Raw genomic sequence first — 72089 nt, 5'->3', positions numbered from 1 at the left:
CTCAGTGTTTTCGGTTTCTCAGTGCATTTAAAAGTTATGTTTATACTATCTGCTGGTCTCTTAAGTGTGTAATACTATTATATCTAAAAGACAATGTAAATACCTTAATTAAAATGTTAGCTGAAAATGCTAACAATCATGTGAGCCTTCAAGTCATAATCTTTTCTTAAAATTATCTTATTTTATTTTTTAAATTTAGGTACAGTGTGTCACTATGTTGCCCCTGGAGTACAGTGGTTTTTCACAGAAACAAACCTACTACTGATCAGCATGGGAGTTTAGACCTGCTCTGTTTATTTCCTGAGCTATTTAATCCCTCCTTAGTCAACCTGGTAGTCTCCTACTCCCAGAATGTCACCATAGTGATGCTTAAATTAGTGCGGACACCTGATTGGAATAGTGCACCACAGCATAGAACTCCTGGGCTCAATTCATCTTCCCGCCTCAGCCTCCTGAGTAGCTGGGACTACAGGCATGTGCTACCACACCTGGCACATCCTAATCTCTTTGCTGGTGGACAGTCCTTCCTTGATATTGTTGGCTGCTGACTGATCAGAATGGTGGTTGCTAAAAATAGGAATGGCTGTGGAAATTTATTGAAATAAGACAAGAATAAAGTTTGCTACATGAATTGACTCTTCCTTTCACAAAAGATTTCTCTGTAGCATTCAGTGCTGTTTCATAGCATTTTGCCCATATTAGAACTTCCTTCAAAATTTGAGTCAGTCCTATCAAACCCTACTGCTGCTTTATCGACTAAGTTTATATAATACTCTAAATTCTTGGTTGTTATCCCAACAACATTCAGAGCATCTTCACCAGACATAGATACCATCTCAAGAAAGCACTTTCTTTGCTTATCTATAAGAGGTAATTCCTCACCTATTCAATAATTTTATCATGAGATTTCAGCAATTCAGTCACATCTTCCACCTCTACTTCTAATTCTAGTTCTCTTGCTATTTCCACCATATCTGCAGTTACTTCCTCCACTGAAGTATTAAACTTTTCAAAGTCATCTGTGAGGGTTGGAATCAACTTCTTCCAAACTCCTGTAAATATTGATATTTTGACCTCCTCCTGTGAATCACAAATGTTCTTAATGACATCTAGAATGGTGAATTCATTCCAGAAGGTTTTCAATTTACTTTGCCCAAATCCATCAGAGGAATCACTTTTCCTTACAAAGTGTATTTTCTAAACAATAAGACTTGAAAGTCAGTGACTACTTCATTTATGGGTTGCAGAATGGATTTGTGTTAGCAGGCATGAAAACAACATTCATCCTTTTGTACATCACCATCAGAGCTTTTGGGTGACTAGGTCCACTGTCAATGAACACAGTAATATTTTGAAATAACTCTTTTTTTTTTTCCTTTTCCTGAGCAGTTGATCTTAACAGTGAGTTTTAAACATTCAGTAAATCGTGCTGTAAACAGAATGAGCTGTCATCCAGGCTTTGTTGTTCCATTTATAGAGCACAGGTAGAGTAGATTTAGCATAAGTCATAATAGCCCTATGATTTTGTAATGAAAAATAAGCATTGGTTTCAAATCACCTGCCACATTGGCCCTTAACAAGAGAATCTGTCTGTTCTTTGAAGTTTCAAAGCCAGATATTAGCTATGGAAGTCCAAGATGGCATCTTCTAGTATAAGGCTGTTTTGTCTACATTGAAAATCTGTTATTTAATGTAGGCACCTTCATCAACGATTTTAGCTGGATCTTCTGGATAACTTGTTGCATTTTCTGCATCAGCACTTGCTGCTTTGCCTTGCACTTTTATGTTATGGAAACGGCTTTCCTTAAACCCCATGAACCAACCGCTGTTAGCTTCAGACATTTCTTCTGCAGTCTCCTCACCTCTCAGCCTTCATAGAATCAGAGAGAGTTATGATCTTTCTCCAGATTAGGCTTTGGCTTAAGGCAGTGCTGTGGTTGGTTTGGTCTTTTATCCAGATCACTCAAACCTTCTCTATATCAGCAATAAGGGTGTTTCACATTCTTATTTATTCACTGGGGTAGCACTTTAAATTTTTGTCAATAACTTTTCCTTTACATCCAGAATTTGACTGTTTGGCACAAGAAGCCAAGCTTTTAGCCTATCTTGGCTTTTGACATGCCTTCCTCATGAAGGTTAATAATTTCTAGCTTTTGATTCGAAGTGAGAGATGTGTGACTTTTCCTTTTAGTTGAACATTTAGAAGCTATTTTAAGGTTGTTACTTGGCCTAATTCAATATTGTTGTGTCTCAGAAAATAGAGGGACCTGAAGAGGAGAGAGATGGAGGAATGGCTGGTTGGTAGAACAGTAAGAACAGATGGGATATTTATTGATTAAACTCACTTTTTTATATGGGCACCACCATGGCATCCCAAAACAATTACGATAGTAACATCAGAGATTACTGATCACAGATCATCATAACTGATATAATAATGAAAATATTTAAAATGTTGTAAGGATTACCGAAATGTGATACAGAGAACAGAGTGAGCACATGCTGTTGGAAAATTGGCACTGGCTAACTTGCTTGATATAGGGCTATAACAAGCCTTCGATCATGAAACAATGCAGTATCTGTGAAGTACAATAAAGTGAAGCACCATATAACAATGTGTGCCTTATTTCCATAGCTGCTTTACTATGAGATGGCTTCTATTTTAGTTCATCTGTACATATTCTAGTTTTCATTATCATTCTTAGTATAGCACATGTGCAAAAGTACTAGTGTGCAATATGTAAATATTCATTTTTGAATTCAAATTAAACAAGCCATTGACTATATTATTAGTACATATGCATAGTATTTATCTTTTATTGAGCCTTGTTAAGTACAACAGAATGCTTTAGTTTCTGTTCATAATATATCTTTTCCTACTTCTCTATGAAACATTCATTTCAAAAGTATTACAGAATATTTCCTCTAAGATTTCAGTTTAACAAATAATGAGGCAGATAAAGCATATTTCATATTCATATATCAGAATGAATAATAAAACATTTTGAATTTTTCTTCGACTTTCATAAAATAATGAATAGTACTTTAGACAGGCAATATAGACTTCTGAAGGAAATGAGGAAAAGATATCATGTAATTAATTCTTTCATACTTCATATAATATTATTTCTAACAATCTGTTACTATCTCAAAAGTAACTTACAGAATTGAAATAGGAATGCAGTCCTATAACTTCTACACTTAAAGGAACCAGAATTTTTTGTAGATAGGAGTAATATAACAATATTTAAATAAAAAACAATATTTTGCTGGCCTCACACAACTTTCTCTTATTTCAAAAAATTTTGAGTGATGATTTAGCCAAAAAAACTTTAACATAGCCCTTTCTTAGGCCTCCATTTCAGGGGTGATATTTACTTTGATTAAATTATCACAGTAAGAATATATATGTAATGCTTATTTTCATCTACACATTCTCTTTCTTGCTCACTAAATCATTAGGCTGCCTGTGTTTTATTCTTGGAAACATTTATAACCCTGTCAGTTTTTGATGTTCCAGTTTGAGGGCTCGGTACAAAGAAAAATAATCTTGCTTTTTAGAGTGGGTTCTAGGCCTCAAGGGAAAAAAATGAAAAAAAAAAAAAAAAAAAAAGGCTTAGAACAATTGCATTAAAGTTCACCAGATGGCAGAAATTCAGTGTATGGGGTCTAGTTTGGAATTAAGGGAGTTTGTTCATGTATAATAGTGAGTAGCTCTTAATAACCATTTTCATCAGTATTGTTATAATTTGCTTTTCCGTTTTATTAAATAATCAAAAGTAAAATAATGACACAGGCAGATATAAAATCAACATGTGTTAAAGATTTTGTTTAACTTACTGTTAATGAGGAAGCTAATAAGGTATTATACCCAATTCAATGGACAACCTAAACAAAATCACATTTTTCAATCAGAAATAGTGAAATGAATGTGCAAATTAAGGCAAAATTTGATTCTTTTATATTGAGGAAGGAAAGTTAATTGAACCTCCACTGGAAATAACTTATTTTCATGTCTATACAATAATAATTTTATGTATTTTCAGTTATTAACATCTATAACTTACAAAGTAGTATAATAGCACGAAAGCAATCAAGTTCTAGAATCAAATAACCTAGAAGAGTAATAAAGAATACATAGTTTACCATTGGTGGTTTTAAGTATTTTTTTTTTTTTTTTTTGCTTATTCCAAATTTCTTTACAACTTGCATATGTCCCTTAGCACAAAACTTTAAGTATTTAGGGATCTCCATGACTTTCATAAAAGAACTAAGTAAGTCAAGTACTATTTCAAGCAACCCATAATTTTTTCTTCTTTCCTAATACCAAAGCTCAGAGTGTGTAATCTATACCCATTACCAACTTTCATTTACCAAAGTTATACCTTAACTCTTTAGAGAATTAACTCAGTAGGGTAATCAGAAATACCTTATTTCTTGATTCTATTTTTGTTTCTAAGCACGCTGTTAACTCCTGTTGAATTCCGCTACATCTGAAGTGCTTGCCTCTGGCTTCTGTAACATCATATGGCATTAACTCTCTGACTAATTCATATTTGACTCTTTTGTCTGTAATCTCTAAATGTGTGTGTCCCTCAAGTGTCTACTTACAGTTTTGTTAAATTACTTTTCTTAATTTCACCAAATTGTGAACTGTGATTTCACCAAATGCTATGACTTTAAATACAGCCGTCATTAATAGCTTCCACAGATTTGTCCAGACCCCTCTATATGACAGGTAAATCGTATTGATTTTTATAGCAGAACATCTTTGAAATTAGGTCCACTATAATATGCAAACATGTTGTATAACTACTCATTCCACAGATCAATTAGGAATTTACTGTCATGTAATTCCAGCAAAAGTACAGTGAAATAACTAATGTTAGAGAGGCAGTAATGGGGAATATGCTAATATTCAATTTATAAATGTTTTTATAGTTTATAATTGTGCAAATAGATTGTGCAAACTAGGCTTTCATTCCAAGGTGATTTTAATTAATTGAATGTTATATTCTAGATTGTTACTCTTTTTGTGTTCGTGGGTTTTTGAAGATCAATTTATGAAGCGGTTATGTGGGAAGGCTTTTCTGTAATAAATACAGTACATGCGTAAGGATCACATTCTTTTTTTTCAAAGGTTCACATTGATAGGCCAAGAAATACAATAAGACAGAAATCACCTAGCATATAGTTTCTATAATATAATATTTTAGCAAATATTTGGGTTTAAATTATGTGAAATGTATGTGTATTTCTGTTTAGATGTGTGTGGGGTGGTAAGCAAGGGTGAGAAAAAGAAAATTATGCTAATTTTCACTACTTCTTATTCTAGGTACAGTTTTACTCATAAACAATAATTAGAGAACAAAAGATTTAAATATATTTCTTTTAAGTATAATAGTTCCTTTAGATGGACAGAAAATATTACTTTTAAGTCACAAGAGGAAATAACACCTCATTAAATTGAAAAATGAATAGAACAGAAAAATTTGACAGATAGAAGGATGTTAATCAAAAAGCATAAAACAAAATAACTAAATTGGAGCCAAACAGATCTGTTGTAATAAAAATTATTTTGAAAAGAACTCTCAATAAGTGTAACACAAAAGAAAATCACCTAATATAATGCTTTATACAATAACAAAAGCAAAATAGTACTGCAATATTAAAACTAAAATGGGTAATGCAAAAATGCATTTGTCAAAAAGATAAAATAATGTAGTATACCCTTATTATACTAGATAGGAATATTAAGCATATGTATTTTTCAATTTATATTGCAAAAAGGCAAAATCCACAGAGAAGGTGTCAAAACTGAGTGATTCCCTATACAATGAAGATCATGTGATTAAGTGAAGCAATGTTAACTAGTAATATTATTGACAATGATAGAAGACATTTGTTGAGTTTCTGTGATGTAGAACCAAATGTAGAACTAAACTAAATTAAAGGTTATACAAATATTCTGATTGAATCCATGCAACAAAAACTAGAGGTAGGTTTTATTATTCTATTTTGCAAAAAAAAAAAAAGAGAGAAGTTTTGTGATTTGACCAAGTTCAAACACCTATTAAATTACAGAACTGAGATTCAAAGATAGGTTTGTAACATCTCAAAGCCCTATAGTTGGCCAATATCCTCTACTTTAAACTCACAGAGAGAAATTGGCAAAAGGAAAATTTGAATATCGTCTCATAACAATTTTATTCTTTGATAGATCATATATGAAAAAACCAACCAACCAAGAAATAAACAAGAAAAGAAAATGGAGAATCTAAGCAATATAATGGATAAGGACCCACTGGTCACTCCACCTTTTTTGTATAGGTAGTATGTCTCTGTTTAATAATACCATGGACTCTAATATTAGGGAAGTAATTCTAGGTTCATGATAATATATATATGTTTGAAGTATAATTGATCCTAGTTTTTCACAAGCTGACTCCAGCTATTTGTATTATATTTCTCATTTGCCTAAATTGCCTAATTTTCTTGAACATTGCTGTCTTGCAATGAGAATCTTGGAAATGATTCTCAGTTATGCATTACCTTGGGCCTAGTGACTGAAGGCATAACAGTTACCAATGCAAGAGAGAGATTTTAATAAAGTTTTGAGCGTAATAAGGTATAGAATTTTTCATTTCTTTTAATCTGCTTTGCCTAACATGAAGTTTCTCATTCTCCAAATAGCATTCCTCTGAACCTCTAACTAGCATGGCTGATAAGAGGATGGTGAATATGGCTTTGAAACCACACAGAATCACAACTGTTTAATTTTCTGTAACACCTCTTCTATTATGACTCATATGTATTTGCTTTCAACTTTTTCTCTTGGTAATTCTGTTTTGGCAGGTATTTTCCAAATTGCTACCACTTAGCGTAAATTAACATTTCTTACCCATTAATTATTCTGCCATTTTGTTTCACTAAACACTTTTCTTAAGAAAAAAACAAAACAAAACAGTATCTAAATGGTGGAAGCAGCCATTACTACATTAGTACATTGCTAGACTATGCAAAGCAGAGTCAGAATTCAAGAAAAATCTTGGGCTTCCATTACCTTTCTGTGAGGACCAGCAATGGATTGAAATGTGCTGTAAAGCCCAGAGCTAACACTGAAGCCTAAGAAAATCCATACCTATCTAAAAAAACCAAATTGAACACCTGTGCTCTCTACATAAAGACAATGTGAGTGGTTTTGTTCAGGAGATACTAAACCATCTCTACAGAAACTGATCAGTCCAAAGCAGACTTTATATAATTATAGCATGGAAAGTCTGAGAATCTGGATCCAAAAGAGAGGGAAGCTACACAGTAATTTGAACAGAAGAAATTTAATATAAAGAACAATTAATTAAAACAGGGTATTGAAGTCATGAGAGATTGACTAGTAATAAGTACAGAGAACTTAAAAAAATACAGGAACATCAGCTATAAGGATCAAACAATATAGGGGTTATTTCCCTGTTATTTCAGGGAAACGAAAATACAAGAAATTAACTCAGCCCTTCAGAGCTGAGATCTAGATCTTGTTACAAATAAATAGCCATAGCCTAGTAAATGGCATAGAAGTCTCTGAATACTGCACCAGTGAAACTCCAAAAGCAACCTGCCTGGATATGTAGCAAGTTGTTTATGATGTCTCACTGGAGGCATTTTACTACAAGTTTTCCCAAGGAATGGTGTCCCCAGTAGCCAGTAGCATGGCTACTGATTGCTATGCACAGCAGGAATTCAATGAGTGAAAACCAAAGCCAGAAAGCAAAACCCTTTCTTCCTGCAAATTCTTCCCATCACCTTCTATTGGCAAAGCTTGGAATTGTGCCATCTGGCAAAAGAAAAATATTTAAAGGGCCCAGATCCACTTTCAAAAAGCAGAAAATATATGTGACTTAGGAGCAATAGAGACAACAAATCGAAAACACAGAAATAACGTATGTGTTAAACTTAGCTTGCTATTGAGATAACATGACGTCTTGGTGTATTTATTAGGCTTTCTTAACTGAAATAGGTTTACCTAGAGCTAAAGGATTTTTTCAATTTTAATTTTAATCTAAGTACTCTGTCTTAAAGCATTACAATATGAAAAACATTTGGTGAACTTTATCTACTAGTTAACCAATTGTTTGATTGAACTTAGGCTTATTTTAAGTTCTAATGGATTTTTCTAACGCAAATAAAAATTTTGTTAGCAAGTACTTTGGAGGAAGGTGGGAAGGTAAATATAAAGTAGTTATAATATTTGAGAAACTGAGTTGGTAAGAGACATAAAGCTTTTCTATTTAAGAATGTATCCATCAATTATTTCACTAACTTTTCTCCCCCAAGCAAATCTAAACTGTGAAAAAAAAACACACTTTGAAAATAGTTCCTATTATATTTAGAAATAATTCATATGTTGTGGATTTATTTCTAATATAACCAAATGAAATTGAGGAACACATCCACTGCATCTTTAAATCTCCTTTCCACTGAACATAGATATATAAAATTAAATTCACATGTGTGTTTCTGAGTATGTTGTGCAATAATACACCATAGTGCTTTTCTCTATAGAATTAGCCAAAGGATGCGTAAGGATGATTATCAACTAAGAAAAAAGCTAATGTCAATTTATGACCCAATCAATGGAGCAAAGGAGATATTCTTAAATTTAACAATCATTCACATATTACCTACTCTTAAAGTGGGTTATAAATAAGACGCCAAGAATAGTAGCAAAGAATGTAGGAATGGGCCTTATTTTGAGGATGATATTTTCTAACCTCTGCAGTCAAAATGAGAGCTATAATTATATTATTTCTCTTTTTATCCCCTCTGTTCCCATTTTTCTTTCTCTCCTTGATGTGTGTCTTCTTTTCCTGACCACATATTCCGAAAGAGATAACTTCTATTGATGGGCTAAACCTGTTTCCTTGATGCCATTCTTACCTTCCCTATCTTGATATTTTCCTGTTCTACTTTTTTACTCATTGCTTTATGGCTACTGTCCTAGCTGCTTTTTTTTACCCATTGCTTTATGGCTAATATCCTACTGCTTTCTTGAAATTTCTCATTCCCAGTTCACACTTTGCCTCCTCATTTTCTTTGACTCCTTATGGAATACCTAAAGCAATTTGATATGTTTTCTTTTTTAACTCCATACTATCTTGTTTTTTTCTAGTTCTCTAGCTCCATTATGGGCTAATAACTCAAAACCTCCCAAGATCTTAAAAGTAAATATTCTCTATTCAGAGTTGTATTCTTAATTTTTCTCTAGTCTTACTCTATATTCTGCCTGGAAGAGCTTATCTATTCCAAGTTATACTATTTTTTAGGGCTGGTAGCTCCCACATCTGTATATTTAACCCAGATCTCTACTTGAATCTCTGGAGAGATACATCCATTGGATTGCTCACATGTTTTATCTTGGGGGCATTATTTCATAATGGAGGGAAGAGAGTGAACAAGATCTCTAAGATTAGCTAAGTACATCATTTTCCACCATGCTACAGGAAATCTTCAAGCAGAGAAATTGCATAGGTCATACATAACACAGGGCTGAATAGAAGGATGAAAAATTGGAGTAATATTATTTCTCTGTGGGTGTTTGAGCAGTATTGCATTTCAGCCAGCATCTTAACACAAGAGATCATTGGGTCAAAATCAGTAGTTCCCTGGAGGTTTTGGTAAAAGCTAAGCTCCATAAAATAACTTGAGCTTCAGGGTTACTTTTTTCATTGTATCTGCTTTCCAGGGGTTGCCTTCAAATAGTATTATCTTCCACTGGTTTAACATGTCTTGTCTTTTGCCTAAAATGTTTTTCTCCCCTTGTAGTGTCATAGTCACAGATACTAATGAAATAGTGCCAAATAATTTATTACCTAAATAATAGATCCTTACAGCTTAAAAATATATAATGATTAAAGATCTTTATAATCATCAGTACATTTATCAATCAAGTGGTAGTTTTACAGGTATTAGTTTTTACCCAGTACTTGGAGCCTCCTTTCCCCATACTCATTTTAGTAAGCAAGGCCTCTAAGCAATATTATACAGTAATGACAACTGCTAATTTTAGTTTACAGATTTGCAAAAAGCTTTCTTAACCTTTCAGATCCTGCAGATGATTCAAGAGTACCTGCTATGAATTCAAGTTCAGGTAAAAATATTACATTTTGTCAAAGTCTATTTAGCTTATATTGCCTCTCCAAATGTCTCATGATCTTTTATTTTTATATCAGTGTCTTCGTTTTCTACCTTCAACACCATAATCACATATATACCACTTACAGAGTATCAGAGAAATGAAAACACAGGAAATTAACTCTCAAATATGATCCTTGTTCTTATTTCGGAGATACTTTTCTTTTCATGATGTCATCCACAAATGACAAATTCTGTCTCCATGTTATCTCACATAGCAACATAATTTGATACATTGACTTATTCACCTTTTTCACACTTCTTGTTTATTATTACAAGACACTGTATTCTTAGTTTTCAATAAATTATTGTGATACAATTGTATTTCCATATGATGAAAAATAATGTAACTTTACCCCTATCTTAAACCATACACAAAAGTTAAGTCTAGCAGTTTGTACATGGCATAGTAAATAATTTAGGTATTGGTAGATGAAAGAAGAGATTATTTTGTAAACTTGGAGTAAGGATGTTTTAATTCAGCATAGAAAACATTTCATAAAGAAAAATATTATAAATTTTATTTAATTAAAATTAAGAACATATATTTAAATACCACAACATTAAGTAAAAAGGCGAGCCATACCATGATAAAAGGAAATTATTTGTTGCGTATATAATGAAAAGCATTCATTTATAGAATATATAAGGAAATCCCACAAATAAATCCTGAAATGAAAATCAACCCCACAGTAAAATAGACAAAATAATTAAACAGGAATTTCATGTAAGAGAAAATACAAATTGTCAACGTAAAGTTATTTCAATACAGGCATGGTGGCATGTGCCTGTAGTCCCAGCTAGTATGGAGGTGGACACAAGAAGACCAGTTATTTTTGAAAAACTAGCAAACTTATAAGAAACTTCAAAATGAATCAAAATAGGCTAGCACTATATTTACTTTAGATTGACATGTATTTTTTAAAGGTTTTATTTTAGTAAAATATATATATTTAATATATATATTTACTTTAGATTGACATGTATTTTTTTAAAGGTTTTATTTTATTTTAGTAAAATATATATATTTGATACATATATTTGAGTTTGCGTCTAGCTCTGTTGCCCAGACTAGAGTGCAATAGTATGGCTCACTGCAGCCTCGGCCTCTTGGGCTCAAGCAGTCTTCCTGCCTCAGCTTCCCAAGTAGCTAAAACTATAGATGTGCGTGCCTCCATGAACACTCTTCTACTTTTTTTTTTTGATAAAGATCAGGTCTTGCTATTTGCTATGTTTTCCAGGGTGGTCTTGAACTTTTGGCCTCAAGCAATCCTCCCACCTTGATCTCCCAAAGTGCTGGGATTACATGCATGAACCACCATGCCCCACCAGCAAGTGTGTTTAAAGTCACTTAAAATCAAATATTAAAGACTCTTTGGAGTGACAATAAATATCACATGTTGTTAGAGAAGGTTTAAATTGGTTCAATCCTGGAAAACCATGTGATAATTATCCAATCAAATTAAAGGTAATTATCCTATGACCCACCAATTTAATTCCTAAGTGTAATTGTGTTTTTATGTGCACCAGGTTATAGATCTAAATATTATCAGCAACATTTATCCTAATAGGCAAAAACTGGTAATGATACAAATTTTTATAAAAGTGAAACAGATCAACTTTATTATACAGTGTAGTACTACTCATCAGTGCAAATGAATGAATCACAACTACCCACAGTAACTACTTGGTGGTTCTTAAAAATGCGTGATACAAAATAAACTGAATAAATACACTTGTTAATTTGCCTGGTGAGATGTTATGAGCTTTTATTATTGGTGTGAAGAAAATTATGGGTAAAAGCTTTTTTTCATAATAGAGATATTCGTTAATATGACTATATACATTTTTACAAATTATAAGTTCACTAGAGGAGATAACATTACTCCTAATAAACCCTTCTGTATAATGAATAATGCCAGTCAGCTGAACTCAACAAAGGTTTATTGAGCAACTAGGTGATGGGATTGGAAATATAAAGATGAAAAAGATGCTATCCCCACCTTTAAGAAGCAGAATCACACTTGTTTATACAGATGGATTTTTATTTATGTAATTTAAATAGGAATCATTTTGATTTTGATGGCTCGGTGATATATTAAAGGATTATGCTAGACATGTGTCATGTGGAAGGTAATAATTGTGGCAGGGGAGTAGAATGGTGGAAGAGAAAATAAGGAAGGAAGGGGAAAAGATTTTTTTTTATTCTTAAAAAAACCGAAACAAAACCAGATACATGTGCAGAATATGCAGGTTTGTTATATAGGTGTATAGTGTCATGGTGGTTTGCTGCACCTATTAACCCATTCTCTAAGTTCCCTTCCCTCACTCCCCACCCACCACACACCTTGGTGTATGATGTTCCCCTCTCTGTGTCCATGTGTTCTCAACGTTCAACTCCCACTTATGAGTGAGAACGTGTGGTGTCTGGTTTTCTCCTCCTGTGTTAGTTTGCTGAGGATGTCTCCCAGCTTCATCCATGTCCCAGCAAAGGACATGATCACATTCCTTTTTATGGCTGCATAGTATTCCATGATGTATATGTACCACGTTTTCTTTATCCAGTCTATCATTGATTTTCTTTATCCATTCTACCATTTGGGTTCATTCCATCTCTTTGCTAGTGTAAATAAATGCTGCAATAAACATAAGTATGCATGTATCTTTATAGTAGAACAATTTATATTCCTTTGGGTATATGCCCAGTAATGGGATTGCTGGGTTGAACGGTATTTCTGGTTCTAGATCCTGGAGGAATCACCATACTGTCTTCCACAATGGCTGAGCTAATTTACATTCCCCCCCAACAGTGTAAAAGCTTTCCTATTTCTCCACAGCCTCACCAGCATCTATTGTTTTCTGACTTTTTAATAACCACCATTCTGACTGTCATGAGATGGTATCACACTGTGGTTTTGATTTGCATTTCTCTCATGATCAGTGATGTTGAGCTTTTTTTCATATATTTGGCCATGTAAATGTCTTCTTTTGAGAAGTGTCTGTTCATATCATTTACCCACTTTTGGATATGGGTTATTTGCTTTCTTCTAGTAAATATGTTTAAGTTCCTTGTAAATTCTCTATATTAGACCTTGGCCAGATGGGTGGATTGCAAAAAGGGAAAAACATTTTTATCCTTTGACAAAGATGAAGACAGGAGGTTGGTGGACTAGAAAGAGATTAAAATGGAAGTTCAGAGATTTGCTCAGTAGACTCCAGACTGTGGAAAACCAGGTGTCTCCATTTGAAAACTGGTGCTAGTCATAGATAGTTTCACATAAGTAAAACTAACTCCTTGCACTAGAAAGTAAACTTTTAGACTTATTTACTTGAGACAATGTACAGAATAAAATATAAAAATACAAATTTAAAAGGAATTGAGATGTTTTGTGATAAAAATATTTATACTAATCCGTTTTTCACCAACTTGCTAACAAATCGTTTGAATCCTATTTTCTTCAAGAGTCTTCCCTACCACCTTCTTTTTTTGACATTTCACAGCATATTGAGCATTCCTTGATTACCAATGATAATATAAAGATGAATGAGGTCTTGTGCTCACACAATCCAGAGTAAATTGACTCAGTTGAACCTAAGAATCAACTGATTAACTTATATTTTTATCCTAATTTGTTTAAATGTATTTTAGTTAGTAGTAGAAAATGATGAAGATGACTTTACTACAGCATTCTCTGATGTTGACTTCTTTCATAATACCAATGACAATACAGAAAAGTGTAAGTAATACACTTTTCCTCTCGGCTGGATAAAATATACTACCTGAAGTTATATAATAACTCACAAAGAATAATCACCTAATAGAGAAATTTTTTAAAAAGCAATAGAACTGCTGGAATCCAAGTGAAAATATCTTCTAAGACATGTGATAAAATCACATTCTGATGTTATGTAATAATGGTAAATTTTATATATGGATATCTAGCTGTCTCAGCATCATTTGTTGAAAAGATAATTCTTTCCCATTGAATTGTCTTGGCACCTTTGTGAAAAATTGATTGACTGTAAACGTGAGGGTTTAATTTTAGACTCTGAATTCTATTCAATTGATCTATATATCCTTATAAGTAAAATATGAGTTTTATAACAGCTTTATAGAGATATAACTGACATAGCATTTAAAGTGTCTGACTTGTTAAATTTGGATATTTTTGTGAAACTACCAGCACAATCAAGGTAGTTAACCTTTGATAATCAAGTTAACCTTTGACAACCTAGCTAACCAAGATAGTTAATCAAAATTGTTTCACCATGAAAAGTTTCCTCCATTCCCTTTGTCATCCCCCTTTCCCTCCATTCCCAAAAAAACACTGATCTATTTTCTGTTGCTATGGATTAGTTTGCATTTTCTAAAATTTAATATAAATGGACTGGTACAGTATGTGTTATTTTCTTGGCCTGGCTTCTTAGTTTGAAATTCATCATTATCATTGCATATATCAGTTCTTCTGGTTGCTAAGTAGTTGTCTATTTCATTCTATAGATATACCACAGTTTGTTTATCCACTTATTCATTGGTGGACATTTGGGTTGTTTATAGTTTTATCTGTTACAAATAAAGCTGCTGGGGACATTCAAGTACAAGTCTTTTCATGGACATTTATTTCATTTATTTTGGATAAATACCCAGGAGTGGAACGACTGAATCATTTGCCTACCAGTGCTCAATATTTCTCATATTGCATTTTTGTTGTTTATTCTTTAGACACCTATTGGATTCAGTCTTGAATGAGACTTGGTCATATATGAGTTTGGGGTCCCCACTGGATGGAGAGTTCTTAATTGGCACTTTGGCTATTCCTGTATCATTAACAGAATGCAGCACATAGAAAGTGTTCAATACATCCTGATAAAAGTATACCAGGGTCCATGGAGGATAACTAACATGAGAAAGTTAGAACCATTAGAGTTTTGTAGTTGCAATAGTGAATATGATCTGTCTTAGTCATTTTTCCCAAACAAATTCAGATGCCAGTTGGAGTTTTTGTGATTTTTTAAAACATTTCTTCTTATGTTATATGTTTCTATTTCTCATATTACTGAAAAGATAAAAGGGCTGCTGGTTGTTCATTGGTTCTATTATTCATGAAGCACAGGATATTCATCCTTTAAATACATTCCATCTTGAGATTTAGGTATCTTTTTGGGTATAGCATCCTTATAATCTTTAATAATTAAATTGACATATTTATGACTGGTGAAAAATAAAAGGCCTGTGATATGGATCAATTATTGTAATATCAGCTGCCAGAATAGGAAAAACCAAAGTTTTCTTGTTTCTATGACAACCACATATGGAAATTTCTCATTTCTAAACAGGCTCAAGAGAACAATAGACTTCATAAAGTAGAGCTCAGCATGTTTTAATTATAATTGATTTTTACCTTCAAAAATATGTGTTGTTGATTCAAACGAAGGTGGCCGAATAGGAACAGCTTCAGTCTGCAACTCCCAGACAGATCAACGCAGAAGGCAGGTGATTTCTGCATTTCCAACTGAGGTACCCAGCTCATCTCACTGGGGCTGGTTAGACAGTGGGTACAGCCCACAGAGGGTGAGCCGAAGCAGGGTAAGGTGTTGCCTCACCTGGGAAGTGAAAGGGGTCAGAGAACTCCCTCCCCTAGCCAAGGGAAGCGTGAGGGACTGTGCCATGAGGGACAGTGCTATCTGGCCCAGATACTACGCTTTTCCCACAATCTTCACAACCCACAGACCAGAAGATTCCCTTGGGTGCCTATGCCACCAGGACCCTGGGTTTCCAGCACAAAACTGCACAGCCATTTGGGCAGACACTAAGCTAGCTGCAGGAGTTTTTTCTTCATACCACAGTGATGCCTGGAATGCCAGTGAGACAGAACCATTCACTCCCCTGGAAAGGGGGCTGAAGCCAGGGAGCCAAGTGGTCTAACTCAGCAGTTCCCACCCTCACAGAACCCAGCAAGGTAAGATCCACTGGCTTGAAATTCTTGCTGCCAGCACAGCAGTCTGAAGTCAACCTGGAATGCTTGAGCTTGGTCAGGGGAGGGGCATCCACCATTACTGACGCTTGAGCAGGTGGTTTTCCCTTCACAGTATAAGCAAAGCTGCCTGGAAGTTCAAACTGGGTGGAGCCCCCCCACAGCTCAGCAAAGCCACTGTAGCCAGACTGACTCTCTAGATTTCTCCTCTCTGGGCAGGGCATCTGTGAAAGAAAGGCAGCAGCTCCAGTCAGGTGCTTATAGATAAAACTGCCATCTCCCTGGGACAGAGTACCTGGAGGAAGGGGCGTCTGCCGGCACAGCTTCAGCAGACTTAAACATTCCTGCCTGCTGGTTCTGAAGAGAGCAGTGGACCTGCAGCATAGTGCTTGAGCTCTGCTAAGGGACAAACTGGCTCCTCAAGTGGGTCCTTGACCCCCGTGCCTCCTGACTGGGAGACACCTCCCAGCAAGGGTTGACAGACATCCTTATAGGAGAGCTCTGGCTGGCATCTGGCAGGTGCCACTCTGGGATGAAGCTTACAGAGGAAGGAACAGGCAGCAATCTTTGCTGTTCTGCAGCCTGCACTGTAAATACCCAGGCAAGCAGGGTCTGGAGTGGACCTCCAACAAACTCCAGCACACCTGCAGCATAGGGGACTGTCAGAAGGAAAACTAACAAACAGAAAGGAATAGCAACAACAGTAACAAAAAGGACATCCACACAAAAACCCCATTCGAAGGTTACCAACATCAAAGACCAAGGGTAGATAAATCCATGAATGTGAGGAAAAACAAGTTCATAAAGGCTGAAAATTCCAAAAACCAGAACACCTCCTCTCCTCCAAAGGACCACGACTCCTCACCAGCAAGAGAACAAAACTAGACGGAGAATGAGATTGATGAATTGATAGAAATAGGCCTTAGAAGGTGGGTAATAACTAACTCCTCTGAGCTAAAGCAGCATGTTCTAACCCAGTGCAAGGAAGCTAAGAACGTTGAAAATAGGTTAGAGGAATTGCTAACTAGAATAACCAGTTTAGAGAAACATAAATGACCTGATGGAGCTGAAAAACACAGCATGAGAACTTCGTGAAGCATACACAAGTAGCAATAGCTGAATCAATCAAGTGGAAGAAAGGATATTAGAGATTGAAGATCAACTCAATGAAATAAAGTGTGAAGACAAGATTAGAGAAAAAAGAATGAAAAGGAATGAACAAAGCTTCCAAGAAATATGGGACTATGTGAAAAGACCAAACCTAAGTTTGATTGGAGTACCCGAAAGTTGAGGGGAGAATGGAACCAAGTTGGAAAACACTCTTCAGGATATTATCCAGGAGAACTTCTCCAACCTAGCAAGACATGCCTACATTCAAATTCAGTAACTATAGAGAACACCACAAAGATACTCCTCGAGAAAGGCAACCCCAAGACACGTAATCATTGGATTCACCAAGGTTGAAATGATGGCAAAAATGTTAAGGGAAGCTAGAGAGAAAGGTCAGTTTACCCACAAAGGGAAGCCCATCAGACTAACAGCGGATCTCTCTGCAGAAACCGTACAAGCCAGAAGAGAGTGGGGGCCAATATTCAACATTCTTAAAGAAAAGTATTTTCAACCAAGAATTTCATATCCAGTCTAACTAAGCTTCATAAGTGGAGAAATAAAATCCTTTACAGACAAGCAAATGCTGAGAGGTTTTATCACCACTAGGTCTGCCTTACAAGAACTCCTGAAGGAAGCACTAAATATGAAAAGGAAAAACCAGTACCAACCACTATAAAAACATACCAAATTGTAAAAACCATCAACACTATGAAGAAACTGCATCAACTAACAGGCAAAATAACCAGCTAGAATCATAATGACAGGATTAAATTCACACATAATAATATTTACCTTAAAAATAAATGGGATAATGCCCCAATTAAAAGACACAGACTGGCAAAGTTGAAAAAGAGTCAAGACCCATCAGTGTGCTGTATTCAGGAGACCCATCTCACATGCAAAGACACATACAGGTCAAAAAAAAAAAAAAAAAAAAACAGCAGGAGTTTCAATCCTAGTCTCTGATAAAACAGATTTTAAGCCAACAAAGATTAAAAAAAGACAAAGAAGGGCATTACATAATGGTAAAGGGATCAACACAACAAGAAGAGCTAACTATCCTAAATATATATGCACCCAATACAGGAGCACCCAGATTCATAAAGCAAGTTCTTAGAGACTTACAAAGAGACTTAGACTCCCACACTATAATAGTGGGAGATTTTAACACCCCATTGTCAATGTTAGACACATCAATGAGACAGAAAATTAACATGGATATTCAGGACTTGAACTCAGCTCTAAACAAAGAGGACCTAATAGAAATCTACAGAACTCTCCACCCCAAATCAACAGAATATATATTCTTCTCAGCACCACATGGCACTTATTCTAAAATTGACCACATAATTGGAAGTAAAACACTCCTCAGCAAATGCAAAAGAATGAAAATCATATCAAAGGGTCTCTCAGACCACAGTGCAATTAAATTAGAACTCAGGATTAAGAAACTCACTAAAATCCACACAACTACATGGAAACTAAACAACCTGGTCCTGAATGACTACTGGGTAAATAACGAAATTAAGGCAGAAATAAATAAGTTCTTTGAAACCAATGAGAACAAAGACACAACACACCAGAATCTCTGGGACACAGCTAAAACAGTGTTTAGAGGGAAATTTATAGCACTAAATGCCCACAGGAGAAAGCAAGAAAGATCTAAAATCGACACCCTAACATCACAATTAAAAGAACTAGAGAAACAAGAGCAAACAAATTTAAAAGCTAGCAGAAGACAACAAATAACTAAGATCAGAGCAGAACTGAAGGAGATAGAGACAAAAAAAGAAAACATCAAAAAATCAATGAATGCAGGAGCTGGTTTTTTGAAAAGATTAACAAAATAGATAGACCACTAGCCAGACTAATAAAGAAGAAAAGAGAGAATAACCAAATAGACACAATAAAAATTGGCAAAGGGAATATCACCACTGACCCACAGAAATACAAACTACCATTAGAGAATACTGTAAACATCTCTATGCAAATAAACTAGAAAATCTAGAGGAAATGGATAAATTCCTGGACACATACACCCTCCCAAGACTAAACCAGGAAGAATTTGAATCCCTGAATAAACCAATAACAAGTTCTGAAATTGAGGCAGTAATTAATAGCCTACCAACAATAAAAAGCCCAAGACCAGATGGATTCACATCCGAATTCTACCAGATGTACGAAGAGGACCTGATACCACTCCTTCTGAAACTATTCCAAACAATAAAAAAGACAGACTCCTCCCTAATTCATTTAATGAGGCCAGCATCATCCTGATACCAAAGCCTGGCAGAGACACAACAACAAAAATAGAAAATGTCAGGCCAATATCCCTGATGAACATCAATGCAAAAATCCTCAATAAAATACTGGCAAACCGAATCCAGCAGCACATCAAAAGCTTATCCACCATGATCAAGTCAGCTTCATCCCTGGGATGCAAGGCTAGTTCAACATATGCAAATCAATAAGTGTAATCCATCACATAAACAGAACCAATGACAAAATCCACATGATTATCTCCATAGATGCAGAAAAGGCCTTTGATAAAATTCAACACCCCTTCATGCTAAAAACTCACAGTAAACAGTTTTGATGGAACGTATCTCAAAATAATAAGGGCTATTTATGACAAACCCATAGTCAATATCATACTGAATGGGCAAAAGCTGGAAGCATTCTCTTTGAAAACCGGCACAAGACAAGGATGCCCTCTCTCACCACTCCTATTCAACATAGTATTGGAAGTTTTAGCCAGGGCAATCAGTCAAGAGAATGAAATAAAGGATATTCAATAGGAAGAAAGGAAGTCAAATTGTCTCTGTTTGCAGATGACATGATTGTATGTTTAGGAAACCCCATCGTTTCAGCCCAAAATCTCCTTAAGCTGAGAAGCAACGTCAGCAAAGTTTCAGGATACGAAATCAATGTGCAAAAATCACAAGCATTCTTATACACCAATAATAGCCAAATCATGAGTGAACTCCCATTCACAACTGCTACAAAGAGAATAAAATATCTAGGAATACAACTCACAAGACATGTGAAGGACTTCTTCGAGGAGAACTACAAACCACTGCTCAATAAAATAAGAGAAGGCACAAACAAATGGAAAAATATTCTATGCTCATGGATAGGAAGAATGAATATTTTGAAAATGGCCATACTGTCCAAAGTAATTTATAGATTCAATGCTATCCCCATCAAGCTACTATTGACTTTCTTCACAGATTTGGAAAAAACTATTTTAAACTTCATATGGAACCAAAAAAGAGCCCACATAGCCAAGACAATCCTAAGCAAAAAGAACAAAGCTGGAGACTTCACGCTACCTGACTTCAAATTATACTACAAGGGTACAGTAACCAAAACAGCATGGTACTGGTACCAAAACAGATATATAGACCAATGGAACAGAACAGAGGCCTCAGAAATAAGGCCACACATCTACAACCATCTGATCTTTTACAAACTCAACAAAAATAAGCAATGGGGAAAGGATTCCCTATTTAATAAATGGTGTTAGGAAAACTGGCTAGCAATATGCAGAAAACTGAAACTGGATCCCTTCCTTATACCTTATACAAAAATTAACTCAAGATGAATTAAAGACTTAAATGTAAGACCTAAAACCATGAAAACCCTAGAAGAAAACCTAGGCAATACCATTCAGGACATAGGCATGGGCAAAGACTTCATTACTAAAACACCAAAAGCAATGGCAACAAAAACCAAAATTGACAAACGGGATTTAATTAAAATAAAAAGCTTCTGCACAGCAAAAGAAACTATCATCAGAGTGAACAGGCACCCTATAGAATGGGAGGAAAATTTTGCAATCTATCCATCTGACAAAGGGCTAATATCCAGAATCTTCAAGGAACTTAAACAAATTTACAAGAAAAGAAAAAAACATTCAAAAAGTGGGTGAAGGATATGAACAGATACTTCTCACAAGAAGACATTTATATGGCCAAAAAACATATTTAAAAAGCTCATCATCACTTGTCATTAGAGAAATGCAAATCAAAACCACAATGAGGGATGGGCGCAGTGGCTCATGACTGCAATCCCAGCACTTTGGGAGTCCAAGGTGGGCGGATCACCTGAGGTCAGAAGTTCGAGACCAGCCTGACCAACATGAAACCCCATCTCTACTAAAAATACAAAATTAGCCAGGTGTAGTGGCACATGCCTGTAATTCCAGCTACTGGGGAGACTGAGGCAGGAGTATTGCTTGAACCCAGAAGGTGGAGGTTGCAGTGAGCTGAGATGGTGCCATTGCATTCCAGCCTGAGCAACAAGAGCAAATCTCCATCTCAGAAAGACAAACAACAAACAACAACAAGAACAACAACAAACCACAATTAGATACCATCTCATGCCAGTTAGAATGGCGATCATTAAAAAGTCAACAAACAACAGATGCTGGAGAGGATGTGGAGAAATAGGGAAATTTTTACACTGATGGTGGGAGCATAAATTAGTTCAACCATTGTGGAAGACAGTGTGGCAGTTCCTCAAGGATCTAGAACCAGAAATACCATTTGACCCAGCAATACCATTACTGGGTATATACCTAAAGTATTATAAATCATTCTACTATAAAGACACATGCATACCTATGTTTACTGCAGCAGTATTCACAATAGCAAAGACTTGGAACCAATCCAAATGCCCATCAATGAGAGACTGGATAAAGAAAATGTGGTACATATACACCATGGAATACTATGCAGCCACAAAAAAGGATGAGTTCATGTCCTTTGCAGGGAAATGGATGAAGCTGGAATCTATCATTCTCAGCAAACTAACACAGGAAGAGAAAAACAAACACCACATGTACTCTCTCACAGGTGGAGTTGAACAATGAGAACACATGGATACAGGGAGGGGAACATCATACATTGGGGCCTATTGGGGGATGTGGGGTTAGGGGAGGAGAAATACCTATTGTAGGTGATGGTTTAATGGATGCAGCAAACCACCGTGGCACGTATATACCTATGTAACAAACCTGCTCGTTCTGCACACGTATCCAAGAATTTAAAGTATAATAAAAAAAGAAATGTGTTGTCAAAACATATAATTATTTATATTTATTCGTATGTGATCAAATGAGAAACAAATCATCCTATGCTTCTTCAATTTCTATAGAAATTCTAAAAGAATATGCTTTTCTTTTACCTCCTCTGCTGGTAGGCCATTATGTTTCCCAGTAAGATGTGAAAAGCTTCAATGCAGAACAGCCTCCATCAGTTATGCTTTTATAAGTTTCAGGAGCATGTGGGTTGCAGCAATCAGATTAGTCCTGAATATAATCATTTTATTCATATCTCAGTGCTATAGGTATATATATGTATATGTGTATATGTGCTTGTATGTGTTTCATGCAGAGATGGGATGAATTTTTTTCTTTTTTTTTGAGATGGAGTTTTGCTCTCGTTGCCTAGGCTGGCATGCAATGGCACAATCCTCCACTTCCCAGTTTCAAGTGATTCTCCTGCCTCAGCCTCCCGAGTAGCTGGGATTACAGGCGTGCACCACTATGCCCAGCTAATTTTTTGTATTCTGTATTTTTAGTAGAGACAGGGTTTCTCCATGTTGGTCAGGCTGGTCTCGAACTCCCGACCTCAAATGATCCACCCACCTTGGCCTTGTAAAATGCTAGAATTACAGGCATGAGTCTCCACGCCCCGCTGGGAAGGATTTTTAATCAAACCTTTTTCTGCTCCTTATTATGAATTTGTGTCTTTCATTCCCACCAAATCTTTTCTTCCCACACCTGTCATGATGAAATTTTTTTAGTGCCATGCAGTAGCAATTAATGTAATGCTAAGACCTGCATACCATATTCTGCAGTATACCTTGTTCCTATTGTAGGAATATATCTGGAACATTTGGAAGCTGTCAAGTTTTTTTCTTTAATTATTCAGGCTCCATAATTCCTTTGCATTTCTTTGCATTGATTGAGTAATGCCTACTTGGCTTGGCTAAGGAACTATCATGATGTGACTGTATATTATAGATAGACACCCAAGAACCTGCCTAGCAACCCATATGAATAAATCAGAAACATTAAGAGAATAGTGCAGCTCCACAGATGTTGGGGATAATTGCTCTTCACATAACAGAGATGGAGGAAAGAATATATATGAATGCCGTCTTCTTCCTAATCATTAAGTTGAACCAAATAGAATATTTAAACATTTTTATTCTACAAAAGTGAATTTAATATGGCTTGATCTAATATCCTTCAGTTATACTCTAGATGCCCAGAACATGCTACTGCAATGTTTCACAATCATCTTCTATCTCTGCTCCTCCTGTACTCCAGAGATTGTATTTCCTCTGCCTTTTTCACAAATCGATTATCCTTTCCCATTCTCCTCTGCTAGAAGGCTATCTCACCAGATCTCTCATGGTAAATAGAATATCATTCTGATTTCATCTCTGTGAGGCTTAGCTCTCACCCTCAGGTCAATCAGACTCACTTCTGAGCTGTAAATATCTATTTCAAAATCTCGTTTTTGAAATACTCTAATGAAAACAGCCCGGGCTTTTGTAAGCCAGGTTTGGTGACTGTGCCTTTATTAAAGTTGAAAGGCTCTTTACTTCACAGAGGCCTACCTCTATATGAAGTTCCTTACTCTCTGGGGGAAACTGTGGAATGACATCTTAATTCTCACTTGAGTTTTTGACCTCCAGAAGAAGCTTTTCATGTCTCTTGTTATGTAAGTTGGTGGCAGCTTTCCTGCCTTTCAGCTGAGACAATATTAGAAAGAGAAGTGTCAGAATATGTCATAGCTCCAGTCTTAGACTAGCATCATAATGTTCTACTATAGCATATAATCCCAATAAGCCTTGTGATGGGAAAATGCCAACAGTCTGGAGCTTTTCATAAGACTCGTTGACCTTCTTCAGAGTGCAGCTTGCACTCTGATTATCTCTGGAAAAATATCTGATCTTTATTCTATATCATACTTAAGCTATCAACACTAATTACATCATCTAAAATTTTCCAAATTTACAGATTCTCCTCGGTCCCAGGAAACCAGGAAATCTGTGGTAGTTACCCACAAGGAAAACTGAAAACTGCATATGCAGTAACTGTGTGTTACATTTGATTTGGTGCCACAAGTCATATGCCTTCAGAATGCATATTGGACCTTTCAGAGCCCACAATCAAGGCACTCTGTTATGATACAGATTCTAGGTAGGCTGCTGTGTCAAAAGGACATCAGTAAGTGTGATACAAGCTGCGGCTTAAAGAGTGGCTGTACATTTGAGGCTTGCCCTCTTTTCTCTGTGCTTGGATGTATAAAATCAAAACATGAATGAGTCTGAGTTAGCCTCCACTCAAAGAAACCATTTTGAATAGAATTAAAGCCTCCCAGCCAACAGCCTGCAAACTGCCATACATATGAATGAGGCCATCTGTTTTAGTCATTTCATGCTACATAATAAATCATCCCAAAACTAAGTGGCTTAAAACAGCACTCACTTTTTTTTTTCCTCTAGAATATGATATTTGAGTAAGGCTTGGCAGGAATAGCTCAACTCTGCTTTACTTGTTGTCAGCTGGGATAGTTTAAAGGCTGCAGGCTAAAATAATCTGAAGATTCACATATCTCTGGTGGCTGATGCTGACTCTAGACTGGGTGTGCCAGTTCCTCTTCAGGAAGGACTCTGTTGTTTCTCTGGGTGAGCCCATATGGATTTCCTCTCAACATGGTTGGTTGGTTGGTTGGTTGGTTGGTTGGTTGGTTGGTTGAAAAACAGAGATCCTAAGAAACAAAGCCAGGAAGAAACTGTGTAGCTTTTTCTTAACCTAATCTTGAAAATCATGCATTTGGGACAGACCTACCCAAATTCAAGAGGAGGAAAAATGTACTCTGAATGTAGGAGTATTGACATCACAAGGTGAGAACAGCTTATGGGATAAAATATTGATGTGGCTGTGTTGGAAAATACAATCCACCTAATATCCTAGACTGTCCAGCCCCAACTCACCTGCCAGCTGACTTCAGAGCCTTGAGTGAGCCCATAAGACACCAGTGTTCAAAATGATTCAGTTGATCCCAGGCCAAGTTGCCAACCCAACATACTGTAAGCTGATACATGATGGCTGTTTCAAACCTCTACATTTTGAGAGGGCTTGCTATGTATCAAGGAATGATATGGTAATTGATACCCAGAGGCATGGTGCTTTTATGACAAAATCTAATGTGTGTGGTATTGGTTTGGGACCAATAAGTGAGTAAAGGATCAAAAAGCAATAGAGAAGCTGTTGGAGATGGCTAGAAAAGTAGCAAAGAAAACTGTTCATGTTGCTGAAAAAAGGGTGAGCAAATTCTAAAGTGGCTGGAAAAGGGATGAAGATTCCTTTAGGCCCTCCATATGCAGAACCACAGCTATCACCTTGATAGGATTAGCACTGGTACAATATTTTCACCATCTCAAATATTACTTTTACTCTGACTATAAAACTACATTTGTGGCAAATGCCTACTAGGGTCCTGAAATCTCTTTATTTTCCAGCAGTTGATCTTCAAATTTTACCCCCTTCAGTAAGGAAACACTGTACTGCCTTAGTACCTCTGTTGCATTGTAGCTGTTTTCTATTGTAATTCGAGGAGCTGGCATTCTAGTAGTTTCTAACTTAGGCAGTCTTGGGTTTTCTCTTGCACCCAAATCTCCAAAATTATTTTATGAAGTATATATATTTAAATTCTAAAATACACATGCTATATTTAGTTGAGAGTACTCAGAAAATGAAAAAACATGAAGACTTCTGGGGTAGGAGTCCTCATAATTCTTCCAAAATATGGAATTTGGAATTTGCCTGTTTTTAAGCATGCATACATCTTGGTGCATGTAACAGAAGTTAGTTCAAAATTGCTTACAAAATGGCATACATAATTGAAAGAATGGAGGGAGATCTGGTCCCAGACAGCACTCTGTGGGCTTAAATGATTTTATACCTCTTTCTTAGCTCTGTTAGAATCGGCAGACAGCTAGACATGAGCAGGAGAGGGGATTCCCTGAGAAATGGGAGGTCTGGAAAATGTCACACCCAGAGATCACCCAAAACATGCATGTTAGATATGAGCAGAGGAGAGGAGAAATACCTATGTAGAAGGGAACACTCCTTAAGATACTCAGTAATCATTCATGCTGCAGTTAAAATGTCAGAATGTCATTAGGTGCATGCTGATAAGGGGAAGAGGGCAAAGGAGAGAGGAAATTCCCTACAGATAGGCAGGTGAAATTTGTATCCAACTCCTGGGCCGCCATGCACACCAACTAATAGTAAGTGGGGGTTCTGCAAACCTGGGGTTGGAACTAGGCAGCAGAAGAGGGGGACGGGGTGGGGTGGGGGGAAGATGAGGACTTAAGGCAGAAGTGGGAAAACTAGACAAAGGAAAATGCTGAGACTTAAGATAGAGGCAGGAACTTCAAGGAAAAATCTGACACCATAAAAACCCAACACAGAAGTCTCGGGTTGCTGCCGGCTCACTCCCTTTCAGCAGCCTACTCTGCCTCATGTTTCAGAGCGTATTGTGTCTCTAAATAATTCCTCTGCTCAATAAATTATCTCTCTTGTGGCAGGGGTGGGGGGGCAGGGGTTGTAAGTTAGTTGTTTAGCAGAAATCCTTCCCCAAATAAAACTAAGAATTGAGGATTCCTGCACCTCCAGGTAACAGCTCTATTTCTCTTTGTGTGCTGGCATCAGTTCCTTCCTACTTCATGCCTATTTCCTTCTTGTTTAATATCCTTCTAGTATATCAATACCAGAAATTAAAGGTTATATTTCTTGCTAGTGATAACAGAAAATGTAGAGAGATAGGACTCTGAATTTTCTTGAATTACATGCCCATCTTACACCAATCACTGTATCCAGGAGGGTTAAATGCTCAGAGGTTGTCCTGGATCACATATGTGCTTACATATGTAGTGAGAAGGAAGAATCAGGCTCATCAGAGCATTATAGCCTACAAATAAGGAAGAGCTGGCTCCCCAAAGGAATGCTGGAGAGATATACAATCATGTCTGCTCCAACTTCAAACTTTGTTATATCTGGTATCCCAATTATGTCTCTTAACCATATAACTATGTCTGTCTTCTCTTCTCACTATCTTTGGATGGACAACTCACTGAGAGATCTTGGCTGCCTTTATATCCCTGAGATACTGCAGCTCACATTGGCCTCCAGTGCCCTGAGCATGGGCACACTACCATGACTAATTGATTTTAAGGATGGCAAATCTTTGCCCAGCCCTCAGCTCTCCCTTTCTGTAGGAGATTATGGTCTACAATCTGAAAAAATAATGGAAACAAAGAAGAGGTTGATGAGTGGAAAGGTTTAAATAAATAGAAAATACATTTGAGTTATAACAGTTCACCTTCTAATCTTCTTACTCACAAGCTTCACTTTTGTCATTGTTGTTTTGTTTTGTTTTGTTTTCTAACCACTACACCACCAAGGAATTCACATTTTTGAAGGCATGCTCCCATAAAGGTGACTTCATTATTCATCAAAATTTTCCTCTATAATGTCATGCATAAACCTATTCCTCTGCTTAATTCACATGGATCACTGGGAAGAGGACCATGGGCAAAAACTTTCATAGACGAAATAACAAAAGCTATGATAGAAAAATCTATTATATTATGAAATGATGGATTATGATTTCAGAATTCTTTTTAGATAATGTTTAATTGAATTAGTTTAAATAAATATTTTTATAGACTTACCTTCTCAAGCAAAGAAGTTATTCTGAATCTCTGAGAACTAACTGGGGTTTAGGATTAAGTTGGGCAGGGGATACATATATACATATGTGCTTGTGCCTGTGTGGAGAGGTTGTGAGAAGATGGAGAGAGTTTTAATTTATTTATTAAACTTTATAAATGGAAGTGATTTCTTTAAGTGAACAAGATAAAGCTGAGCAAAGAAAAAATATTATATTGTTCAAATATATTGGCTAATTAATGTGTACTATAATTGATTATCCAGACACTAAAAGGATCAGAACAAGCCAACTACAAATATTAACATGGCTTAATTAAAATTAATCATTAATTCTTGAAGAAATATCAAGAGATATGCACAAAGACTCATTTTATATGCTTTCTACTAATGCCAAAGAAAAAGAGATTCAAGTGATAAAAGGTAGTTAAAAGGATAATATCTTCTTTGCCCATACTTTATGCTTGATTTCATCTAGTCACGATTTGGATATTATCAGGCCTTTCCTTCAAATCTCTCCATCAATGTACAAACACTTTTTGATGAATATGCCCTTGATGTTTCATTTGCATTACCCTTCCTTGTAACACTGATAACAACTGCTATATATTTTTTTATTTTTTATTTTTTTTTGGAGACAGAGTCTCGCTCTGCCCAGGCTGCAGTGCAGTGGCATGATCTTGGCTCACTGCAACCTCCAAAAACAAGTGTATCATAAAACTCTCTCTGTTTTTTCTTATATGAAGTATCATTACTTTGGGAAAGCACTATATAAATAAAGGTAGCATTGAAGCATTGGGACTCATTTTAATTATTCTATGATGATTTCCACAAAGCTTCCACAGGCTATCAAAATGCAATCTAATCTCCTAGCAAGATATAAACTTGTGAACTTTCAGGTACCTCTTGGTTTTGTCTCCCACTCCTAAATATTGAGTTTGTGAAGACTAGAAAGGAAACTTGTTCTACTCAACTTTCAAACTATCATATTGCTGTGGCAAAAAAAGTTCAAGTGTGAGTTGCTAAATATGTATTTTTGTGGGTTTACAAATGTATAGATACAAAACCACGTTTGTTCAAGTCCACCACTAGTCAATAAGGAGAATGTACTAAAAATAAGGTTACGTTGTCTCTAGTATACACCAAAGTGTTTCTTTTCTATTTCTATTTTGCAGTAAATAAACCCAGTCAGGCCTTGAGAAAAATTGTAAATCTAGGAAAGCTAGAATTTAGTGTTCATAGTCTTTCCATGCATTGTCTTTTGGTGAACCAAATGCTTCTTTCTCTCTCTCACTCTCTCTTTCTTTTTCACTATGAATCCCATGGCTAACATAAGTCCTTGCCTACCCACTTTTCTCCATCAAAATTTATTTATTTCAATAAACATATGTTGAATACCTTATGTTCCAAAGACAGTATTAGGCACCTGGTATAAAAATCTTACCTAATAATATCTATAGTATACTATGAAATAGATTTCATTATTGATGCATAATACCACTGGTTAATTTGGTTTCTGTTTTAAATTCCATATTTTATTTGTGCACATTCAAAAGCAAAATATTTCCTTTCACTCACTGTGATTGCTATTTTGTTTTTGTAGAAATGAATAAAATCAATTGTAGTTCACATAGTACTTCTTTTTTCTAAGGCAGCACCAGATGACATAAGTTGGAAAACTACATAGAACAAGCTCTGAAAAAATTAAAATGCATAAATAATTTTTCTACGCCTTGCTTAATGTCACAAACACTCATGGAGTATGGTATAAGTACCGAAAAGACATTCTACATAAGAACTTCCCAGCCTTGAATATATTTTTAGTTACCTTTTCCATTAGGACTATAAAAATATTACAAATTTTATAAGATATGCTTAAGTGAATAACTTTGCATGGTTTTAAAATGATGTCTACAATCAATGTTATAATTCAGTGGACTAAAATGATTAAAACCTGGAACATTTGTTTGCTTATAATCCTTTTTGCCAGGAAGCTCTTGAGTGTGTATATGAATTTTAAGTTTGCATTACTGTTTTACTCATTGGTATGTGAGAGGTGATTTATTTGAACTACATATAGATGAGTAGGAATAATATTTGGGATCACAGTTAAAAATTATTTCCAATTTACAGCCTATTTTGGTCACCTGGGTCAAAATAGAGCAAAACTCATCATCTGCTTTATTTGAAACGTAATTACTCTGATCATGGTAGGCAGACAATTCAAGTAACTTAGGATGACCTGTGATGTTTGTTTGTAAAGTGAATTACTTTGCTTAAATTATTTGACAAATTGGTTTTAACTCCATTATGTCATAATGTGTTCCATCTAAAAATTTCCCCATTGGATATGTATGACCTATCAAACAAGCCCATTTAGTCTGTAACTGTAATGTTTTCCCAATTTAATCTGGCACAAATCACAGATCAATATTTATGAACCCTGGAATATAGATTATTCTCAGCATATGTATGCATATTTGTGTTATTTAATGTATATTTTTTGTCTCTCGCCCATAAGATAAGACTCATAGTTTTGTTCCCTCAGTATATCCAACGTCTAGAACATTGCTTGCCATGAGTAAGCATTCATGAGTTTTTATGAAAGAAACACAGGAAGGAGAAAGACAGAAAGGAAGAAAGCAAGTTAGCAAGCAAACAGGATTGATGAATCTCTTCTCAAGGATCTAGGATTGAGGGGAAGCTTGTGTGATTATTAAACTTCCACCCTGAGTTCTCTACTAGTTCTATATTTGTAAGCTCAGAAGATATAAGGTTGGCAGAAAGAAACTACTCTTAGATCTGGGAATTCTCAGCCAAAGGGTCATAACTTACATGGTAGTATTTTTCCTACTCTTGAGAGATAATCAAGCATGGTTAATTTATGTTGACCTCTCAGTGAGCAGAACTCTGTGAGCCTATCATTTATATCTCCTGCTCCTGAGTTTTCTTCTTTTTTTTTTTAACCAACCAATGGTCCAAACGATACTATTTACAAAGTACTACTATGCATCAGGAATATAAATCGTAGCAGTAAATATTTCAGAAATATCAGAGTTTGTAGGAAACTTAGAAGTCTACCCACCAATCGAGAATTTCAATGACTTCTATAAAGTATTCCATACTTGATACTACTTGAGACAATCTATTCCATTTTGAAAAAAATAATTATTAGAAATATCCTTCTTACACTGAGAAACAGTGGGGGGAGAATGATATCCTCATAATTTCCATTGTGTTTGACTCAGTGGAAAAATAACAGAAAAATAGCACCTATACCTAAACCTGGCTTTGCTATTTGCTGTTATCCATCTGAAATTGAGTACATGGCAATTCCCAAGAAGTAATTAATAGTTTTTTTCATGTTATAAAACAATGAATTCCCCAAGAGACAAAGTTGTCTCAACTGCTGAGGCAATCAAAATTGAGAAGTGAAGATGTCCAAAGCAGATTTTGACTATTGTTTCCAGGAAGTCCCGGATAACACCATCTACCTGTTGCTAAAAAATTTATAACTTTTAGTGAGTTTCCAGTAAACTATACTTACTGTTGGTGGCTAGATCCTTCAGAATTACAAATAATACAGGCTGCAGCACCTTAATTAGGGAATTTTTCCAGCCATTATTTCTACCATATTACATAATGCTATCATACTAAGTTGCAGTAAAATAAATGAGTAGATGTTTGTGGTCTTCCACCTAATCTTTCTACATTCTCATCTATATAGGAAAACTATTATGTCTGTATTTTCCTTCAAATCAATCTCCCACAAACTTTTCAAATATGTTTCCAAAAATTATTATTATTATTATTTTGAGACGGAGTCTTGCTCTGTCACCCAGGCTAGAGTGCAGTGGCGTAATCTCGGCTCACTGCAACCTCTGCCGCTTGGGTTCAAGTGATTCTCCTGACTCAGCCTCCTGAGTAGCTGGGATTACAGGCACGTGCCACCACACACAGTTAATTTTTGTATTTTTAGTACAGACGGGGTTTCAGCATCTTGGCCAGGCTGGTCTTGAACTCCACTCGTCTCGGCCCCCCAAAGTGCTGGGATTACAGGCATGAGCCATTGTGTCCGGCCCCCAAAATTCTTAATTTTCTTGATATAGTAGAATAATAAATTATAATAAGAAGGAAATGAATAATATCAATAACAGTGACTCACAGTGCTATTTACTCTTCTAAAGAATCCACTTTATAAATTAGAAGTTCATGACACAAGTTGGATAAAAACTAACTTGTCATTTGTATTCTCAAGTAATTCACTAAATATTTTATCCTACTTGCCTCAATCAAAAATTATTTTTCCTTCAAAGATCCTGCTGCCTCTAAAATATTCTCGAGAAAATTCTACTTATTTTTTTATACTACATGTACCTCTGAGATTTTTCTGGGAGTAGTGTTGGTTTTTCCATACTTCATTGTTTAGTATGTTAATCTTTCACTCTCAGAAAAAAAATCTACCACACTGAAGTCGTTGCCATTCAATAAAGGATATTATCTCTTCTTGAACTCAATGTTACCAATTTTTCATAGCGTCAAAATGATTACGGAATCATCCAGGATTCTTTGAAGACTTTTGGACCTGGATAGATTCTTCCCTGCACCTCAAATTATGTCATTACATTATGTGATTTCACCGGCCATATGACTCACATTTCCAACCATATTGCCTTTCAGATCCATGGATTCTCATAATACTAATCTATAAAGTCATGATACTCATCTCCATTTTAACTTGGCCTCTAATGTTTGTTGTACTACCCTATATCTTGGTGAGCAAAATGTTTTATTGTTAAAATTCTAAGTTCCAAGATAATATCTTACATTTTTATCCTGATACCTCAATCTGTTTTTTTCTATTATATCAAGACTACAGTTCCTTGACTATCCCATTTTATCATCTATCTAGTATCTATCTATCTGTCTATCTATCTGCATATCTATTTGTCACCTAGCCATCCAACCATCCATCAATATATAAACTACTTTCTGTCTAGACTTTCTTCTATACCCAGCTAGATTACATAGTACACCATTTAAACCATAAGTCAGAAAATATCTTCATGTCATGTTTTCTGTTTCCCTGGTAGAGCCACAAATCCAGACCAAGTTATTTAAATGTATATAATATAACATGATTATTAAACTTTGTATTGATAATGTAGATAAAGAAGATTATAAAAACAGAGCTTTGAAGTATAGAGCAAAAGCCAGGCTCCCACCTGTAATCCCAGCACTTTGGAGGCCGAGGTGGGTGGATCACCTAAGGTCAGGAGTTCCAGACAAGCCTGCCAACATGGTGAAACCCTGTCTCTATTAAAAATACAAAAATTAGCTGGGTATGTTGGGGTGCCTATAATCCCACTTTCTCTACTGGGGAGGCAGAGGCAGGCGAATCACTTGGACTCGGGAGGCAGAGGTTGCAGGTTGCAGTGAGCCGAGATTGCGCCATTGCATTCCAGCCTGGGTGATGGAGTAAGACTCCATCTCAAAAAAAAAAAAGAATAGGCAAAAAGAACACTTAAGCAGGGTTTAACATTAATATACTAGGGCAGATGATATTTTATACTAACAATAAGATTAATTCTTATCTATATTGAAAACTCAACACAGTTGGAAATGTAGGGATTTGATTTTGATTGTTCAATCTTATTTACTTAATTAAAATTCTATTTTGTGGAAGGTCATTTTCCAACTGAATTTGTTATTTTTAGTGCACATTTTTTAAAGTTTATAATATAAATGAAATAGTCGATATTTTTTGCAAAATAAGTAAGGAAAGTAAATGTTACTTGATGAATAATTTTGAAGATTATACAGTGTAAAACAATTGGTAAATAAAAGATCAGTTTTATTACTTTCTTCAGTCTTTATTGAGCAAATATCAAATGAGTGGCTACAACATGCTAGATATGCTTCTATATGCTATGAGTTGAACAATGAGAAATTTAGAAATCAAAGTCATAGATTTTACAAAAATTATAATATAGTGTTGGGAAGACAGAAACATTAATAGAAAACCTGCACATTTTCATATAGTTGTAAGTTCCATGAAAAGAGAAAATAATGTTATGTAGTAGATAATTTGATATGATAAAAGGGTGACCTTTTATTTGTTGATCAAGAAGGCCTCTATTAGAAGTGTTAATTTGAGTTGAAAGCTGAATTTCAATAAAAATCATTTGAAAATCTGAGAAAGGTTATCCAGTCAGACAAAATAAATTGCACAGTGACTCTAGGAAGGGAGAGAAATTGGTTTGGTCAAACGATAAATGAAGACCCATTTGTTAGGGGTATGGTGAATATGAAGAGAAGTTATATAAAATGAGATCTTGATAACTAGGTGGAGTCTAGATATGTTAGAGGCCATGGTGGATGGTTAGAATTATTCTAAATTCCTTGGCTATATGGATGAATGATAGACAGAAAGCAAGATATTCTAATAAGATTTATGTAGGACATTCTTTTACTTCATTTAACGTGTTTAAAATGAGGTTTATGGAAGTGTAGAGTGAAGTAACTAATTTTAGGTAATGTATGATATCAGCTTAGCTATGAACAAAATTTCTAAAATATGGGTTATATCTAAAGGAAATTTTGAAATATATATAGTTTAATAGAGCTAGTCAATAAATGGTTCCAGAATAGCCACATCTCGTGGCTATCCATATGGGAAAATAAAAAAAAAAAATGTGTTTTTCCCCTTCACACTAAATTAAGAAAAAAGATTCAATATCTAAATTTGAAAAATAATAAAATGTAAAGCCTTTAGAATATATACAGGAGACAATTTTTATAACAATGAGTGGGTAGAACATTTTGTAAAATGTAGAAAACATAACTTGTAAAGCATATAATATAATTATGCTAAAATTTAAATGTCTGTATAAAAAAGATACCTTGACAATATAAAAGTTTATGTGACTGACTTTCAGAAAGCATCTGCAAAGCACATAATTAATAAGAAATTAACATACAAAAAATAAAAAGACATTCTAACAGGTAAGAAGCAAAAGACGTGAAGGGCAACTCACAAAAATGAAAACCAAAATATTGCTGGACACTGAAACTAATAAATAAAAGGAAAATTAATTTAGTAGTATTTCATATAAGCCACTTTGATGAAAAATGTAAAATAAATATAAATTGATTTTTATACCATTCCTCAACATGGTAAGGAAATGAGAAATATGAGCTCTCATAAATTGCTTTTGAGAGTGGAAATTGCCACAGCCATTTCTAAAAAATAAATTAGCAAAATCTAGACAAATGGGTGATAAGATTACCCCATGACTTAGCAATCCCACTTTTACATTTATTCTGGAGAGAAGCTGTTAAAAATTTACACTTGTAGAAATGTACAAAGGTATTTGTTGCACTATTATTAATAAATGTGAAGGCTGAAACTAATCTAAATATCTAACAATAAATGAATTAATGTATGAATCATGGTTTATTCACAAGATAAAATACTATACTGGAGCTAAAACAAGTAAACTAGTTTTCTACTTATCATGGATAAATCTGAAATATATTCTTTTGTGTCAAAAATATGTTGCAAAAATGCATGTCATTACATCACTTCAATATACTATGTACTGCCATTAAAATGATAAAATATGTATAAAAGTAATGTAAATGGCTTTAGGATAATGACTCTTTTTTTTTCTTGAGACGGAGTCTCACTCTGTCACCAGGCTGGAGTGCAGTGGCATGATCTCAGCTCACTGCAACCTCTGCCTCCCAGGTTCAAGCGATTCTCCTGCCTCAGCCTTTCAAGTACCTGGGACTACAGGCGTGCGCCAGCTAATTTTTGTATTTTTAGTAGCAACGGGGTTTCACCATGTTGGCCAGGATGGTCTCGATCTCTTGACCTCGTGATCTGCCCACCTCAGCCTCCCAAAGTGCTGGGATTACAGGCGTGAGCCACCGTGCCTGGCCAGGATAATGACTTTCTTTGGGGAGTGAAAAAAAAAAAAGGCTAACTTGATGGAGACTTTAACTTGTGACTATTATTTCAAAAACAAAACCAAACTAGAGCCTGATTCAGTGTGGCATGATGCTGTTATTTATTAGTTCTTGATTTATATACATATATGTTTATCATGTTGTGGCCTGTATATTCTAAATAAGGGGTAGTAATAATCAACACATTGAAGGGTTTACTCCAAAATGTATAACAACCACATAATATAACACCAGTATTTTTTGTCATAGTTGGATCTATTTAGATTGGTGTAGGCTATATTAATGTAGATATAGGTCCAAAGTGAAGACCTACAATTAAATAGTAAAGCATGTTGGTGGCAGTTGTAAATAATAGAGAAAGGAAGAACTTGACAGGGCTCTGAATCATATAACTAAAAATGCTTAGTTTGAATTTGGATGTAATAGTAAAGGTTCTGGGAAGATATGCCTTTTGTAAAGATATCTTCAAGTTAGGTTATTTTATGGTGCTGTAACAAACCACTCCCTGCTCTTAGAAGCATGTCCAATGTAGTTTGGCAGGAAGGCTCTGCTTATCAGTGCCATGGATATTGGCTGACAGAAGGTCAGCCAATTTACAATCCCATCATCTCAATAAAGGTCTTTAAGAATAGAAAGAGAACACAGACAACTCTTTCACTGGCCCTTAAACTTTTCCACTTGGAAGTGCATAACATTTCATGAGCCAAAGTAAGACACATAGCCGGTTCTAATTTACAGTAGCAAGTATAATCATCTTATCTGCCTAGAATGTCAAGATAATTGAAAATATTAATGAGTACTACCAATATCTACCATAAGAGATTTGTGAAATATTTGTATTTTGGAGGTATAAATGGATGAGATTGTCTACAGACATAAAAAGTGCATTGAGTTAAAAAAAACTCTATATAAATACTAATTTCTAGCAGACATTCTCTAGAAGAATAATTCACCCTTTCTAATAAAGGTGATTGAAATCTCTTTTTGGATAAAAGCAATAGAGATCTTCTGCTAATAAACACGTGAAAGCCAACTAGAAAAGGAAAATATATAAAAGCAAGAAAAATCTTAAGTAGCTAAAATAATAAATGTTCATTGGATAATTGAAGTAATTTTATATATAATTTTTAAAATTGAAATTTTGGTTAGTATGATGTCAATTTAGAAATAATAAAAATCACAACAATAATATAGAAAAACTAAAAGTCTTAAATGGGTCAAGCATGAGGATATAAAGTTTTTAAAATATCATTAATAATTGCTTATTAGTTATCAAAAACCCATAGATTTCATAAATGTATACCAATATGCCTTATTCCTGTTTTCTTTTCTTTTCTTTTTTTTTTTTTTTTTTTAAGTCAGGGTCTTGCTCTTTCACCCAGGCTGGAGTACACTGGCAGGATCTCAGCTCACTGCAAGCTCCACCTCCAGGGTTCATGTGATCCTCCCACCTCAGCCTCCCCAGTAGCTGGGATTACTGGCAGGCACCACCACACCTGGCTAATTTTTGTATTTTTAGTAGAGATGTGGTTTCATCATGTTGGCCAGGCTGGTCTCAAACTCCCAACCTTAAGTGATCCACCCACCTCGGCCTCCCAAAGTTCTGGAATTACAGGTGTGAGCCAGTGCTCCCAGCCTTGATATGCCTCATTTCTTAATTCAAGTTAAGTTTACTTCCAAGTTTTAAAAACTATAACAATTAAAATCAACAGCCTGGTGCGGTGGCTCACGCCTGTAATGTCAGCACTTTGGGAGGCTGAGGCGAGAAGATCACCTGAGGTCAGGAGTTAGAGACCAGCCTGACCACCATACATGGAGAAACCCTGTCTCTACTAAAAATACAAAATCAGCTGGGCGTGGTGGCACACACCTGTAATCCCAGCTACTCGGGGAGGCTGAGGCAGGCAAATCGCTTGAACCCAGGAGGTGGAGGTTGCATTGAGCCGAGACTGAGCCGAGATTGTACCATTGCACTCCAGCCTGGGCAACAAGAGCAAAACTCCGTATCAAAAAAACAAAACAAAAAAAGAATCAATATTATCTTTTATCAAAACCATGCCTAAATCTTCTATTATTTACTAGATGTTTGAATTTGAGCAACTAGCATAGCATATATAAATCTTAATTATTTAATTTTTTAAATAGAGCTAAAATTTAATGGTAATGATTGAAATGTTACACATACAATGCTAGACATGTCATGTTAATTTCTTGTATCGTCTCATGCAATAACTTGGTGAACATTCAATATTTATTTCCTTGATTTACTATCTTGTTAAACTTTTTGTGAATTTCAGTTATATCTATTGCAAACAGTTGCTTTTTCAGAGAACATAGCTGTCATTTTTTTATTGTTGGATTATTATTGTTAATATTTAAATTTATGGTCATATATACCAGCCTTTCTGCAAGCTGGTTACAAGGTGACCATTTTGTTATTTTAAGTAAAGTTTACAATGATGGGACAAAGAATGTGTAATTTAATGAAGAATTGTCAGAGGAAGTTTATATGTTTTCACTGAAAGAAAAGTGGAACTAAATGGAACTTCACTTTTCCATTTAGTTATCCCATGACCTTAAGCGAGTTGCATGCTCTTAGAGATTATTGCCTCATTTGTAAAATATGAAAGGATGAAGTATATGATCTTGAAATTTCATCCAGTTCTTTTATTCTGTAATTTCTGTGGACTACTAGTCTAATGTCATTCTCTAGGTTGTTATCTTTTATTTGATTAAATATGTGAATTCCTTCTATATTTTTTAGAATGAGTTTCTTCTATTAAGTTGTACTGAATCAGATCTCTAGTCTACATTGATTATTTGAACATATAGAAGACATAAAAATAGCATATTCCATCTGTTTACAATGTTTTTAAATGAAAGGTGGAAATAAAAGAATTTGCTAATAGAGCATGTCATGTTCACATATCTTTTTCATATTGATAATAATAAAAATTTCACAATGCCACAATTAGGAATGGAATAAATATATTTTTCTGCCTGGGGTCTATGTAAGGTCATTAACCATGATTTGCATTAACCATTAATTTCTTTTGTAATCATCCATTATTTCAATTGTTTGTTTAATAAAATTTCTAAATCCAAGGAAATTTTACAGTTTGGCTCTATACAAATGAATTCAACATATCCCTCAGGTTTTTATTTTCCATGAAATGAGTATATATAATTAATTTTAATATTACACTATTATTATCACAGTTTACAATTTTTCATGTAATCTGATTTAGAAATGTTGAACAATGAAGTTATAATCCAAAGGAATATTGACATTACTGTCCTCAGCAGATAACTGTCTCTGAAATTTATTTGGATGAAATAATATTACTGACATGAGCCCCAGGTCATTTTTCTCATCTTAATGCTAATATCTAGTCAGATCCCTCTAAAAAATATTTTATTGACCAACTGAAATAAATGATGCCAAAGCACTTTTTCAGTTGTACAGTGTTAAGATATTAAATAGGATTGAAAATAATTTAAATAAGCTATATTGTCAGTTGTTAGTGCTTAGTGATTGAAGGAGGGCTCAAAGGACAATAATCTCTGGGACCTGGTTGGTTATGGTCTGAATGTGTCCCCTAAACATCATATGTTGAAACTTAATTGCCCCTGTTTTGTGGAGGTGATTAAGTGTTGAGGGTTTTCCCTTCATAAATGAGATTACTTACCTTATAAAAGAGAGGTGATGGATCTTTTCCTCTATTGTGCACTTCCACTATGTGAGGATATAGCAAAAAATCCTGTCTTAGAAGCAGAGAACTGTCCTTACCAGACACTGAATCTTCTGGCACCTTGATGTTGGTCTTCTCAAACTCCAGAAATGTGAGAAATAAATTTATATTATTTATTAGTTACCTAGTCTGTGATATTTTGTTATAGCATAAGGAACAAACTGAGACTGTGGTAAAAATAGGAACAGAGGTATGGAATAACAATTTCGGCAATTCTGGGGCCTTTGAGAGGAGGTGTGCTTAGGACTTAAATTATTCAGCTGAGATCTTTCTTCCAGCCTTCCCCAATGGAACTTACGTCTTTTTTTTTTTTTTTTTTTTTTACCAGGGTAACTGTCTGTTGGGGAAAAGAAAATAATCATGCACTTTTGGAGCTACTGGATAGAGGTTCTGAACTGACACTAATTCCAGGAGACCCAAAATGTCACGGTGGCCCACCAGTTAGATGAGGGGCTTATGGCGATCAGTGATCAATGGCGTTTTAGCTTAGATCTGTCTCCTGGTAGGCTCAGTGAGTCCTGCAGTGATTTCCTAAATCAATTCTGTGATTATTTCTCTAGTTTCAGAATGAATAATTGGAATAGACATACTCAGCAGCTGGCAGAATCCTCAAATTGGTTCCCTGACCTGTGGAATAACATCTGTTGCAGTGGAAAAGGCCAGTGGCAGAAACTAGAATTGCATCTACCCAGGAAAATACACACACACACACACACACACACACACACACACACACATTTCTGGAGGGGTTGCAGAAATTAATATCGCTATCAAGTATTTGAAAGATGCAAAATGGTGATTCCCATCACATCTCCATTCAACTTACCTATTCAGTGAGTTCATGTTACCAAACACCACCTTCTTCCTAAAAACCTATTGAAATAAAAAACAGAGTTTTCTAAAAATATTATGAAAATATACTTTCATTCTCCAAGATCTGTTTTCTTTAGAAGCCAAATAGGTGAGTTGAACTATGTCAAATAGAAGTGGTGAGAATGGCCATCCTTGTCTTGTTCTAGTTTTCAATGGAAGTGCTTTCAAATTTTCCCCATTCAGTATTATACTAGCTATGGGTTTCTCATAGATGGCTTGTATTAAATTAAGGTATATCCCTTCTATGCTGATTTTGTTGAGGGTTTTAATCATAAAGAGTTGCTGAATTTTGTCAAGTGCTTTTTCTGTATATATTGAGATGATCATGCGATTTTTGTTTTCAATTCTGTTCATATGGTGTATTGCATTTCTTGATTTGTGTGTGTTAAACCATCCCTGCATCCCTGGTATGAAACCCACTTGATCATGGTGGATTATCTTTTTCATATGCTGTTGGATTCAGTTAGCTAGTATTTTGTTGAGGGTTTTTTTTATCTATGTTCATCAGGGATATTGGTCTGTAGTTTTCTTTTTTGGGTATGTCCTTCCTTGGTTTTGGTATTAGGGTGATACTGGCTTTGTAGAATGATTTAGGGAGGATTCTTGCTTTCTGTCTCTTGTGGAATAGTGTCAACAGGATTGGTACCAATTCTTCATTGAATGTCTGGTAGAATTCAGCTGTATCTGTCTGGCTCCAGACTTTTGTTGTTGTTGTTGTTGTTGCTGGCAATTTTGTTATTACCATTTCAATCTTGCCGCTTGTTATTGGTCTGGTCAGGGTTTATAATTCTTCCTGTTTTAAGCTAGTAGGGTTGTATATTTCCAGGAATCTATCTGTATCCTCTAGCTTTTCTAGTTTATGTGCATAAAGGTGTTCATAGCAGCTTTGAATGATCTTTAGTATTTATGTGGTGCTGGTTGTAATATTTCCCATTTTGTTTCTTTTTTCTTTTTTTTGAGACAAAATCTCACTCTGTCGCCCAGGATGGAGTGCAGTGGCGTGATCTCAGCTCAATGCAAACTCTGCCTCCTGGGTTCAAGTTATTCTCCTGCCTCAGCCCCCACTGCAGTAGCTGGGATTACAGGTGCACACCACCATGCCTGGCTAACTTTTTGTATTTTTAGTAGAGATGAGGTTTCACCATGTTGGGCAGGCTGGTCTCAAACTCCTCACCTCAGGTGATCTGACCACCATGGCCTCTCAAAGTGCTGGGATTACAGGCAAGAACCACAATGCTCGGCCCTCCCATTTTGTTTCTAATTGAGCTTATTTGGAGTTCTCTCCTTTTCTTGGTTAATCTTGATGATGGTCTATCAATTTTATTTATCTTTTCAAAGAATCAGCTTTTTGTTTCATTTATCTTTTGTTTTGTTTTTGTTGTTGTTTGTTTCTTTCAACTTTAGTTCCTCTTAATCTTGTTATTTCTTATCTTCTGCTGGATTTGGGTTTGGAATGTTCTTGTTTCTCTAGTTTTATGAGATGTAACCTTAGATTGTCTATGTGTGCTCTTTCAGACTTTTTGATGTAGGCATTTAATGCTATGAACTTTCTTCTTGGCACTGCTTTTGCTGTGTCCCAGATGTTTTGATTGGTTGTGTCACTATTATTGTTGAGTTCAAAGAGTTTTTAAATTTTTGTCTTGATTTCATTGTTAGCCCAGTGATCATTCAGGAGCAGGTTATTTAATTCCCATGTATTTGCATGGTTTTGAGCGTTCCTTCTGGAGTTGATTTCCAACTTTATGCCATTGTGGTTTGAGAGAGTACTTGCTATAATTTCAATTTTCTGAAATTTGTTGAGATTTGTTTTGTGGCCTATCATATGGTCTATCTTGGAGAATGTTCCATGTACTGATGACTAGAATGTATATTCTGCAATTGTTGGGTAGAATGTTCTGTAAATATCTGTTAAGTACATTTGTTTTAGGGTATAGTTTAATTCCATTGTTTCTTTAGTGACTTCCTGTCTTAATGATTTGTCTAGTGCTGTCAGTGGAGTAATAAAATCCCCCACTATTATTGTGTTGCCTTCTATCTCATTTCTTAAGCCTAGGAGTAAGTGTTTTATGAATTTGGGAGCTTCAGTGTTAGGTGCATATATATTTAGGATTGTGATATTTCCTGTTGGACAAGGCCTTTTATCATTATATAATGTACCTCCTTGTCCTGTAAACTCCTGTTGCTTTAAAGATTGTTTTGTCTGATATAAGAATAGCTACTTCTATTCACTTTTGGTGTCCATTTGCATGCAATGTCCTTTTCCACCCCTTTGCCTTAAGTTTATGTGAGTCCTTATGTGTTAGGTGAGTCTCCTGAAGACAGCAGAAACTTAACTGGTGAATTATTATCCGTTCTGCCTTTCTGTATCTTTTAAATGGAGCAGTTAGGCCATTTACATCCAATGTTAGTATGGAGATGTGAGTTTCTATTCCATTCATTGTGCTATTTGTTGCCCGAATACCTTGTTTTTTTCATTGTGTTATTGTTATATAGGTCCTGTGAGATTTATGCTGAAGGACATTCTACTTTGGTGTATTTTGAGGATTTGTTTTGAGATTTACAGCTCCTTTTATCAGTTCTTATAGTTTTGGCTTGGTAGTGGCAAATTCTTTAAGCATTTGTTTGTCTGGAAAAGACCATATCTTTCCTTCCTTTATGGAGCTTAGTTTTGCTGTATACAAATTTCTTTGCTGGTAATTGTCTTGTTTAGAGAGGCTAAAAGTAGGATCCCCTTCTAGCTTGTAGAGTTTCTGCTGAGAAAACTGCTGTTAATCTGATAGGTTTTCCTTTATAGGTTACCTGATGCTTTTGCCTCACAGCTCTTATGATTCCTTCCTTCATCTTGACTTTAGATAACCTGATGACTATGTGCCTAGGCCATGATATTTTTGCAATGAATTTCCCAGGTGCTCTTTGAGCTTCATGAATTTGGATGTCCAGATCTCTGGCTAGATCAGGGAAGTTTAACTCAATTATCCCCTCAAATATGTTTTCCAAACTTTTAGATATCTCATCTTCCTCAGGAACATCAATTATTGGTAGGTTTGGACATTTAACATAGTCCCAAACTTCTTGGAGGCCTTGTTCGTTTTCATTATTTTTTCCTTTGTCTTTGATGGATTGGATTAATTCAAAAGCCTTGTCTTCGAGCTCTGAAGTTCTTTCTTCTGCTTGTTTGATTCTATTGCTGAGACTTTCCAGTGCATTTTGCATTTCTCTAAGTGTGTCCTTGATTTCCAGAAGTCGTGATTTTTTTAAATTTATGCTACCTATTTCACTGGAGATTTTTTCTTTCATATTCTGTACATGTTTTTTATTAAAGTTGAACTTCACCTTTCTCTGGTACCTCCTTGATTAGCTTCATCATTGACCTTCTGAATTCTTTTTCTAGCAATTCGGAGATTTCGTCTTGATTTGGATTCATTGCTGTGAGCTGGTATGATCTTCTGAGGGTGTTAAAGCTCCTTGTTTTATCATATTACTAAAATTGCTTTTCTGGTTCCTTTTTTATTTGGGTACACTGTGTCAAAGGGAAGATCTTACACTCAAATCTGCTATTCAGATTCCTTTATCCCACAGGGTGTTTCTTTGATGTGGTGTTCTCCCCTTTCCCCTAGGAATGGGGCTTCCTGAGAGCCAAATTGCAGTGATTGTTTTTGCTCTTCTGGGTCTAGCCACCCAGGGGGGCTACCAGGCTCCAGGCTGGTACTGGGGAGTGTCTCCAAAGAGTCCTGTGATTTGATCCATCTTCATGTATTTCCTCCATGGATAATAGCACCTGCTTCAGTCGAGGTGGCAGGGGAGTGATGTGGGTTGTGGGGGTCCTTAATAGTATTTTTGTTTAGTGCACCCGGTTTGTGTTAGTTGGCCTTCAGCCAGGAGGTGGCGCTTTCGAGAGAGCATCAGCTGTGGTCCTATAGGGAGGGTGCACACTTGCCCTAGGGACACCTGGTTAAGTACTCAGGATTCTCAGGTGGTGGCCAGAACCATAGAGGTCCCATGAGATTGTGACCTTTTTCTTCAGCTACCAGGGCAGGTAGAGAAAGATCACCAGGTAGGGGCTAGGATAGGTGTGTCTGAGCTCAGACTCTTTTTGGCCAGGGCTTGCTGTGGCTGCTAGCGGGGATTGGGGGTGTGGTTCCCAGGCCAATGGACTTCTGTTCCCAGGGGGATTATGGCTGCCTGTAATGCGTCATACAAGTCATCAGGAAAGTGGGGGAAAGCCAGCAGTCACAGGCTTCACCCCACTCCCACACAGCCGGCAGTCCTAAAGGCTGGTCTCACTCCCACTGTGCCCTCCCAATAGTACTGAGTCTATTTCCAGGCAGCCAGTGCCCAGGGCTGAGGAATTGCCTCAGACCACAAGCCTCCCTACTGAGAAAGCAAGCAGACTCACAGCTTTTCTGTGTCTCTGGGTGCCTAAAGTGGCAATCAGTTCCTTCAAGGGGTCTGCAGATTCTCTTGGCTTTCCTGGTATGTTCCTGTAGTAGTTCTCGGAGCAAAAGTTTATGATATGAGTTTCTACACATTAATTTTCATGTAAGTAGGAGCTGTAAGCTAGTCCTTGGATTTTCATAATCTTAGTCAAGCAGTGACTCCAGTTACAGGCATTGTTCCAGATGTAGTTTTATTGACTGAGAAAATTAACAAATTCTATGGTATGAAGCTATTGTTCTGGCAAATGCCTTTTCTTCTATTCTTGTCAATAAGCACAACCAGAAGTAGTTTACCTTCTGCTGATAAGGCCAGCAATATACCTTCACTCTCCTACCTCAGGAGTATATCAACTCTTTAGCCCTTTGTCATTGTTTAATTTGCATGAATCTGAATTGTCTTTTTTCCCTGTAAGATATCACACTAGTTCTTTACATGAATGACATTATAGTGACTGGACTTAGTGAGCAAGAAGTAAGAACTACTGTATACTTCTTGGTACGATATTTACATATCATGGAGCGCTTTCTACTTCAGTGAAATTTCCTCTTTTTTTTTTTTTTTTTTTTTTTTGAGACAGAGTCTCGCTCTGTCGCCCAGGCTGGAGTGCAGTGGCATGATCTTGGTCACTGCAAGCTCTGCCTCCCAGGTTCACACCATTCTCCTGCCTCAGCCTCCTGAGTAGCTGGGACTACAGGTGCCTGCCACCACGCCTGGCTAATTTTTTGTATTTTTAGTAGAGACATGGTTTCACTGTGTTAGCCAGGATGGTCTCGATCTCCTGACCTTGTGATCTGCCCGCCTCAGCCTCCCAAAGTACTAGGATTACAGGCGTGAGCCACCGCTTCTGGCCTTCAGTGAAATTTCTAGAGGTACAGTGGTGTGGGTCAGATTGAGATATTCCTTCTAAGGTGATGTATAAGTTGTTGAATCTGGTCCCTTTGACAACCAAAAAAAGAGGAGGAGGAGAAGGAGAAGGAGGAAGAGGAAGAAAACGAAGAAGGAAGAAGGAAGAAAGAAGAGGACGAGGAGAAGAGAGAAAGAAGGGAAGAGAAGAAGAGGAAAGAAACAAACAGGCCCAATACTGAGTAGGCTTCTTTGGATTTTGAAGGCAATATATTTCTCATCTGGGTGTCTTATTACAACTCATTTACCAAGTGACCCCACAACCTTCCAGTTTTGGGGAGGCATAGAATACAAGAAGGTTCTGTAATAGTTCCAGGCTGCCATAAATGGTGCTCTGACACTTCGGCAATATGGTCCAGCAGATCCCATGGTGCCTAAAGTGTCCGTGGGAGTTAGGGATATACTTTCTAGAGGCTTTGTCAAGCTCCTATATCACAAGTGAATCATGGCACAAGCCCTTAGGATTTTGAAACGAAATCTTTCCATCCTCTCTGGAAAACCACTCTTCTTTTGAGAAACAGTTTTTAGGTTGCTACTCAGCCTTGGAAGAGACTGGACTTCAAAGTCCATCCCTGAAGGACACTGGTGAAGGGAAATTCTCCAAAGAGGAGAACTTTGGGCAGTGCACATGGTTGCTCCCTTGTTTAGAAGGCAAAATGGCCAGATGTGCATTTCTCTCCCAATTGGCCAATGGTTTGGCTAGATAACCAGGGACTTGGAAAAAACATATTTAGAAAATTGGTGACAAGGAAGTGCATGGAAGAAGTATGAGGATAGACTTCTTTGAATGGGCAAAAAGTGAGTATATTTATGTCCCATTTGAATGCCCACCTAAAGGTGACAGCTGCAGAAGAGGGTTTTAATAAATCGAGTATATAGGATGATCAATTTTGTGAATACCAGTTAGCCTCTTTCCCAGCCACTGCTGTCATTACCCAATGGGCTTATGAACAAAGTGGCCTTGGTGGCAGGGATAGAGAGTATTCACAGGTAAACAACATGGACGTTTACTTACCAAAGTTGACTTGGCTTAAGCCACTAATGAGTGCTCAATCTTCCATTAGTAGAGGCCAATACAGAGTCCCCAATATAGTACCATTTCCTGGGGTAATCACTCAGCTATCTGGTGGCAGGTTGATTACACTGGACCACTTCCATAATGGCAAGAGCAGCATTTTACTCTTATTGGAATAGATACTTTGGAAACGGCCTTGCATTTACTCCATATGATGCTTTTGCCAAAACTACTATCCATAAATTTATAGAATATCTTTTCCATTGTCTTGGTGTTCTACATGGTATTGCTTATGATCAAGAAACTCACTTCACAGCAAATGAAGTGTGGCAATGGGCCCAGTCTCATGGAATTTACTGGTTTTACTGTATTCTCCATCACCCTAAAACAGCTGGCCTAATAAAATGATGGAATGACCCTTTAAAGACTCAGTTACAGCACCAGCTAGGTAACAAGACTTCATAGGACTGGGGCAATGTCTCCAGGAGACTGTATATCAGCCAAATAAGTGGTGCTTAAAATGTGGTGTCATTTCTCTCATAACTGGGATCACTGTTTCAGGAATAAAGAGATAGAAATTGGATTGTCACCACTCACGGCTATCCCTAGTGACTGACTACCATTTTTTTTTCTTCCTGTTCTCACAACCATATGCTCTTGTAGCCCAGGCATTTATAGTTCCAAAGAGAGGAATTATTCTATCAGGGAATACAAAAATAATTTTATCAAACTGGAAGTTAAGCCTGTCACTGGCCACTTTGGACTTCTCATGCTTTTGAACCAATAAGCAAAAAATGGAGTTACCATGTTGGCAAGGATAATTGATTTTGACTACCAAGAGGCTATCACACTGCTACTCCTCAATAAAGGTAAGGAGGAGTATATCTTGAATAAGGAGATCCCTTAAGGTGTCTCTTAGGATTGCCCTGTGATTAAAGTCAATGAAAACGTACAACAACATAATCCTCACAAAACTACTTATATCCCAGACCCTTCAGTAATGAAGTTTTAGTTCCCCTCAACAGGTAATCCATGACCAGCTGAGGTGCTTGATTAAGTCAAAGGAATATGGAATGGGTAGTGGAAGAAGGTAGTCATAAATCCCAGCTACTGCCACATCATCAGTTATGAAAATGAAGACTGTAATTGTCATGAGCATTTCCTCCTTATTTTGTTATGAATATGTCTTTGTTTGTGTGTGTAAAATCTTTGTTCCCTTCCCTCTCTTATGATGTAACACAAGAAGAATTGACTTTATATCATACAATTTCTCTTCTGAGAAAAGGGTTAGTGTGTTTTGGGTTGTATACAAGATAGCTATATTATGTTAGTTAGAAGTACTACCTTGATATTGTCTTTATTTGGAGATAAAGTATAGTTTAAGGAGATAAATAGTAGGGTGAACTTGTAATGGTTAGTTGTATTTGTGAACGTGGCTGAGTCACGGGGTACCCAAATATATGGTCAAAAATTACTCTAGGTGTTTCTGTGAGAGTGTTTTTGTATGAGATTTATATCAGTGGACTTGGGGTAAGACAGATTGCTCCCCATACTGTAGGTGGCTTTCATCCAATCAGGTGAAGGCCTGAATAGAACAAAAAGACACCCCTCTCTCCTTCACACACTAACCCACTACCCTAGAAACAGGGCATTCTCCAGCAGAACACTGTCAACTTCTCCCACAACACAGGGTCTTCTGGTCCTACAGCAGCTAGCCTTTGAGGCAGACAAAAATGCTGAGAACAAAGTTTTCTCCCATTTCCATGCTGTAAATTTTGAGTATTCTCTGAGCAGAGGATTTTCTTCAAAGAAAGTAATGAAGAGTTTTCTGAGCCCAAGATGTCCAGAGGCTAATGATAATAGGAAAGGCCCAAAGGAAAGTCATCCATGTGAGAAATAAATAACCAAACTTTTTGAGTCTATTATTACCAGATTGGAAATCTAGACATATGTTGTTTTGTTTTGTTTTGTTTTGAGTCAGGGTCTCATTCTGGCATAATCTTGGCTCAGTGAAGCCTCAAACTCCTGGACTCTTGTGATCTTCTCACCTCAGATTCTTTAGTAGCTAGGATGACAGACACACCAACACTCCTGGCAATTTTTTTTTTTTTTTTTGTATGTTTTGTAGAGATTGGATCTCGCTGTGTTCTCTGGGCTGGTTTTGAACTCCTGGCCTCAAGGAGTCCTCCTGTCTCAGCCTCCCAAAATGCCAGGCATGGTGAGCCACCATGTCTGACCTCGAGATATATGAATGCAAAGTGTTTTCTTAAGACAAGGGGATACGTTTTGCTTTGATTTAACTTTGACTGGCATACTAACTAGGAACAAGGAATTAGTGAGCTTATTTTGTTTTTCTCTTCCCAACCTCTTCTTTTCCCTGAGGAGATTCTGTTTTCAATGTTATGTGGTTCTTTCTGGTGGCACTACCCCTCATATGACCTTATCTGCTTCTTTGCAGTATGTGTTGGTGTGAAATTCAAAGGGCTCCATTGGAGTTTTCCCAATATATTTTATAAATATTCACTAGGTTATAAATGAAAGAGAAAAGGCTTGGGTTGTCAGTGGCCATCTTCCCTTCCCTGTGGGGCAATGTGCCATCATCAAAAGAGAAGTAAATAAATAGGAACAAATGGCAAGGTCCAGCAGAGTTGAGCCAAGACACCAAAGGATTGGCAAGAATTTTTATGGCCTTTTTTGGGACACTGAATCCATAATGCACACTGACATCATTTAAGCCGGTTTTATGATAGCTCACTTATTCTACCTCATATAACATGTAATGTATAACCAGGGATTGTTCTCAGTGATACAGTAGGGAACAACCTGGGTAAAAAAAAGTCGTTAACCATATAAGGCTCATATTCTAATAGGGAGAGTAAACTCAAGCATAATCTTGAGTTACTGACAATCAAAATGAAAACTCTTTGTGAATGGTAAGGACTTCCTGGTTTATTTCAACTAAGGGATATAATGGACAAGGGTCAGCGGTGGGGCAGGGGATCAGTTAGGGATTCCCTAAGTAGTTTAGATGGAGCGTTTGTTGTCATACTGTGAAATGATATTCATATCATCGGCAAGTGGATTTTATTTTCACAATTATATATAGTCCAGAAAACCACCAAAAAACGTTTATTTTACTCTATAAATTATTGTCTCTGGAGACAGAAACCTCTCATTTCAGATTGCCTTATCTTCATTTTGGATGGATTATATATCGTATATCCTGCATGTAATTATCTATGCCTCTCAGCCCTTGACTGCAGCTGTTTATTTATCTGAGTGCGAACAAAAAATGACCATGTAGAAAATCATTGCATGAAGAATCTTAGATAAAGCTTTTTGTAAAGTGCAGGCTTATTTTATAATACAGTTTACCACTTCTTCTTTTATCCACGTTATAAAATAGGATTTGCGTATGTGGCATCTTCATTAAAAAATAGTATCAGGAGGGCTCACTTATAAATTGTCCAGTAGTAACAATCTGAGAAATAATAGAATAATAAGTAGTAAATACAAGTTGTGAGAGATTATTGCCCTAAATTACAGAATGTAGGGAGGTTTCTTAAAAAATCAAAACCTCTTATTACAGAGAGAATGTTTTATATAGAGCTCAACCTCTGAACTGTTGGTAACAAAATTAATATAATTAATATTTAGTCATGAATTACTTTAGCATTAAAATATTTTTTTTCTGAATGGATAAAAACTTCTTTATTCCAAGTAAAAATAAAATACTGAGAGACCTTTCATCTCTGAAAAGTTCCCAAGTGGTATTAGAAAAATATAGATAAAGGAGTCTCTATTTTGGTAGTCATGTGTGACTATGAATGCATACTTTATTTTTTCTTAATTTTTAGTAGGAGAAAATGCTTTTATTCTTCTGTTTCTAGAAACTACAACTGGGAACAAAGACTGCAAAGTAAATGCACTGACTTTTCCCACAATTTAATTGGATTAGAAAATATATTTGATGTAGAGAAGATTTGTGTTTCATCATTAAGCTTATACAGAGAAAGTGTCCCCTCTAGGTGAGACTATGGTAAAGGTCAAGGACTTCAACACTCATTGTCAGATTCTACTTAGCCCCCAGGGCTCACAGCCTCTTTTCCTGCAACTCAGCACTGCTCAGGTTTGGGACCTGGGGTTAGAATTGTTTAAGAACTCAGTTGAATGCATTGTCATTTGTTAACAGTGTGAGTGATTATCCAGTGTTCCATGACCTGGTCTGTCAGTCTTATGGTGTGACCCCTTACGTTTGAAGCTAGATTTGTTTTCCAATGACTGTCCCAGCCCCACTGAAAAGTCTATTTTTAGGCTTTGCAAACTCACAACTTGCTCTGTCTTCCTGTAGGCAACTTCATGCCTACTTCTTTTTCCCATATGATGTGGTTTGGCTCTGTTTCCCCACCCAAATCTCATTTCAAATTGTAATTCTTATAATCCCCATGTGTCAAGGGAAAGACCCAGTGGGAGGCGATTGGATCATAGGGGTGGTTTCCCCCATGCCATTCTCATGATAGGGGGTGAGTTCTCATGAAATACGCTTGTTATGTAAGGGTTTAAGAGTTCCTTATTCAGGCACACACTCTCTCCTGTCACCTTGTGAAGAAGATGCCTGCTTCCCCTTCACCTTCTGCCATGGTTGTAAGTTTCCTAAGGCTTCTGCATCCATGTGGAACTGTGAGCTAATTAAACCTCTTTTCCCTATAGATTACTCAGTTTCTGGTAGTATCTTTATAGCAGTGTAAGAATGGACTGGTATAGTAAATTGGTATCAGGAGTGGGGTACTACGATAAAGGTAACCTGAAAATGTGAAAGCGACTTTGGAACTAGGTAAGAGGCAGAGGTTGGAACAGTTTGGAGGGCTCAGAAGAAGATAGGAAGTTGTAGGAAAGTTTGGGACTCCCTAGAGACTTGTTGAATGGTTTTGACCGAAATGCTGATACTGATATGAACCATGAAGTTCAGGCTGAGGTGATCTCAGATGGAGATGAGGAACTTATTGGGAACTAGAGCAAAGGTCACTTTTGCTATACTTTAGCAAATAGACTGATGGCCTTTTGTCCCTGCCCTGGAGATCTGTGGAACTTCTAACTTGAAAGAGATGATTTGAAATTGGACTTATGACTAACAGGGAAGCAGAGCATAGGAGGTTTGGAAAATTTGCAGCCTGACCCTGTGATAGAAAAGAAAAACCCATTTCCTGGGGAGGAATTCAAGCCAGCTGCAGAAATTTGCATAAGTAACAAGGAGCTGAATGTTAATTGCCAAATCACCAAGACAATGGGGAAAGTGTCTCCAAGGCATGTTAGAGATCTTCATACCAGCCCCTCTCATCACAGACCCAGAAGTCTAAAAGGAAAAAAACGGTTTCCTGGGCCCGGGGTCACCTGCTGCTCTGTGCAGCCTTGGGACATGGTGCCCTGCTTCCTAGCTGCTTCAGCTCCAGCCATGGCTAAAAGGGGCCAAGATACAGCTAGGGCTGTTGCTTCAGAGGGTGCAAGCTCCAAGCCTTGGCAGCTTCCATGTGATGTTGGGCCTATGGGTGCACAGAAGTCAAGAACTGAGGTTTGGGAACCTCTGCCTAGACTTCAGAGGATGTGTGAAATGCCTGGATGTCCAGGTAGAAGTCTGCTGCAGGGGTGGAGCACTCATGGAGAACCTCTGCTAGGGCAGTTTAGAAGGGAAATGTGGTATTGGAGCCCCCACACAGAGTCCCCACTGGGGCACTGCCTAGTGGGGAGTCTATGAGAAGCGGGCCACCATCCTCCAGACCCCAGAATGATAGATCCACTGACAGCTTGCACCATATGTCTGGAAAAGCTAAAGACACTCAATGCCAGCACATGAAGGAGCTGCCCAAGGCCATGGGAGCCTACCCCTGGCATCAGTGTGCCCTGGATGTGATAAATGGAGTCAGAGGAGATCATTTTAGAGCTTAAAGATTTAATCACTGCCCTGTTGGCTTTTGGACTTGCATGAGGCCTGTAGCCCCTTCGTTTTGGCCAATTTATCCCATTTGAAATGGGAGCATTTATCCAATATCTGTAACCTCATTATATCTTAGAAGTACCTAAATTGTTTTTGATTTTACAGGCTCGTGGATGGAAGAGGCTGCCTTGTCTCAGATGAAACTTTGGACTTGGACTTTTGGGTTAATGCTGGAATGAGTTAAGACTTAAGGGAACTATTGGGAAGGCATGAATGGTTTTGAAACATACAAAGGATGTGAGATTTGGGAGTGGCCAGGAATTGAATGATATGGTTTGGCTCTGTGTCCCCACCCAAATCTTATTTTGAGTTGTAATCCCCATTAGTCCCACATGTTGAGGGAGAGACCCAGTGGGAGGCAGGTTCCCCAGTGCTGTTTCCCCCATTCTGTTCTCATGATAGTGAGTTCTCATGAGATCTGATGGTTTTATAAATCATTGACATTTCCTTCTTTACACACACTTCTCCTGTCACCTTGTAAAGAAGATGCCTACTTCCCCTTCACCTTCCACCATGATTGTAAGTTCCCTGAGGCTTCCCCAGCTATGCCAAACTGTGAATTAATTAAACCTTTTTGTTTTAAATAAATAACCCACTATCTGGTAGTATCTTATTGCCGTGTGAGAACAGACTAATACACCATAGTTCCCCAGGTTGTTTACAGGTTCTATATCCACCAGTATATATTGACAGATCCTGTTCTATGAACTGGACCCCACCTTTCTGTTTCCAGCTGCAAATGAAATTCAGTCTTTTTAAAAAGAATGGATAGATTAGACGAATGGCTAACTGCAATAACCAGTGTAGAGAAGTCCTTAAATGACCTGATGGAGCTGAAAACCATGTCACGAGAACTATGTGATGAATGCACAAGCCTCAGTAGCTGATCCAATCAACTGCAAGAAAGGATATCAGTGATTGAAGATCAAATGAATGAAATGAAGCAAGAAGAGAAGTTTAGAGAAAAAAAAGAAAAAGAAATGAACAAAGCCTTCAAGAAATATGGGACTATGTGAAAAGACCAAATCTACATCTGATTGGTGTACCTGAAAGTGACAGAGAGAATGGAACCAAGTTGGAAAACACTCTGCAGGATGTTATACAGGAGAACTTCCTCAACTGAGCAAGGCAGGCCAACATTCAAATTCAGGAAGTACAGAGAATGCCATAAAGATACTCCTAGAGAAGAGCAACTCCAAAACACATAGTTGTCAGATTCACCAAAGTTGAAATGAAAGAAAAAATGTTAAGGGCAGCCAGAGAGAAAGGTCGGGTTACTCACAAGGGGAAGCCCATCAGACTAATAGCGGATGCCTCGGCAGAAACTCTACAAGCCAGAAGAGAGTGCGGGCCAATATTCAACATTCTTAAAGAAAAGAATTTTCAACCCAGATCTTCATATCCAGCCAAACTAAGTTTCACAAGTGAAGGAGAAATAAAATCCTTTACAGACAAGCAAATGCTGAGAGATTTTGTCACCAACAGGCCTGCCCTAAAAGAGCTCCTGAAGGAAGCACTAAACATGGAAAGGAACAACTGGTACCAGTCACTGCAAAAACATGCCAGATTGTAAAGACCATCAAGGCTGGGAAGAAATTGCATCAACTAATGAGCAAAATAACCAGCTGACATCATAATGACAGGATCAAATTCACACATAACAATATTAACCTTAAATGTAAATGGGCTAAATGATCCAATTAAAAGACACAGACTGGCAAATTGGATAAAGAGTCAAGACCCATCAGTGTGCTGTATTCAGGAGACCCATCTCATGTGCAGAGACACACATAGGCTCAAAATAAAGGGATGGAGGAAGACCTACCAAGCAAATGGAAAACAAAAAAAGGCAGGGGTTGCAATCCTAGTCTCTGATAAAACAGACTTTAAACCAACAAAGATCAAAAGAGACAAAGAAGGCCATTACATAATAGTAAAGGGATCAATTCAACAAGAAGAGCTAACTATCCTAAATATATATGCACCCAATACGGAAGCACCCAGATTCATAAAGCAAGTCCTGAGTAACCTACAAAGAGATTTAGACTCCCACACAATAATAATGGGAGACTTTAACACCCCACTGTCAACATGAGACAGATCAATGAGACAGAAAGTTGACAAGGATATCCAGGAATTGAACTCAGCTCTGCACCAAGTGGACCTAATAGACATCTACAGAACTCTCCATCCCAAATCAACAGAATATACATTCTTCTCAGCACCACATCACACTTATTCCAAAATTGACCACGTAGGTGGAAATAAAGCACTCCTCAGCAAATGTAAAAGAACAGAAATTATAACACACTGTCTCTCAGACCACAGTGAAATCAAACTAGAACTCAGGATTAAGAAACTCACTCAAAACCGCTCAACTACATGGAAACTGAACAACCTGCTCCTGAATGACTACTGGGTAGATAATGAAATGAAGGCAGAAATAAAGATGTTCTTTGAAACCAATGAGAACAAAGGCACAACATACCAGAATCTCTGGGACACATTTAAAGCAGTGTGTAGAGGGAAATTTATAGCACTAAATGCCCACAAGAGAAAGCAGGAAAGATTTAAAATTGACACCCTAACATCACAATTTAAAGAACTAGAGAAGCAAGAGCAAACAAATTCAAAAGCTAGCAGAAGGCAAGAAATAACTAAGATCAGAGCAGAACTAAAGGAGATAGAGACACAAAAACCCCTTCAAAAAATCAATGAATCCAGGAGCTGGTTTGATAGACTGCTAGCAAGACTAATAAAGAAGAAAAGAGAGAAGAATCAAATAGATGCAATAAAAAATGATAAAGGGGATCTCACCACCAATCCCTCAGAAATACAAACTACCCTCAGAGAATACTATAAACACCTCTACCCAAATAAACTAGAAAATCTAGAAGAAATAGATAAGTTCCTGGACACATACACCCTCGCAAGGCTAAACTAGGAAGAAGTTGAATCCCTGAATAGACCAATAACAGGCTCTGAAATTGAGGCAATAATTAATAGCCTACCAACCAAAAAAAGTCCAGGACCAGACGGATTCACAGCCGAATTCTACCAGAGGTACAAGGAGGAGCTGGTACCATTCCTTTTGAAACTATTCCAATCAATAGAAAAAGAGGGAATCCTCCCTAACTCATTTTATGAGGCCAACATCATCCTGATACCAAAGCCTGGCAGAGACACAACAAAAAAAGAGAATTGTAGACCAATATCCCTGATGAACATCAATGCAAAAATCCTCAATGATATACTGGCAAACTGAATCCAGCAGAACATCAAAAAGCTTATCCACCATGTTCAAGTGGGCTTCATCCCTGGGATGCAAGGCTGGTTGAACATACGCAAATCAATAAATGTAATTCAGCATATAAACAGAACCAAAGACAAAAAACACATGATTACCTCAATAGATGCAGAAAAGGCCTTCAACAAAATTCAGCAGCCCTTCATGCTAAAAACTCTCAATAAATTAGGTATTGACGGTACGAATCTCAAAAAAATAAGAGCTATTTATGACAAACCCACAGCCAATATCATACTGAATGGGCAAAAACTGGAAGCATTCCCTTTGAAAACTGGCACAAGACAGGGATGCCCTCTCTCACCACTCCTATTCAATATAGTTTTGGAATTTCTGGCCAGGGCAATCAGGCAGGAGAAAGAAATAAAGGGTATTCAATCAGGAAAATAGGAAGTCAAATTGTCCCTTTTTGCAGATGACATGATTGTATTCTAGAAAACCCCATCGTCTCAGCCCAAAATCTCCTTAAGCAGATAAGCAACTTCAGCAAAGTCTCAGGATACAAAATCAATGTGCAAAAATCACAAGCATTCTTATACACCAATAACAGACAAACAGAGAGCCAAAGCATGAGTGAACTCCCATTCACAATTGCTTCAAAGAAAATAAAATACCTAGGAATCCAACTTACAAGCGATATGAAGGACCTCTTCAAGGAGAACTACAAACCACTGCTCAATGAAATAAAAGAGGACACAAACAAATGGAAGAACATTTCATACTCATGGGTAGGGAGAATCAATATCACGAAAATGGCCATACCGCCCAAGGTAATTTATAGACTCAATGCCATCCCCATCAAGCTACCAATGACTTTTTTCACAAAATTGGAAAAACTACTTTAAAGTTCATATGGAACCAAAAAAGAGCCCGCATTGCCAAGTCAATCCTAAGCCAAAAGAACAAAGCTGGAGGCATCACGCTACCTGACTTCAAACTATACTACAAGGCTACGTAACCAAAACAGCATGGTACTGGTACCAAAGCAGAGATATAGACCAATGGAACAGAACAGAGCCCTCAGAAATAATACCACACATCTACAACCATCTGATCTTTGATAAACCTGACACAAACAAGAAATGGGGAAAGGATTCCCTCTTTAATAATGGTGCTGGGAAGACTGGCCAGCCATATGTAGAAAGCTGAAACTGGATCCCTTCCTTACACCTTATACAAAAATTAATTCAAGATGGATTAAAGACTTAAATATTAGACCTAAAACCTTAAAAACTCTAGAAGAAAACCTAGGCAATACCATTCAGGACATAGGCATGGGCAAGGATTTCATGTCTAAAACAACAAAAGCAATGGCAACAAAAGCCAAAATAGACAAATGGGGTCTAATTAAACTAAAGAGCTTCTGCACAGCAAAAGAAACTACCATCAGAGTGAACAGGCAACCTACAGAATGGGAAAAAATTTTTGCAATCTACTCATCTGACAAAGGGCTAATAACCAGAATCTACAACGAACTCAAACAAATTTACAAGAAAAAAAAACCCCATCAAAAAGTGGGTGAAGGACATGAACAGACATTTCTCAAAAGAAGACATTTATGCAGCCAACAGACACATGAAAAAATGCTCATCATCACTGGCCATCAGAGAAATGCGAATCAAAACCACAATGAGATACCATCTCACACTAGTTAGAATGGCGATCATTAAAAAGTTAGGAAACAAACAGGTGCTGGAGAGGATGTGGAGAAAAAGGAACACTTTTACACTGTTGGTGGGACCGTAAACTAGTTCAACCATTGTGGAAGACAGTGTGTCGATTCCTCAGGGATCTAGAACTAGCAATACTATTTGACCCAGCCATCCCATTACTGGGTATATACCCAAAGGATTATAAATCATGCTGCTATAAAGACACATGTACATGTATGTTTATTGTGGCACTATTTACAATAGCAAAGACTTGGAACCAACCCAAATGTCCAACAACAATAGACTGGATTAAGAAACTGTGGCACATATACACCATGGAATATTATGCAGCCATAAAAAAGGATGAGTTCATGTCCTTTGTAGGGACATGGATGAAGGTGGAAACCATCATTCTCAGCAAACTATCGCAAGGATGAAAAACCAAACACTGCATGTTCTCACTCATAGGTGGGAATTGAACAATGAGAACACTTGGACACAGGAAGGGGAACATCACACACCGGGGCCTGTTGTGGGGTGGGGGGAGTGGGGAGGGATCGCATTAGGAGATATACCTAATGTAAATGACAAGTTAATGGGTGCAGCACACCAACGTGGCACATGTTTACATATGTAACAAACCTGCACATTGTGAACATGTACCCTAGAACTTAAAGTATAATAAAAAAAGAAAAAATAATAATAAAAACAAAGAAAATGTGGCACATATACACCACAGAATACTATGCAGCCATAAAAAAGGATGAGTTTATGTCCTTTGTAGGGACATGGATGAAGCTGGAAACCATCATTCTCAGCAAACTATTGCAAAGACAAAAAACCAAACACCGCATGTTCTCACTCATAGGTGGGAACTGAACAATGAGAACACTTGGACACAGGAAGGGGAACATCACACACCGGGGCCTGTTGTGAGGTGGGGGGAGTGGGGAAGGATAGCATTAGGAGATATACCTAATGTAAATGACAAGTTAATGGGTGCAGCACACCAACATGGCACATGTATACATATGTAACAAACCTGCGCATTGTGCATATGTACCCTAGAACTTAAAGTATAATTTAAAAAAAAACAGAATGGATAAATTAACATGTTTACTTACTGATAACAACTCAGTTTACTTTCTATCCCATGGGTATTATTTATATGTGAAGGAGATTGAATTGGGAAAGGTTATATCTGTGCTTTCTTCTATTTACACCAGATTTTAAAAAAATTCACTCTGAGTATTATGGGCCCCCTTCCTATTTGAAATCAATTTAGGAGAGAAATTCAACTTTTTTTCATAGTATGAGGGAATATATTTTTTAGGGGAGTAGGAATGTTAGCATCTTTAAGAATTAGCTCTTACATATTTTCTTTAAAAAAACAAAAGTATAGTTTAAGTTTTCTTTTGAATTTTTATTTGTTTATTTTCTTATTTTTTGAGACATGATCTCACTCTGTTGCCCAAGCTGGAGAGCAGTGGTTCTATTATAGCTCATTGCAGCCTCAGTCTCCCTGGCTCAAGTGATCTTCAACCACCAGAGTAGCTGGGACTACAACCACCAGACCTCAACCACCAGAGTAAGTGGGACTACAGTCGTGCCCCACCATGCCCAGATAATTTTTAAAATTTTTTCTGCAATGAGGAAGTCTCACTATGTTGCTCAGGCTGGTTTTGAATTCCTGAGCTATCTCTAATTCCAAAGCTACCCTCTCGTCTTGGTCTTACAAACTGCCGAGATTATAGGCATGAGTAACCAGGCCTGGCTAAGTTATTTTTTTTTCTTTTTTTTTTTTTGAGTTGGGGGCAGTGGTTAATAAAACCTTTTGAAAAAAGGTCAATGCTTGCTTTAAGAAAGTAATTGAACTTTGGGAAGCTGAGGCGAGCAGATCATTTGAGGTCAAAAGTTCAAGATCAGCCTGGACAACATGGTGAAACCCTGTCTCTACTAAAAATACAAAAATTAGCTGGCACGGTGGCACACATCTGTAGTCCCAGCTACTCGGGAGGCTGAGCCAGGAGAATTGCTTGAACCTGGGAGGTGGAGGTTGAAGTGAGCCAAAATTGCATCATTACACACCATCCCGTATGACAGAGTGAGATTTCGTCTCAAAAAAAAAAAAATGTAATTGATTGATATTTTAAAAATTACTCTTGTGTTTGCGAAAAGTGAAGTTATATTTAGAGTACGGGCCAATTAAAAAAGTCAGTGTGGTTAAGTTGCCTTAGCATGGGTTAACTCCATGTTAGAGGAGATTCATCTCTTCCTTTCTAGAGGGCATCCTTGGTTTTCCTTCTCATCTTTTAGAAAATCTGTCTTGGAATCTGATAAACGTTGCTGGAATGATGGCTTTGTACTGTCATGTGCCACGTGACAACATTTCAGGCAATGATGGACTGCAAATACAAGGGTGGTCCCATAAGATTATAATGGTGCTTAAAAATTCACATCATCTAGTGACACTGTAGCTGTGGCAATATCCCCACTGTATTACTCACTTGGTTGTGGTGATGCTGGTGTAAACAAACCTACTGCAGTGCAAGTCTTATAAAAGTATAGCACATAGAATTATGTGTGGTATATAATAGTTGATAATAAATGACTTACATTACTAGCTTATGCATTTACTATTGTTTTTTTCTTTATTTTGCACTGTACTCCTACTTACATATTTTTTTAAAGTTAGCCATAAAACAGCCTCAGGCAGACCCTTCAGAAAGTATTCCAGACGAAAGCACTGTTGTCATAGGAGATGACAGCTCCACACGTTTTTGTCCCTGATGTTCTTCTAGTGGGACAAGATGTGGAGGTGGAAGACAGTAATACTGATGATCATGACCCTCTGTAGGCCTAGGATAATGTGTGTGTTTGTGTCTCAATTTTTAAGAAAAGAGTTTAGAAAGTTAAAAAATATAAAAATAAAAAAGCACATATTAGGGATATAAATAAAATATTTCTGTGTAGCTGTACAATGTGTTTGTGTTTTAAGCTAAGTGTTACTATAAGAGTGAAACAGTTAAAAAATAAAAAGTTTACAAAATAAAAAGATACAATAAGCTAAGGTGAATTTTTAATTGAAGAAAGGAAAATTGTTTTTATAAATTTGATGTCACCTAAGCGTTCAGGGATTATAAAATCTACAGTAGTGTACAGTAATGTCTAAGCCTTCACATTTACTCATCACTTGCTCACTGACTCACCAAGAGCAACTTCCAGTTTTGCAAACTCTATTCATGATAAGTACCCTACACAGGTGTTCCATTTTTTATCTTTTATATCATATTTGTACTATTCCTTTTTTATGTTTAGATATGTTTAGAAACACAAATACCATGGTGTTACAGTTGCTTACAGTATTCTGAACAGTAACATGCTGTTCAGGTTTGTAACCTAGGAGCAGTAGACTATATTATACAGCCTAGGTGTAAAGTAGAGTCTAACAGGGGTCTCCAACCTCCGGTACTGGTCTGTGACCTGTTAAGAACTGGGCCACATAGCAGGAATTGAGCAGTCAGCGAGAAAGCAAAGCTTTCTCTGTATTTACGGCTGCTCCTCATCACTCACATTACCACCTGAGTTCTGCTTCATGTCAGCTCAGTGGTGGCATTGATTCTCATAGGAGTGTGGGCCCTACTGTGAACTGTGCATGCAAGAGATCTAGGTTGTGTGATTTTTATAAGAATCTAGTGCCTGATGATCTATCACTGTCTCCCATCACCTTGAGATGAGACCTTCTAGTTGCAGGAAAACAACTACGAGGATCCCGCTGAATCTACATTATGGTGAGTTGTATAATTATTTCATTATATATTAAAATGTAATAATAATAGAAATAAAGTACATAATAAATGTAATTCACATGAATCATCCTGAAACCATGCCCACCCTGAGTCTGTGGAAAAATTATGTTCCATGAAACCGTTCCCTGGTGCCAGAAAGATTGGGGACCACTGGTGTATAACATCTAGGTTTGTGTAAGTACACTCTGTGAGGTTCTCATTATCATGAAATCACCCAGCAATGAATTTCTCAGAACACATTCCCAACAGCAAACGGACACATGACTGTATTTACTTGTTCTCTCACCTCTTTATGAAACCTCAACCTCTCTAAGCTTCAGGGTTCTCTTTTTTTGTTGCTATTTGTTTGTTTCTTCCTTTTTGTTTGATTAATTATACTTGTCAAATGAGAAAAAAATGTATATCATTGTAAGTTCAAATATAATGTCTGGCTTTGTATAAAGTCAGTATAAAGAGAGTGATAAAAAGATGTTTACTGTCTCCTTACCTTGTGTAGCTTAAAAAAAAATCCTCTTAACTCTCTTCCTGTACTCCTTTTTATTTTTTCTATTCCATTCCCTCTCATTTATTCTTTCAAATTATTATCTTATATTTTTACATAATTCCCCCTTCCTATTGTCAATATTCATCTTTTCTCTTTCTTTTTCCTTCCATCTGTCTTTAAAGCAGAGTTAACCTTTCTGCTGTCAGTGATTTTTCTAATACTAAACAAGTAGTGACGTCTGCGCTGCTCATGCTACTGAGATTGATAGGCAACATATTTGACCTCCCTAGTTAAATGAGGAAAGCAGAGGTAGAATATGTTTAAACTCACTTCATAACCAGATAAAGATTTGTTCTCTACTTGAAGAATACTAAGGCGATTGCTTTTGTAATAGTAAATAGAAACAATTATCAATTCTGAACAACTGAGAAAAAGGCCAATATTTTGAGAAATACAGCTTAGAATTATTAATAGAAATGTTTATAGAAACCTCTGGGTCACTTGCTGGCTTTCACAGGGCAGTGAGAAAGTTCAACTACAGAAGGAATTGAGGAAGCACAGAAGCCCACCAGTGTCTTATTGCTATTATACATTGACACTACCAGGGAGGCATAAATTAGGTATTGCAAAGAAAGGGAAAGGATTGAAATCACGTGAAAATCAGACTATCAGGAAGCAAGATAAACTGAATTTAAGGGTAGAAAATAACGAAGTGTTTTTGAACAGACAAGTGCGACTATTTGCAAGATTTGACTCTTGAGTTCCCCTAAGGGCATGGGTAAGATTAGCCTAGAAAAAAACAAAGGAAAGACCTCTTCTCTGCCTGAAGTGCCAGGGTGCAGGATAGGTGATTCAGATAGTGCCTCTTCCCTAATTTGCAATTACATGTTTCACTATATGGCTGTTTATTGGTGTTGCTGTTGGTTTGATGCCATTGGTTCTGCCTGAAAATATCCTCCTTATTGGCCTTTTATTTTGTGTCATCTTTATTCCATTTCACATTCCTGCTGTGCCAATCATAAATGGTTTAGCTGGGAAATAATGAAGCCATTCTCTATATAAATAAGGCATCTTATGATTAAACCCTCTTTTCTTTATGGGAATGATCCTCTTGCATTCTTTCACATGTCAGTTTAGTAGGTTATAAAAAGCAATAGTCTTCACAGTTTTGATTTATTCCTTTAAAATCTTACATGGAAATTTAGAATTTACATCTTAGAGGAATTCAATTTACATCTTCAAGGTGCTTTGCAAAGTGACAAGAAAGCAGGATCTCCACTGTCTCCTCACCTCTATTTTTCCAAAATAGTTTCTATGTTACATCAGCTCAATCTCTGAGAGTCAAGATTTGGTTAATACATACAGTTGACCCTTGAACAGCATGGGGTTAAGGTGCTGATACCATGCACAGTCAAAAATTCGAGTATAACCTTTGACTCATCAAAGACTTAACTGCTAATAGCCTATTGTTGACCAGAAGCCTTACTGATTACATAAATGGCCAATTAACACATATTTTGTATGCTACATGTATTACATACATATAATTCTTAGAATAAAGAAAGCTAGAGAAAAGAAAATGTTGTTAAGGAAATCATAAGGAAAAGAGAATATGTTTGCCATTCATTAAATGGAAGTAGATCATTTCATCGTCTTCATGTTCAGTAGGCTGAGGAAAGGAAGAAAGAGGACGGCTTAGTCTTGTTGTCTCAGGGGTGGCAGGGATGGAAACAAATCTGTATATAAGTGGGCCCGGGCTGTTCAAACCCATGTTGTTCAAGGGTCAACTGTATCTATTTTCTAAACATGGAGGGATATTTACTACCTCCAACTTAAATTTTTGGTCATTTTTTTTAGTAGATAACTTGTAAAATACTGGCACAGCAGCTTGGAAAAAGTAGAAATGCCAAAAATTGGGAATATTATCTGATTTTAATAGATTTGATTAGAGGCTGGTAAAGATCAGAGAAAAGAAAAACTGTGAAAGAAGATAAAATTGCTAAGGCCTGTAAAAGTTCTGTTCAGGTTTAACATTTTATACATATAGAAACAGAATGGTGATAACCAAATATGTGTGATTCAGCGAGAGAGCACACAAGATTTTTGGTGTCAATAATGAAGAATCAGTTATAGTTATTTTATTCTCCTATCAATTTCCTCTCTTCTGCCCTTCTAGCAAAACAAAAACAGTCACAGAAAAAGTCTAAGATGAGGAAAAAGTGTGTTAAGATTGAAGAAAGGAACAGATTTAACTAGACAGAAGAATAAAAAATGACTTTCCATCAGCTGTCTTTTTAAGCTACTCTAAATAAACACACTATTTGTGTAAAATTGGTGTGCTTCCCTGAACAGTGTCAAGAGAAATTCCTGACAGTTCCTCCACCTGCTACACAAATTGCTATCTTCATATAAACATTTTCTCTGTTAAATCAACAAAAGATCTTGATTGCTATTATAAGTCACTGGATATTCGGTGCAAATTTTTGGGTAAGAAATTCAGTTTGGCCACTATAGACAGTCGTTGACTTATGATAGTTTGACTTGCAATTTTTTGACTTTATAATGGTGTGAAAGCAATACACATTCAATAGAAACCTTACTTTGAATTTTGAATCTTGACATTTTCTCGGGCTAGTGATGTTCAGCAAGATACTCTCTCCTTATGCTAAGCAGAGACAGCAAGTGCAGCTCCCAGTCGCCTCCACAATCACAAGGGTAAACACCAGATCTCTACAGTGCACTGCACTGTGAGATGATTTTGTTCACCTGTAGGCTAACGCAGTTGTTCTGAGAGTGTAGGTTAGGTGTATTGATATGGACAGGAGACAGGCAAATACTGGGCATAAGAGGGAAGTTCTCCAGCAAAGGTCCCACCCTCAAGCCTGGAGGCCCACAGCCCTAAGTGGGAAGAGGGATTTCTGTTTTTGCACGTCTTTTGGCCCCTCATGCCCCCCTATTCTGTGCCCATATAAATCCTGAACCCCAGGCTCCAGGAGCAGATGAGGAGACAAGAAAACAAGCAGATGAGCAGCGTGATAGAGAATGAGAGAAGGGAAGGATGTCTGAATGCCGAGAGAAGTTCGACTACCAGTGGTGGGAGGGTAGTTCAGCTGCTGAATGGCCAAACTCCAGGGGAAGATCATCTTCCCACTCTATCCCCCTTCCAGCTCCCCATCCATCCCACTGAGAGCCACCTTCACCACTGAATAAAACCCCACATTCACCCTTCAAGCCTATGTGTGGCCTGATTCTTCTGGGACACTGGGCAAGAGCTCAGGATACACAAAACTGTCACATCAGCCATCTGACCTTGGGAAAAGGCCGAGGGTCCATTGAGCTGGTTAATACTTAAGCCATCTGCAGAGGCAAGGGTAAAAAAGCATTGTAACTCTGGGCCCTCAGGCACCCACCTCTAGACGCTACCGCAGGGCTGGAGCCAAAAGCACTCACCCAGGCTTCCTGCACCTTCCCGTCTGCATGCTCCCCCTCCCAACAGGGGTTTGAACGGGCAAGCCATGCCCCTATGCCCCTTTTGCACATCCTGCAAGGGGATCAGGAAACTCCCCCATTTCAGTATTAAATACGTTTTTTAATTATAGTATGTTAAAGTTATCATAGGTTTATCAGGACATAACCTAATTGTAAGTCCAGAGCATGGGTAGTCAGTGTCTTCAGAAGCCTAGGGTTATTGTCCTATCTCAGTATGGATGGGAAACCATTTTTGTCATTTCTAATGGATGGTGCACTTTTCTACCCCTCATTGGTAGAATTATCTAAAAGACTAAAGAGGGTACATATTCTGCTGTCTGCTGAACAGCTTATCAGAGTAATTCATGGGAAAGATGGCAGAAGAAAAGGACAGAGGGCCAGGCATGGTGGTTCACACCTCTAATCCCAACACTTTGGGAGGCCAAGGCAGGCGGATCATGAGGTCAGGAGTTCGAGACCAGGCTGGCAATATGGTGAAACTCCGTCTCTACTAAAAATGTAAAAAATTAGCTGGGTGTGGTGGCGCACCTGTAGTCCCAGCTATGTGGGAGGCTAAAGCAAGATAATTGCTTGAACCCAGGAGGTGGAGGTTGCAGTGAGCCGAGATCGTGCCACCACACTCCAACCTGGGCGATAGAGTGAGACTCCATCTCAAAAAGGAAAAAAAAAAAAAACAAAAAAAAAACAAAAAAAGAAAAGGACAAAAAGTATCTTCACTTTTAACTTGAGTGTGAGTCATTCTACCCTTCCCTCATAGTTCCTTGGAGGATAAAAGGAAAGAAAGAAAACTCTCTTCACTCATACATACTGGTTAAGCAACCATGAGGGCTGCTTTCTATTTTGCTGTGTGTGAAAAATAGTCTGGTGCTGAGAAAAACTGGTTTGTGTTTTATTTTATTGTACTGCTCTAAAGCAATTTTGGTCTCTAATTGAACATTTCATTCTTCTTTTTGAATTTCACAATTGTTCTTTACCTCAAGTACTTAGGATAGTCACACTTATATTTTGTGGAGAGAATATTTTCACATATATAAGTGCTTATGATAAAGAACCTGATGCTTTTCAATACAAGGAATCCAGGCACAACAAGCTGGAAGTGGATACTTTGACCATGAAAGGGCAATGCAGCACTTGCAAAATAGAGAAGGAGGAAAGAAGGAAGAAGAGCAAACTGACATAATAATGCAGAGCAGATCAGTGTGATGCCTGATCAATGTGGCAAAAGGGTCAAGCCTTCATGGTTGAGATGTGATTGATAACAGACTTCATGCCTCTCAACAATCATTACAGGAAGAATGAATATGAACTCTGCTGAGGATACAAAGACACAAAATACATGTATAATAGATTGAAGGCCAAGTTTAAGTGTCACCTTTTCTGTCAAATCCTCTCTGACTACATCAGATCTCCCTGCTCTTCCTCTTCAATGAACGTATGTATTGCTTCCTTCAATACGACACAATTGAATAGTTAACTATTTTCTTTCTATATTTACTCTTCTTTTCAACATTTTTGAATACCTAATGCTATTAGTTTAGGTAATCGTACCTGACTCCTCAACCAGCTTGAAAGATTTTAAGGACAGCAGCCATATCCTTAAAGAGATTAAATCATGTAATAGAATAGTATTAATAGAACTCTATTAATTGTGTAAGGTATCAGTATTATACTTAAAACATATAATCCACATTTCACGTGTTTATACAATTTACTCAAATGTTGAAATTAAAATTAAAACTTAGATTTATAAAATCCTGCATCTTACAATTATTCTACCATAAAGAAACACTGAAATTCTACTCAATTGTATTCAGTTCTAGCCTGAATTCACCCCCCTTCTAGTTGTACAACTATAGACATTCACTTCCTCTTTATCAGCCTCATTTTTATCATCCGTAATATGTATATAATGATATCTCTTTTGAAAATCTCTTCATACAGTTGAAGTTTCAACAAAATCATAACCTATGAATAAATGTATAAATTAAAATGTTTTATACAGATTAAAGTATGATATCACATATCCTCTTTTGTACCTGCCCTTTATGTAGTACCTAGTACAGTATTGATTGCAATACTTTCTGTACTACCCCAGATGAGGGTCTGTATTGACCATTTTAATATAAAGGATTGAGTATTTTATTTATATATCTCCCAGAGAATTTGAAAGACTGCAAAAGAAGAGGAAAATTAGGAAAAAGAATGGCCAATTCTTGAGTTACAGGAAGTATTTACTTTTTTTAAAAAACTGAAAAAAATAAACAGTTAATTATAAAAAAAAGTCAATACTGGAAATAGCAGTGACTCACTGTCTATTTCAGGAAGGAGGTCTTTAAGATATTTAATCAATTCTAGTGATTTTTTAAAAATTTAATTTCAAGTGTGTGTGTGTGTCTGTGTGTACGTGTGTGTGTTTGTGTTTATTGTGTTGAGCAAGTGGGCTGGGTGGGAGAGGGATAGTTTGATGTCTAGAAATAATCACATTAGCAGACAAAATATCTAAGAAACCTATCAGTTCTGCAAAATTCAGTTATTAATACATCAGGGAAGAAAATTTAGCTATTGATTTGGTCAAAGTGGTACTTGCACCCCAGAAAATAATTACTAGAAACCAGTATTATTTGTTAAAAAGCATTCTGGAACATTGCCTAATCCCTGTTTCCCATGTATCCTTTCCATCACCCAACATGTATAGTAATTTAACTTTAATTCATTGATTTTTATGTTTATTTTGAAGTTGTAATTATGAGAGATTGTTAGATTTGTACCCCCCTATAATCCCTGTCTTCTGGCATTCAGACACTTAAATAGTTCTCTCCTGCACTAGTTCTGAGCTTGGCCACACAACTTGCTTTGATGAATGGGACATTGGAAAGTGTAGAGAAAGCACAGATTTGAGAAGTAATTGCATGTTTCGGCTTATCATCTTCAAATCCCTTCCTCCTGAAAGTCAGCCACCAACCTTTAAAGAAGTCAGATTAGATTACCTGAATACCCATAGGAGATACAGAAAGAGAGACACTTTGAAGGATAAGAGGTCATCTTGGAAATTCCAGTTCCAGGAAAGCTCATATTTGAATATAACTCCATGAGTGACTTCAGGAAAAACTGAGGAGCAGAACCATATACTGAATTGGGATAGTTAATGTCATTGTTTAAAGATACTAAGTTTTGGGGGTGCCTTGTTTTGCTTCAATAAATAGCTAAAACAGTAATAAAGATTCAAACATAGATATAACACACATTTCATCCTCTATTTTCATTTAATTGGCTGGTTTTCTGTCATATGTGAGTAGGAAGGTAAGCAGAAAGTAAGGTTTTCAGTCTCTTTTGACCTCACTGTACTGCCCTTTACTACCTGAAGCACAAGACTGTAACTTAGGAAGATTGATGCACCTTCTTTAATGACTGCAGTAGAGACTTATGGAGGGCAAATTTGATTTTGTGTTAATACTGTTTTTCTTCAGCCTTTTAAGAAATACCACACCAAGAAGTGCAAATAACCATGAAGTTATTTCTGAGAAATTGAGCCAATGTAAAAAGTAAAACAGTATTGGAAAATTATTATGAAATGAGACTGCAAAGAAAACAGCTGAAGGACTCTACTCCTCTTCAAAGTTCCCTCTTATGGTGTAGGGTGGGTAGTAATGTTTTCTAGCTTTGTATTTATGATCGACTTTCTCAAACACCTCAAAAACATTTTAGTGTCTGGTCAACTCTCCTGCACTTTGGATAATCCCCACCTCTGTTACATAAAGGGATCTTACACTCTGAATCTCTTTTCTATCTCCCTCCTTTCTCCGTAAATGTTCTCTTGACTCATTTATTGTCCATAGATGGCACTTCGGGTTTTTGAAAGGATTTTCAATTTTATCAGTGACCTCTCAAATTTCAAAGAATCACATTGGGAAACCAGAATAGGGAAATGGAGAAGACATTTTGAATATGCATCTCAAGAGGTTCTTTGCAATATTTTCCTTGCAGTTAGTTTCAGACAAGCTTCTTAGTTGTTGAACCTATTAAGCAGACACATGTACCCTTTTCCCAGAGTCACACATTTATTCTGGATCCTTCTACAATCTAAACTTATATCAGGGAGGACCATATTACCTTACTTGACTTGTAATCATTACAACAACTCTGGAATTAGTAAGCACATGGATTTGCACAATAGAATCATATAATGTATTTAATATATGACATTTCATATGTGTCTTTCTGTACTACCCCAAGTGATGGTCCGTATTGACCATTTTCATACAAGGAGTTAATATTATATTTATATCTCCCAGAGGATTTGAGAGACTGCAGATGAAGAAGAAAATAAGAAAAAAGAGTGGCCAAACTTGGAGTTACAGAAAGTATTTACTTAGAAAAAAAAGAAATAAAAATAGCCAATTATACAAAAACAGTCAATACTGGAAATAGCAGTGACTCACTTTCTATTTCAATTTCGAGTTACTTGAAGACCTTTTTGTTGTCCAAAACTCTTGTTAATGCAAAATAAAATAAAATATATCTTGAAAGTTTTTACTTTCCTATCTGATTATTTTAACCTAATACTTATATTGACTTGGAAATCTGCAAGCTTAAATTGCCTAAATAACAAAGATGAAAGTTATAATTACAGTAGTACCTTCCCCTGTATTCCCCCATTCTTAAGACCCTGGAATTGTTAAGGAGACTCATCTGGAAAAGTTACCACTTAAAAATCTCCTTAGCTAATAGGTATTAGTAAACTTAGAAAACCTTTGGTTTTAGAATAAATTCAGATTTACAGCATAAATGCAAAGGTAATACAAAGAGTTCCTTATATACCCCACACCTAATTTACCAAATTATTAGCATCTTAGTATGGTATGTTTGTCCTAATTAATGAAAGATTATTGATATCTTATTATTAACTCAAATTTGTACTTTATTCGGATTTCCTTGATTTATCGCTAATGTTCCTTTTTCTCTTTCAGGATAGAAGGTTAGGCCACTCTAGATGGTTTCTCAGACTCTTCTTGTTTTTGATGACCTGGATAGTTTTGAGCAGTACTGGTATTCTGTTGAATAATACTCAGTTGAGATTTATCTAATGTCTTTCTCATGGTTAAACTCTGGTAATAGTTTTTGGGAAGAAGACCCCAGTAGTAAAGTACCATTCTTATATTCTATCAGCAAAACTTACCATCTGCGATGATTGTGTTGATGTTAATCTTGATCCCCTGGCTTAAGACAGTAGTTTTCAAGTTTCTATGCCATACATTTACTCTTATTCCCACTTTCCTCTATACTATGTCCTTTCAATAAAAATCATTATATAAATTTACAATTAAGGAGTGGGAATTTATGTCCTACCTCTTTGATAGTGACATATCTACAAAAATTACTTGGAGTTTTCTGAGGCAGATTTATCTATTCTCTCTCCATCTATTATTTATTCAAGCATTTATTTATGTCAATGTCATAAAATTGTTTAATACAGTTGCTGCCATGGCATCCATTTTTAGGCTTGACATGAATTGTTTGAAACCTAGTTGTACCCTGTCACCTTTAGCCTAGTTAAAACTTCCCCTCACCATGTAGTTGTTTGGGGAGATGTAACTCACTTGTGCCTCATTTTATTGACCCCCAGGCTCAACACATCCCACAGCTGCTGATCATGATGAAACTTAATGGTCAACACCAGGCATATAATTATGTTCCCCCTTTTCACCTGCTTTTTTTTTAAACTAGCCAATCCACACCGTAAGGGATACCCATGGCCCCATGGACCTTAATAAAGGCACAGTCCCCCAGGTGCTCACTTGCGCTCTCTCTTGCTTTCTACGGATTGTTTGAGTACCCTGTTGTCTCCGGCCTTCTCTCGGGGGCAACCCTCTGCTCTTATGGATCTGTGAGTAATAAGTACTTTGGCTATTTTGTGTTTTGTTGTGCTGCCTCCTCCGTGTTTCACCTAACAGGCACACCCATCCTAAGTTCCTCTCATCCCTAGGAAAGCTCCCTTAAAAAGCGACTATTATGGCTTATGGCCACTCTCAAGAGAGACACCTCCAGACCAAATTAAAACAAAATCACAAGTCATCATAAACCTTTGGGTCTTTATTTTGTATTTTGGGTTAAGATCCAAAACCACTTTACAGTTTTTGCCCAAATTATTCCAGCTTTGGCCACTGGACCTCTTTTAGTTATCTCCTGAGTCCACTGGCATACTCTCGTTGTGTTTTTCTTGGTTTCGTTTTAACACTTCGTTATTTTCTGGCACTGTGTGATACTCCAGGCTCATCTTGTATGGTTCTTTTCCAAGTCCTAGAATAAGCTATTTCTCCAAGGAGCCATGCTGGTTTGTTCTATTTAAGGGTCACATCAGAGACCAAATTTATGCACTAGCTGT

The sequence above is a fragment of the Hylobates moloch genome, unplaced genomic scaffold, assembly GCF_009828535.3.
Source record: "Hylobates moloch isolate HMO894 unplaced genomic scaffold, HMol_V3 SCAFFOLD_15, whole genome shotgun sequence".
In the NCBI taxonomy this organism is placed as follows: domain Eukaryota; kingdom Metazoa; phylum Chordata; class Mammalia; order Primates; family Hylobatidae; genus Hylobates; species Hylobates moloch.
This window is presented reverse-complemented; position numbering follows the sequence as displayed.